This window comes from Muscardinus avellanarius, assembly GCF_963383645.1.
Source record: "Muscardinus avellanarius genome assembly, chromosome: 10".
NCBI classification, from domain to species: domain Eukaryota; kingdom Metazoa; phylum Chordata; class Mammalia; order Rodentia; family Gliridae; genus Muscardinus; species Muscardinus avellanarius.
The window spans coordinates 67,363,060-67,435,148 of record NC_137796.1 but is presented as its reverse complement, the minus strand read 5'-3'; the positions used below and the strand labels follow the sequence as shown (position 1 = coordinate 67,435,148).

Below are 72,089 nucleotides of genomic sequence, written 5' to 3'. Positions count from 1 at the left end.
ACCGGAGATGCAGACAAAACTTATCTAAATGCACTGGAACTTATGGAAAAATTCGCCGTGAAAGAGGACTGCTATTTCTCTATATTGTTAAGAATCTCAGACATCACATATAAGGAGAGAGTTTAGCGGAGACCAAGGAGAAATGCGGTGTTGAAAGAGTTCTCAGCGATGGTGGTGGAGACTTGTATTCAGGAGAAGCAGAAACCGGATCTTACCAACTTTATTTTTTTGGAGAAATTACACCAAATGTCGAATGCTACCATCACGCATGCTTAGGAACACTGGACAACATTCAGAGTGGAAAAAGAGCCTGGGAAGGATTTGAAACGGTGGAGGCAGTGGCAATGCCAGTGGCCAATACTCAGGGGAGGCAGAGATCTGATACATTACACCTGGAACCTTTGAAATAATAACCACAGAGACAGTGATCAGAACCTGCTGAGGGGTTAGGCGGGCGCCGGGGCCAGTGGCCGACATCGGAGCTTGCTGTGAGGCAAGGCCACTACTGAGGCCTCCGTGGCCGGGATTGGAACCTGCAGAGGGGTTAGACCGATGCTGGGGCCAGCGAGGCCGGCATTGGAGCCTGCCGTAAGGCAAGGCTTGTGCTAGGGCCTCCGAGGTCGGGTCCGGAACTTGCTGAGGGGTTAGGCCGGTGCTGGGGTCAGCGAGGCCGGCATCGGAGCCTGCTGTGAGGCAAGGCCAGTGTTGGGGCCCACGAGGACGGGACCGGAGCCTGCTGAGGGGTTAGGCCGGTGCTGGGGCCAGCGAGGCTGGCATCAGAGCCTGCCATGAGGCAAGGCCGGTACTGGGGCCTCCGAGGCCAGGATAAGAGCCTGCCGAGGGGTTAGGCCGGTGCTGGGGCCAGCGAGGCCGGCATCGGAGCCTGCCTTGAGGCATGACAAGTGCTGGGGCCTCCGAGGCCGGGATCGGAGCCTGCCGAGGGGTTAGGCCGGTGCTGGGGCCAGTGAGGCCGGCATCGGAGTCTGCCTTGAGGCAAGGCCGGTACTGGGGCCTCCGAGGCCAGGATAAGAGCCTGCCGAGGGGTTAGGCCGGTGCTGGGGCCAGCGAGGCCGGCATCGGAGCCTGCCGTGAGGCAAGGCTGGTACTGGGGCCTCCGAGGCCAGGATAAGAGCCTGCCGAGGGGTTAGGCCGGTGCTGGGGCCAGCGAGGCCGGCATCGGAGCCTGCCTTGAGGCATGACCAGTGCTGGGGTCTCCAAGGCCGGGATTGGAGCCTGCCGAGGGGTTAGGCTGGTGCTGGGGCCAACGAGGCCGGCATTGGAGCCTGCCATGAGGCTAGGCCGGTGCTGGGGCCTCCGAGGCCGGGATTGGAATCCTGCCTAGGGGTTAGACCGGTGCAGGGGCCAATGGCCAGCATCGGAGCCTGGCGTGAGGCAAGTTCACTCCTGCGGCCTCCAAGGCCGGGACCAAAGCCAGCTTAGGGGTTAGACCGGTGCAGGGTCCAGCGAGACCAGAACTGGGGCCTCCCATGAGGCAAGGCCACTGCTTGAGCCAGCGAGGTCTGGATCAGTCCACTGAGTAGCCAGACCACTACTGGGACCATCAAGAGTGGGATTGGTACTTGCAACGCAGCATGCACAGAGAAATATCGCAGAAAATATAAATCAGACGCTTCTCTTAATCAGCAATAACTAGGAGGAAAAGGGCAACAGGAAGAGGTTGAGCTATAGAAAGGGCCCTATAGTGAAGCAACTAATGTGACCAATCAGAGGGTATGTAATACTGGAGGACGGAGACTCTTTAAAATGCAGGAGGTACATAAACAAATGTATCAAAGTAAATCACCAAAGAAGTGTGGGATGGAGGGAGGGGGAGGGAATGGGATGGGAGCTGGAGGAGGGCTAATTGGATGATGTGTGCTTGTATATCCTCTCAAGTCTTGTACTCCAATGTGATTGATATATGACTACAATGCACCAATTTAAAAAATAAATTAATTAAAAAAAATAAAAATAAAATAAAATTCAAAAAAAAGCCTCCCATCAAAGAAAAGCCCTCATTCAGATGGACTCCAGTTGAATTCTACAAAATCTTTACAGAAGAACTAAACCAAATACTTCCTAAGTTATTGTGTGAAATTAAAAGAGATGGAATTTTATCTCTTTTTATGAGGCCAGTATCACCTTAATACCAAAACTAAATAAAGATGCCTCAAGAAAAGAAAATTACAGACCAATATCACTGAACATAGATGCAAAATTTCTAAACAAAATACAAATGATACACATTCAAAACCACCTCAAAAAAAAATTGTTCACTATGACAAAGTCGGTTTCATCCCATGGATGCAAGCCTGGTTCAACATACATAAATTGATCCATGTTATTTACCACATAAATAGAACTAAGGACAAAAATCACACGACCAACTTAATAGATACTGAAAAAGCATTTGACAAAATCCAACACCCATTCGTGATTTTTAAAAAATTGCAGAAAATCAGAATAGAAAGAACTTACCTCAACATTATTAAGGCAATGTACAATAAACCCAGAAGCCAACATCAGATTGAATGGGGGAAAACTGCAGGAATTCCCTTTAAAATCAGGAACAAGGCAAGGATGCCCACTATCACCACTTCTTTTCAGTAGTGAGACTCTTGCCAGAGCAATAAGGCAAGAGAAAGATGTCAAAGAAATTCAAATAGAAAAAGAACTTAAATTATCTCTATTTGCAGATGACACGGTCCTATACTTATATACACTTTTATTGGTGCATTTAGTTTCACATTAGAATGCAATTTGTAGTGGTAGTGACATCCATGCACACAACACTTGATGAATTTTCCCCAGTTTCCTTTTTGCTTTCCCCTTCCCTGGACAAAATATTAAGATTGGTTTGGTATGCTCACATATGTACATACTGTCAGTGGAAGTGTTTCCTTAATTAATTCTCCCTCTCTAATTCCCTCCCTCCCCCAACCCACCCCTTCACTCCTCCATTATCTAAAATCTCTCTTATATCCCAATTACTTCCTGGTTTCTGCATACGAGAGAAAACATATGACCATTCACTTTCTGTGACCATTTAACATTATGTTCTAGTTTCATTTAACATTATGTTCTCCAGGTCCACCTACTTTCCTGCAAATGACATAATTTTGTTCTTTATTGCTGAGGAGATTTCCCTTTAAAATCAAGAACAAGATAAGGATGCCCACTATCACTGCTCCTTTTTAATTTAGTACCCAAGACTCTAGCCAGAACAATAAGGCAAGAAAAGGAAATCAAAGAAACACAAATAGGAAAAGAAGAACTAAAATTATATCAATTTGAAGATGACATGATCCTATACCATGAAGACCCAAAAACTCAACCAAAAAAACTTCTAGAGCTGATCAACAAATTCAGCAAAGTATCAGGATACAAAATCGGTCTAAAATAAAATCAGTAGCTTTGCTATATGCCAACCATGAATCCATTTCAAAAAAATCCAGAAAACAATTTCATTCACAACAACCTCAAAAACAATAAAATTGCCTAGGAATAAATCTAACCAAAGAGGTAAAAGACCTTTACAATGAAAACTGTAAAACACTAAAGAAAGAAATTGAAGATCTTAGAAAATGAAAATATCTCCCTTGCTCTTGATAGGCAGAATAAATGTTATCAAAGTGGCTGTTCTACCAAAGTTATCTACAGAGTCAATGCAACCCCTATCAAAACACCAATATCAGCCGGGCATGGTGGCGCACGCTTGTAATCCCCGTGCTTGGGAGGCTGAGACAGGAGCATCGTGCAGGTTCGAAGCCAGCCTCAGCTACTTAGTGAGGCTCTCAGCAACTTAGTGAGACCCTGTTTCCAAATAAAATATAAAAAATGGGTTTCCAAATAAAATATAAAAATATATAAAATATAAAATATAAAAAATGAGTATAGCCTGGAGGTAGGAAGCCTCTGGGTTCCACCCCCGTACCACCAAAAAAAAAAAAAAACCACACACCAATATCATTCTTCACAGACCTAGAAAAATCAGTCATAAATTTCATATGCAAAAACAAAAGACCCAAAATAGCCAAAGTAATTCTCAGTAATAAGAACCATGCTGGAGGCATCACAATTCCTGATTTCAAATTATACTAGAGCTATAGTAATAAAAATAGCATGATAGTCCAGTATGGTGGCACATGCTTATAATCCCAGTACTTGGGAGGCTGAGACAGGAGAATCACAGGTTCACAGCCAGTCTCAGCTAATTAGTGAGACCTTCCACAACTTAGTGAGATCCTGTTTCAAAATAAATAATAAGGCGCAGGGCACGCCAGCTGGGGCCCAGGTCGCAGGACTTTGGGCCCCAGCCGAACTGTGCGTAGCACGCCAGACCCCTGGAGAAACCAGGCCCAGTAAGACGCTGGGTTCTGGGCGGGGGTCGCACGCAGGGCACGCCAGCTGGGGCCCGGGTCGCGGGACTTTGGGCCCCAGCCGAACTACGCGTAGCACGCCAGACCCCTGGAGAAACCAGGCCCAGTAAGACTCTGGGTTCTGGGCGGGGGTCGCGCGCGGGGCACGCCAGCTGGGGCCCGGGTCGCGGGACTTTGGGCCCCAGCCGAACTACGCGTAGCACGCCAGACCCCTGGAGAAACCAGGCCCAGTAAGACGCTGGGTTCTGGGCGGGGGTCGCGCGCGGGGCACGCCAGCTGGGGCCCGGGTCGTGGGACTCTGGGTCCCGGCCGAACTGTGCGTAGCACGCCAGACCCCTGGAGAAACCAGGCCCAGTAAGATGCTGGGTTCTGGGCAGGGGTCGCGCGCGGGGCACGCCCGCTGGGGCCCGGGTCGCGGGACTCTGGGCCCCGGGCCGAACTGCGAGTAGCACGCCAGACCCCTGGAGAAACCGGGCCCAGAACAGAAAAAGATAAAGAAAAATATCGGAGAGGAGGTAAGAAAGCCGTTATGGATGCCAGGACACCGGAGATGCAGACAAAACTTATCTAAATGCACTGGAACTTATGGAAAAATTCGCCGTGAAAGAGGACTGCTATTTCTCTATATTGTTAAGAATCTCAGACATCACATATAAGGAGAGAGTTTAGCGGAGACCAAGGAGAAATGCGGTGTTGAAAGAGTTCTCAGCGATGGTGGTGGAGACTTGTATTCAGGAGAAGCAGAAACCGGATCTTACCAACTTTATCTTTTTGGAGAAATTACACCAAATGTCGAATGCTACCATCACGCATGCTTAGGAACACTGGACAACATTCAGAGTGGAAAAAGAGCCTGGGAAGGATTTGAAACGGTGGAGGCAGTGGCAATGCCAGTGGCCAATACTCAGGGGAGGCAGAGATCTGATACATTACACCTGGAACCTTTGAAATAATAACCACAGAAACAGTGATCGGAACCTGCTGAGGGGTTAGGCGGACACCGGGACCAGTGGCCGACATCGGAGCTTGCTGTGAGGCAAGGCCACTACTGAGGCCTCCGTGGCCGAGATTGGAACCTGCAGAGGGGTTAGACCGATCTGGGGCCAGCGAGGCCGGCATTGGAGCCTGCCATGAGGCAAGGCTTGTGCTAGGGCCTCCGAGGTTGGGTCCAGAACTTGCTGAGGGGTTAGGCCGGTGCTGGGGTCAGCGAGGCTGGCATCGGAGCCTGCCGTGAGGCATGACCAGTGCTGGGGCCTCCAAGGCCAGGATATGAGCCTGCCGAGGGGTTAGGCCGGTGCTGGGGCCAGCGAGGCCGGCATCGGAGCCTGCCGTGAGGCATGACCAGTGGTGGGGCTCCGAAGCCGGGATCGGAGCCTGCCGAGGGGTTAGGCCGGTGCTGGGGCCAAGGAGGCTGGCATTGGAGCCTGCCTTGAGGCAAGGCCGGTACTGGGGCCTCAAGGCCAGGATAAGAGCCTGCTGAGGGGTTAGGCCGGTGCTGGGGCCAGCAAGGCTGGCATCGAAGCCTGCCGTGAGGTATGACGAGTGCTGGGGTCTCCGAGGCCGGGATAAGAGCCTGCCGAGGGGTTAGGCCGGTGCTGGGGCCAGCGAGGCCGGCATCGGAGCCTGCCTTGAGGCATGACCAGTGCTGGGGCCTCCGAGGACGGGATCAGAGCCTGCCGAGGGGTTAGGCAGGTACTTGGGCCAGCGAGGCCGGCATCGGAGCCTGACTTGAGGCAAGGCCGGTACTGGGGCCTCCGAGGCCAGGACAAGAGCCTGCCGAGGGGTTAGGCCGGTGCTGGGGCCAACGAGGCCGGCATCGGAGCCTGCCGTGAGGCATGACCAGTGCTGGGGCCTCCGAGGCCGGGATCGGAGCCTGCCGAGGGTTTAGGCCGGTGCTGGGGACAATGAGGCCGGCATCGGAGCCTGCCTTGAGGCATGACCAGTGCTGGGGCCTCCGAGGCCGGGATCGGAGCCTGCCGAGGAGTTAGGCCGGTGCTGGGGACAGCGAGGCCGGCATCGCAGTCTGCCTTGAGGCAAGGCCGGTACTGGGGCCTCCGAGGCCAGGATAAGAGCCTGCAGAGGGGTTAGGCTGGTTCTGGAGCCAGTGAGACCGGCATCGCAGCCTGCCGTGAGGCATGGCCGATGCTTGGACCTCCAAGGCCAGTATCGGAGCCGGCCGAGGGGTTAGGCCGGTGCTGGGGCCAGCGAGGCTGGCACCGGAGCCTGCCGTGAGGCAAGGCTGGTACTGGGGCCTCCGAGCCCGGGATTGGAACCTGCCGAGGGTTTAGGCCGATTCTGGGGCCAGCGAGGCCGGCATCGGAGTCTGCCGTGAGGCAAGGCCGGTACTGGGGCTTCCAAGGCCAGGATAACAACCTGCTGAAGGGCTAGACCGGTGCTGGGGCCAGCAAGGCTGGCATCGGAGCCTGCCATGAGGCGAGGCCAGCATCGGAGCCTGCCGTGAGACATGGCCAGTGCTGGGGCCTCCTATCCCGGGAACGGAACCCACCGAGGGGTTAGGCCGGTGCTGGGGCCAGCGAGGCCAGCACCGGAGCCTGCCATGAGGCAAGGCTGGTACTGAGGCCTCCAAGCCTGGGATTGGAGCCTGCCGAGGGGTGAGGCCGATGCTGGGGCCAGCAAGGCCGGCATTGGAGCCTGCCGTGAGGCAAGGCCACTCCTGCGGCCTCCAAGGCCAGGACCGAAGCCAGCTTAGGGGTTAGACTGGTGCAGGGTCCAGCGAGACTAGACCTGGGGCCTCCCATGAGGCAAGGCCGCTGCTTGAGCCAGCAAGGTCTGGATCAGTCCACTGAGTAGCCAGGCCACTACTGGGACCATCAAGAGTGGGATCGGTACTTGCAAAGCAGCATGCACAGAGAAATATCGCAGAAAATATAAATCAGACGCTTCTCTTAATCAGCAATAACTAGGAGGAAAAGGGCAACAGGAAGAGGTTGAGCTATAGAAAGGGCCCTATAGTGAAGCAACTAATGTGACCAATCAGAGCGTATGTAATACTGGAGGACGGAGCCTCTTTAAAACGCAGGAGGTACATAAACAAATGTATCAAAGTAAATCACCAAAGAAGCATGCAATGGAGGGAGGGGGAGGGAATGGGATGGGGGCTGGAGGAGGGCTAATTGGATGATGTGTGCTTGTATATCCTCTCAAGTCTTGTACTCCAATGTGATTGATATATGACTACAATGCACCAATTTAAAAAATAAATAAAAAAAGAACCGTAAAAAATAAATAAATAATAAAAATAGGGCTATGGAAGCTAGGCGTGGTGGCACACGCCTGTAACCCCAGCATTCGGGAGGCTGAGACAGGAGGATCGCAGTTGATGGACAGCCTCAACTACTTAGTGAGGCCCTCTGCAACTTAGTGAGACCCTGTTTCAAAAAATAAAGAATAAAAAATAGGGCAGGGGTTGTAGCTCGGAGGTCAAATGCCTCTGGGTTCCATCCTCAGACCCGCAAAAAAAAAAAAAGAAAAAAAAATAGGGCTCTGGATATAGATCAGAGGTAGACTGCCCCTAAGTTCAGTCCCCAACACTGCAAATATTGAGAGAGAAAGAGAGGGGAAGAGAGAGAGAGAGAGAGAGAGAGAGAGAGAGAGAGAGAGAGAAAGCAAAACAGCATGATAACGGTACAAAACAGACACATAAACCAATGGAACAGAATAAAAAATATAGAAACAAATTCATGCACTTATAGCCAATTGCTTTTCAAAAAAGGTGCCAAACATATATATTGGAGAAGTCAGCCTTTTTAACAAATGGTATTGGGAAAACTGGTTATCCATTTGTAGAAAAATGGAATTAAATTCTTACCTCTCACCCTGCATAAAAGTCAACTTAAGATGGATTAAAGACCTGGAAATTAGACCAGAGACTCTGAAATGACTAGAGGAGAGGATAGGTACAACACTTCAACATATAAGCACAGGTAGAAACTCCCTCAATAAGATACTCAAATATCAAGAAATTAAAACAAAAATTAATAACTAGGATACCATTAACTAAAAAGTTTCTCCTCATCAAAAGAAATCATCAAGAGTCTTAAAGAAAGCCTACAGAATGGAAGCTCTTTGCCAACGATTCCTCTGAGAGAGGGCTAATTTCTAGAATATATAAATTATTTAAAAGACTTAACACTAAAAATCAAATAACCCAATCAAGAAATGGGCAATTGAACTAAATAGACACTTCACAAAAAAAAGAGATACAAATGACCAATAACACATGAAAAAATGTTCAACTTTATTAGCACTCAGAAAGATGTAAATTAAAACTCTATTGAAATTCCATCTAACCCAAATCAGAATGGCAATCACCAAGAAGTTAAACAACAGTAAATGCTGGCAAGGATGTGGAAAAACAGGAACTCTTCTACATTGTTGATGAGATTACAAATTAGTATAGCCGCAAAGGAGATCAGTGTAGACCTTCCTCAGAAGACTGAGAATGACTCCACCCTATCATTCAGCTATACCACCCCTGGGTATTTTTCCAAAGGAACTGAAATCAGAAAATTATAGTATTGAAAGAGAAGACTTCCGGGAAGATGGTGACAGAGGAAAGCAGGGCTTACAAGCCCCGCTAACAATCAATCTCTATTACCACAAAATCAGCACCTTTCATAGCCAGAAAACACCATCAGCAGAGAAACAAAATATGTAATTTTAAGAGACAGAGAAAAAGAGGGCTGGAAAAACGAGACACCAGAAACCAGACCGCAGTGCTGCACCAGAGCCGCGGCGTGGAGCGGCGGGCGCCATCTTCTTTTGCAGCACCAGGCTCCAGACAGGAAGGGAACTCATAACGGAGTTCAGAGCCACAGAGGAGATACACTGGCCTCATGCCCAAAGACACGACAGCAGCGCCTTACTGCCGGCGGCAGCGGCGAACTCACCAGATGTCTCCAGACCAATGCACTCAACAGCCCACCAGGCTCCAGAGAAGAGTGGCAGACAGCGAGCCGAGGTGAGCCACTGCGGAACAGCCGGGCAGGATTCGGCAGATTTCTCGGCGCAGGGAGCATCTAAAGCTCCCTGGGGCTGGGCTCAGCACACCTTGCAGGGACTCAGAGCAAAGCTCAAAACCAGAGAAGAAATACGCCAGCCTCATGGCCGAGGGCGTGGCAGCAGCGCCATATTGCCACCGGCGGCAGCAGCAGAGAATTCACCGAATCCTCTACATCTCCATCTGTGCACTCAACAACAGTGAGTCAAATTGCAGGCCCCAGAGGAGAAATCCCAGTACTGACTCCCAGGGACTTGACCCAGTGGGGGAGTGGCGGTGGCAGAGATATCACACCATAGGAGAACGCCCAACCTGGCACCCCACATGGTCTAAAGCAGCCTCGATTGACTCCCTGGGTCTGAGACTCTGCCATACAACCCAGTAAAGGAGTAGTAGGGACCTAGATACCACAGACTCGAGATCCAGAGCACCTTAAGTGAAGTCGTAGTGACCCAAGGGAAGAACCCAGAGAAGGCACAAACTTCCAAAATCATGGGAAAGAGGAATAACAATGGAGCAATGAATGCCCACAACCCCACAACATCAGAACCTGATAAAACAGAAATTCAGAGATTTCTAGAAGATCAAATCAGGAAAATAACTGTAGAAATAATAGAGGTGTTTCGAAAAAAATTCAGAAAGAGTCAAAAAGAGATAAAGGCCTCAATTCAAAATACAAACAACCGACTAGACCACATGGAGACTAGAATCTTGATCTTAGAAGAAGATCATTCAAAAAATGAATGCATAGTTTCTAATTTAGAAAAAAAAATCCGACAGCAGGAATCTGACATTGAAGAAATATGGGTCCATTTTAAGAGAGCTAACCTAAGAATAATTGGAATAGAAGAGGAAAAAGAAGGTGAAACCAAAGGGATAAGTAATATCTTCAAAGAAATAATAGCAGAAAATTTTCCAAACATAGAGCAAGAGGTCAATACACAGGTCCAGGAAACTTATAGAACTCCCTTTAGACAGGATCAGAGAAGAGGATCCCCACGCCACATAATTGTCAAAATGACCAATGTGGAAGCCAAGCAGAGAATCTTAAAGGCAACAAAAACAAAGGGCCAAGTGACATTCAGAGGCAAACCAATTAGAATCACTCCAGACTTCCCAAACCAAGTCATGAAAGCCAGAAGGGCTTGGAGTAACATATTCCAAACTCTGAAAGAAAACAACTTCCAGCCAAAAATTTCCTACCCAGCAAAACTTTCTATCAAATTAGATGGAGAAATAAGAAACTTCCATGACAAACAGAAACTGAAGGAATTTATGTCTTCAAAACCAGCACTAGAGAAAATACTCAAAGAGATTAACTACAAAGAAGAAATAGGTAACACACACCAGAACCAGAGAAAAAAGATTTTTCATCCAACAGACAACTTAGATTGGTTATCTGTGGAGATTCATTATTTATGTTAGTCTTTTACCTATCTCTAAATTATATTGTTTGCTTTTATTGTTGCTAATTTTTAGGATTTCAAGTTGGAATACTAATATACTTTCAGATATAGCATTTGGAAATATTTTATCCCATTCTATCAGTAACTTTTAACTCGGTTTACATTGTCTTTGGATATACAATATGCTTTTAATTTTTAGGGAGTTTGTTTACCCTTTTGTTGCCTCTGCCATTGAAATCATATCCAAGTAATCACTGCCAATTTCAATGTTGTGAGGTTTTATGACCCAGATTTTCTTCTAAAAGTTTATAGTCTTAAGATTTATATTTAGGTCTTTTATCTATTTTGAGTTAATATTTGTATATGGTGTTAGGTAAGGGTCCGATTTTATTCTTTTCCATGTAATTATTATTTTTCAACAATATTTAGTTAAAAGATAATTATTTCCTCCACCAAATGTTCGTGGAAACCTTGTCAAAAATAACCTGACAATATATGGAAGAATTTATCTCTAGGCTTTTATTTAACTCCAATGGTTTATATATCTGCCTTTACAACAGTACTACACTGTTTCAATTATTGTAGCTTTATATGGTTTGAAATCAGAAAATATACATCTTCTAGCTTTGTTCTTTTTGAGATCGTTTTGGGTATCTAGAGTCCATATTCCACGTTAGGATAGATTTTTTGTGAAAAATAAATAAATATATGATAGTTTCACCTTAAAAAAGAAAAATAAATAAATATTCTCTGGTAAGAAAGCAAAGAGGAATATTGAAATGTTATCCTTAAGTCATCAAAAGCTTGGTATCAGACAAATGAATCTGTTATGTGAGATTATCAATGTTAATATTGGATAAATTGCTATAATAGTAGATGTCAACCACTAAGCCAAGCATGGGAAGGAGGGATGGGGAGGGAACGGGGTGGGGATCGGGTAGGGACTGACTGGGTGATGTGTGCATGTATGTCTACAAAAGTATTATTTTTATCCCAATATGATGTATGAATACAGTGCACCAATAAAATAAATTTAAAAAAAAGAAAATTATAGTATTATATACATAACTATATTTATAGCAACATGATTCACAATAGCCAAATTATAGAACCAACCAAGGTTTTCATCAAAAGATGAATGGATTAAAAATTATGGAGTATACACACAATGGAATTCTAGTAAGCAATAAAGAACAAAATGATACCATTTGTAGGGAAATGGATAGACCTGGAGAACATTATACTAAGTGAGATTAGCCAGTCACAGAAAGTGAAGGGTCGTATATTTTCTCTCATATGTAGAATTTAAGGAGTAATCTGCATAACAGAGGGACTTCAGATAATGCAGGAGAAATTTCAGTGAAGCCAGGGAGGTGGTCTCATGGAGGGCAGGGAGAAAGGGAGGATCAATGAAGGAATTACTTCCATGGACATTATGTACATATGTGTGAATACCAATGCCAATCTCAATTCCCTGTATGGGGAAGAATGGGAGGGAGCCAGAGAAAAGCCCACTAAGTGTTGCGTGCATGTATGTCACTATCACTACGATTTACATTATGATGTGACACTAAAAATAACCTATAAAAGTATTTAAATAAAAACAAGTTATAGCCAGGCATGGTGGTGTACATTTGTAAACCCAGTACTTGGGAGGCTGAAACAGGAGGATCACAGGTTTGCTGCCAGCCTCCACAACTTAGTGAGACCCTGTTTACCAATAAGAAATAAAGTACAACTAAAAAGCTGGGCGTGGTGGCGCACGCTTGTAATCCCTATGCTTGGGAGGCTGAGACAGAGGATCATGCAGGTTCGAAGCCAGCCTCAGCTAGTTTAAGAGACCCTGTTTCCAAATAAAATATGAAATAGGTCTGGGAGTGTAGCCCGAGGGTAGAAGGCCCCTGGGTTCCATTCCCAGTCCCACCAAAAAAAAAAAAAAAACCAATATATTATATCAGGGAAACAGCAATTGATTATTTTTGTGACACTTGGGGTTGAACCTAGGGGATCCTAACTTCAAACTACACTCCTAGCCCTTTCAATTGTTGTTGTTGTTGTTGTTGTTACTCTGGGGATGGATCCCAGGGGCATTCTACCTTCAAGCTACACCCCCAGCCCTATTTTCTATTCTTTATTTTGAAACAGGGTCTCACTAAGTTGCGGAGGGCCTCACTAAGTAGCCAAGGCTGGTCATGAACCACATTCCTTCTATTTCCGCCTCCTAAGTACTGAGATTACAAGCATGTGCCACCATGCCCAGCTTAATTTTTATTATTTTGAAACAGGATCTCACTAAATTTCTGAGTCTCGCTAAGTTGCTGAAACTGAACTTGAATCTGCAATCCTGTCTCTGCCTCTCAAGTGCTGAGATTAAAAGTGTGTATCACTGCACCCATATACAACTGATTTTTACACCTATAGCTAAGGAGGCTATGAAAAGGTAGAAACTCTCTAATATATTGCTGGTGGTGGCATGAATTGTTAGAACCTTCATGGAGAGCAACCTGGCAGCATCAATTAAAATTATAGCGTGCCTACACTTTGATCCAACATCTCCACTTTTGCAAATGTCTCATAGGGAAATTAAATCACTGGTCTGAAAAAATATTCATATAAGAATATTTATCAAGCCAGGCGTGGTGGCGCACGCTTGTAATCCCAGCATTGGGAGGCTGCAACAGGAGGATCGCGGTTCGCAGACAGCCTCAGCTATTTAGTGAGGCCCTCTAGAACTTAGTGAGACCCAGTTTCAAAATAAAGAATAAAAAATAGGACAGGGGGTGTAGCTCAGAGGTCGAATGCCCCTGGCTTCCACTCCCAGACCTCTCCCCCCCAAAAAAAAAGATATTTATCATAGCATTGCGGGTAAGTGACCAAACTGAAAATATATGAACATCAGTCAATAAGGTAATGACTTAACAAATTATATCTTTGTTGCTGTGATATATTAGAAAGCTAATTTTTTTGGGGGGCGTGGTACTGGGGTTTCTGGAAGCCCTTCTACCTCCAGGCTACACTCCCAGACCTATTTTATATTTCTTTTATTTGGAAATAGGGTCTCTTAAGCCAGCGAGGCTGGCTCCGAACCAGCATGATCCTCCTGTCTCTGCCTCCCAAGCGCGGGGATTACAAGCGTGCGCCACCACGCCCAACCTAGAAAGCTAATTTTAAAGAATTATTTATATCTGGCCAGGTATGGTGATGCACATGTAATCCCAGTGCTTGGTAGGCAGAGAGATCACAGATTCAAGGCCAGCCTCTGTGAGATCCTCAGTAACTTAATGAGACTCTTTTTCAAAAATAAAAGTAATAAGGGCTAGGATGTAGTTCAAAGATAGAATGCCCCCAGGTCCACTCCCTAATACCAAAAGAATCCCAAATTCTTTAATCTCTACATTTTTATAAAGGCATAAAAATTTTGTAAATTTTAAAGTATGATTTTAAATAATTTTTGTGGTACTAGGGATGGAACTCAAGGGCATTCCAACCCTGAGATACACCCCCAGCCCTATTTTATTTTTTATTTGGAAATAGGGTCTCACTAGGTTGCAGGGGGCCTCACTAGGTTGCTGAGGCTGGCGGTGAACCTATACTCCTCCTGGCTCAATCTCCCAAGTACTGGTATTACAAGCATGAACCACCACACCCAGCTTTATTTATTTATTTATTTATTTATTTATTTATTTATTTATTTATTTATTTTGGTGGCACTAGGAGTGGAACCCAGAGGCTTTCTACCTCCGGGCTATACTCCCAGACCTATTTTATATTTTATTTGGAGACAGGGTCTCACTAAGTAGCCGAGGCTGGCTTCAAACCTGTGCAATCCTCCTGTCTCAGCCTCCCAAGAGCAGGGATTACAAGCGTGCGCCACCACGCCCGGCATCCACACCCAGCTTTAAATAAATGTTTAGCCAGCATGGTGGCACACAACTGTAATTCCATTACTTGGGAGGCTGTGACATGAAGATTCAAGACCAGCCTCAGCACCTTAGCAAGACACTCAGAAACTTAGTGAGACACTGTTTCAAAACAAACAAACAAACAACAACAACAACAAAAAACAAATCAGGGCTGAAGGTGTAGCTGAGTTGTTGAGCACCAATCTCCAGTATTTAAAAATGATTTAATTTTTTAAATTAAATTCTTCAAAGTAAACTTCTTTACTCTGAAGAAACTCAGGAAAAGATAAAAATGTTTTTCCAAATTAAACAATCCAAATTTGCACTTAGTGTTCCAAAATGGAAAAAATACCCATAGAAAAGGGAGGGCCAGCATGAAGAGGAAAATGTATGACACATTCATATAGTGTTTAATGCTGAATAACTCTAGAAGCTAAATACTCAGCAGGCAGCAGGGAGATTTTTGGTTTTCTTTGAGCAGGTAAAAATTCCTGTCTACCTGTTTTTTTTTGGGGGGGGGTTGTTGTTTTGTTTTGTTTGCTTTGCACTGGGCAAAGGTGATCTTGGGAGCTTCTGAGAGGCTGATCTCATATCTGCCCCCAGAATTCTTCCCCAAACTCCAGATCCTACTCCAGATGACACCTCATAGTAATGACATATTTCTTGTCATTCATTGCAAGGTACTATAAACACCTGATATGAGTGCAGCATCCCTCAGCACCCTGGGAGCATCCTGAGAGGAGCAATTCCATGGCATACAACTCTGAGATGCCAGAATCCATCACAAGTCCTGGCATCGGTGAGTAGTTCTGAACTCTGTGGGAACTGCCTTGGAAACAACGTCCCCTTTGGGTCACTGTCCCAAGCTCCAAGCCTTCATTTGAACCTTTTCACTAAATCCACGGAGAGTAGGACCACTCTCTGAGCTCTGGCTCTTAAATTTAAGCTAGTCCTTCTGCTTGCAGCCGTCTGTAAGAGCAGAACTGTCTTTGAAGCTCAGAGGACACAGAAATGAAAAATCGGGAAGATGCTGATGAGAACTCATTGCTCAGGGCCCAAAACAACTCCTTCCAACACTTCTTGGTAGGGAGACATCCTTGAATCACTGACCAATTATTCAAGCCACTGCATCTTCACCTATGTCCAGGGGCAAAAACAAAATCTTTCTGGTCTCCAGAATCTTCTCTGGGAATAAAAAGCAAGTACTGTCTCGCCTTAGCTGAGAGGTAAGAAAGCAATATAACTTGATTTGGGAAAGAAAAAAAAAGGGAAAAAAGAAGGTTTTTTCTCCTATAGAATACCTATGGTACTGATCACTGCAGGAGTGTCATGGAGACTTCATGGAATTAATTCTACAGCAATAGGAAGAAGTCGATTATTATTTTCATATCGGAAATGACTATTTGAGGTTTGCAAGGTTAGAGCCCTAGTCTATAGTCATAAGACAGAAAGGTCTGTCTAAAGTCTGTAGAAAGAGCTAGGCTAGAACAAGTTCTGTCTGGTTTTGAAGTTCTATTATTTATTTGGTCAGAGAATGTTTCAAACAGGTTCACAAGATCAATTTATTGGGTCAATACTAGTATCAAAAGTGATGCAGAGTAGAATGTGAAGGAAAATGTAAAGTGATTCACATCAAGTACATTTTTTATTTGTGTTAATACACTTCTATTTTGTTACACTTATGTTTTCTTGTGTATACGGTGTTTGTGGATGTGTCACTGTGATTAATTTGCAATATAAAATACTTTTTAGCACAGCATGATGCCACACGCCTGTGATCCCTGTACTTGGGAGGATGAGATGGAAGAATCACAGGTTTGAGGCCAGCCTAAGCAACTTAGCAAGACCCTAATAACCTAACAAGACCCTGTTTCACAGTAAAAATAAAAGCCGGGCGTGATGGCGCACGCTTGTAATCCCCGCGCTTGGGAAGCTGAGACAAAAAGATCGCACAGGTTCAAAGCCAGCCTCAGCTACTTAGTGAGGCTCTCAGCAACTTAGTGAGACCTTGTTTCCAAATAAAATATAAAATAGGTCTGGGAGTATAGCCCAGAGGTAGAAAGCCCCTGAGTTCCACCCCCAGTACCTCCAAAAAAATAAATAAATAAAAAATAAAAATAAAGGGCTGGAAGTGTAGCTCAAAGGAAGGATGCCCTTGTATTTAAATAAATAAGTAAATAATGTTATTGTGGAAGCCAGATTTGATAACATATGCCTGGGTTCATTCAATCCCCTGTACCAAAAAGTATTCCTTTTATGGTATACATATTTAACGTACTGTGATTGACGCATTGTAACTATACATCATGATGAGGTTCAGAGTGATAGAAACACACATGAACACAGCACTCCTTGTGTTTCTCCCCAGATGCTACCCACTCCCTCCCTCTCCCTGTACATGTTATTGGTATTGGTATTGATAATTTTGTATATGAACATAGCATTATTCTAACTGTGGTTCTTTCTTAATTTTCCTTTTTCCCCTCCCCTCCTTCTTCCCCAAATCCCCTTTTACTATCCCATTAGCATCTTCATTTCTCTGGAATTCCTTTTGTTTCCTAATTTATTCCTTCCTTCCATCCTTCCTCCCCCCCCACACACACACACTGTTGGTGGGATTTCAGATTTAGTGCAGCCACTACGGAGATCAGTATGGGGATTTCTCAGAAGACTGGGAATGGAACCACCACACAGCCCAGCTTTACCACTCCTGGGTAGCTTTCCAAAGGAAAAACTGTGGCTCTATCTGTGGGCCAAGGTAAAAGCACTTGAGGGACACACACACACACACACACACACACACACACACACACACAATACCACATCAAAATCACCCAGTACAGAGAGTACACAGACAACAAATGAAAGCTATAATTATGTAATGTGTTTTTAATTTTGAGGTAAATACTGTCCTTTTGAGTGATGGACAATTCAGACACAGAGAGATTAAGAATCTTACAGTTACACGGCTACTTAGCTGACCAAATCAGCCATAACCACATCTCAAGACCTAGGTACAATTCAATTGTGATAAGTCTTTGTAAACTTGGCTTAAAATCCGTGAATCGTCCTTAACACCCCTTGAAATATCAATCATTTTTCAGCAGGTCCATCGGGGACATTCTTTTTATTTTGTAGCTCATTACAATTGTACACGATAGTGAGGTTCAATATGCTTTAAAAGCATACATATATGTGCCGTTCTTTGTGTATTTCTCTCCTCATACCCCCCTGCCACATACTGCTATAGTATTATTTGAACTGTTTTATTCAGTCCTCTCTTTCCCTCTCCCTATCAGGGACATTCTAGGGCATCTGAAGTTACAGGAAAAGCAAGGTAACAGAAATAAGCCTTCGTGGAGAAATTAAATCAGTTATAGGGACAGATGAGAAAAATAAAAGTGGGGTGAGAAAGGACCAAGGATGAAGCAGACCTGAGAAGAAAATAGGTCCAGCCTGGGGAGGAAACTCCTTGGTAGGAGAAGGCTGGAAATCATTTCAGTATCAAGGGCAGTGACAGCCCTGAAGAGCAGACCAGCCGCTTGGCCTCTTTAGAACCCACAACCGTGGAGGGTACATCCAACCAGGTGACCTCGGTCAAAGCGGAGCCCATCTGCCCAGCCAGCACAGAAACTCACCTGAAGAGAATCAAGCACCAACTTTGAGGTTCACGGCACTCATCTGAAAAATGAGGTCTTCGGCCGGGCATGGTAGGCCACGCTTGTAATCCCCATGCTGGGAGGCGGAGACAGGAGGATCGCGCAGGTTCAAACCCAGCCTTGCTCGCTGGCTTAAGAGACCCTGTTTCCAAATAAAAATATATTTAAAAAAAATAGGTCTGGGAGTGTAGCCCGGAGGTAGAAGGGCTTCCGGGAACTCCAGTACCAAAAAAAAAAAAAAAAAAAAAAAAAAAAAAAAAATGAGGTCTTCTGCCTTTGTGTTTCTGAACAATATATTTTATTTATTTGTGTTATGTGTGTGGTACTGGGAATTGAACCCAGAAGTAGTTTACCTCTGAGCTACATACACTGCCAGCCCTATTATACTTCTTTTTTTTTTTTTTTTTTTTTGGTGGTACTGGGTGTGGAACCCAGAGGCTTTCTACCTCTGGGCTATACTCCCAGACCTATTTACCTCTGAGCTACATACACTGCCAGCCCTATTATACTTCTTTTTTTTTTTTTTTTTTTTTTTGGTGGTACTGGGTGTGGAACCCAGAGGCTTTCTACCTCTGGGCTATACTCCCAGACCTATTTTTTTTTTATATTTTATTTGGAAACAGGGTCTCACTAAGTTGCTGAGAGCCTCTCTAAGTAGCTGAGGCTGGCTTTGAACCTATGTGATCCTCCTATCTCAGCCTCCCAAGCGCGGGATTACAAGTGTGTGCCACCACGCCCGGCTCCTATTTCACTTCTTTATTTTAAAACATAATCTTGCTGCCAGGCATGGTGGCACACATGTGTAATCCAAGCACTTGGGAGGCGGAGACAGAAGGATCACAGGTTCGCAAACAGCCTCAGCTACTTACTGAGGCCCTCTGCAATTTAATGAGACCCTGTTTTAAAATAAAGAATAAAATAGGGCTGGGGGTGTAGCTCAGAGGTAGAATGCATCTGGGTTCAATCCTCAGTACCAAAATAATTTTTTAAAACTTGCTAAATTACTGAGGCTGGCCATGAACCTGCAATTCTCTTGTCTCAGCCTCCCAAGTACTGGGATTACAGGCATAAGTTACCATGTTTGACTTCAACAGGATATTTTTTTGTGTGTGGTACTGGGGGTGGAACCCAGAGGCTTTCTACCTCTGGGCTATACGCCCAGACCTATTTTATACTTTATTTGGAAACAGGATCTCACTAAGTTGCTGAGAGCCTCACTAAGTAGCTGAGGCTGACTTCAAACCCGTGCGATCCTCCTGTCTCAGCCTCTCAAGCGCTGGGATTACAAGTGTGCGCCACCACGCCCAGTTTTTTAAACAGTATATTTTAAAGAAATTTTTGCAGTTTATTTTATATGAAGGGAATCACACTGTTTCCATATTATATAACATTCTCTTTTTTGCTCAAGATTATTATTTTCAGATTGACTAGTGATTATGTTAGATGTGATTTATTGACAGAATTTTACTTTATTATATGAAAAAATAATTATATTAGTCAATTCTGTTATTGTCACTTGAGATATTTAGAGTTTTTTTTCTTTCTTGATGGTAAAACAGTGCTGCTATGGACATTACTCCAGACATAATCTTGGAGGTAGTATTTCTGGTAGACACATGCTAAAATTTACTATATAATGGCTGGCTATAGTGACACATGCCTGTAATCCCAGTGCTTGACAAGCTGAGACAAGGGGATCACAGACTTGAGATCAGTACACAGTAACTTAAGGAGACTGATTCTAAATAAAAAGCAAAGAGAACTTTACTTTTGGGGGGTGTGCCCCTGGGTTCAACTCCAATAGCACCAAAACAATTTACCAGATAATGCCTAATTTATTTCTAAAGTGGCCATACCCATTTAGACTACCAGAAGCAGTGTATGAAAGTTTTTATACTGTGCCAGGCATCATGGGGCATTTCTGTAATCCCAGTTCTTGGGAGGCTGAGATAGGAGGATTCCAAGTTTGGGGCCAGTCTCAGGAACTTAGCAAAACCTTGCAACTTAGTGAGACCCTGTTTCAAAATAAAAAAGGCTGGGAATGTATCTCAGAGGTAGAATTCCTCTGAGCTTAATCCCCAGTCTCCCCCAAAAGTTTTTATTGTTAAACTTAAGATGTTCAGGTGCTTATATTTGTGCCAATTCTGTGAGTATAAAATGGTATCTTATTTTGGTTTTAATTTCCATTTCCTTAGGTTTCTAGTGAGATGAACATATTTACATGTTTTGAATTATTAATTATTCTTTGGTGAAGTATATATTCATATTTTTCCATGTTTTTTTTACTGGAAAAAGCTATTTTACACATCAGTTGACCAATGTCTTTATATATTCTGCATTGGGATACCTTGTCACATGTATTCCAAATGCTCTTTCCAGCTTGTGATTTTAACTATTCATGGTAATCAGAATTTTTTGATGATTAGAGCTTCTAAAGTTTAAGGTGTACAAGGCTTGAATTCTTTTTCTGTATTGTTATCTTTTGTATACCCAGGATCCTAAATATATCTATCATCTTTGAAAATTTTAGATTTTCATTTCACATTTACATTTTTAGTTCACCTGAGGTTTATTTGGGGATCATGTAGTGTGAGGTAAGTTCCCTATTTATTTTTTGGTGTGGATAACAAATTATCCAAGAATAATTTACTGAAAGGTGCATCCTCTCCCTGTTTTGTCCTAAGTGGAGTATATACATGTGTAAGTGTATTTCTGCGCTTTTCTTTATTCTGCTACTCTTGTTTACCTGTGAAACTTAATTGTCACTGGGAATGTTTAACTGGGAGACTGGAACACTATGAGAAACTAGAAAAGCCCTGGTGTGGGGAGTGTGTGGGGAGCACCCACAGAAAGCAGATTGGTCTGACATGCCTAGTTTCCTCTCCTTCCTCTCCTGGTCTATCATGGCTTTCTTTTCCTCTATGGTGCTGGGATCCTTGCTGACTCCAGGTTTTACCCTTTGCTGATTCACCTGGAATGCTCTACCAACAGCTCAATGTCCAGTTGTTCTTTAATACCAGTCGAGAATGAGCTCAGCTGGGTGTGGTGGTGCACACCTGTAATCCTAATGCTTGGGAGACTGAGATAGGAAGATCACAGATTTGAGGCCAGCCTCAGCAATGTAACAAGACTTTCAACAACCTAGCAAGATCCTGTTTCAAAACAAAAATAAAAGGTGGTGGAGGTGTCGCTTGAAGGTAGAATCACCCTGGGTTCAATCACCAGTAACATACATACATGCACACACACACACACACACACACACCCCTCAAATGTCACACCTCCCTGCCCAAGGAAGCATTCCCTGACTCTTCATTCTGAAACAGCTTCCTCTGAACCTGGCCAGACACATCCATGTTATTTTGCTTTTTCTAGCACGTTTCCTTTGAAATTCTCTTACATTTGTTCCTTTGTCTTATTTCTCTGTCTTTCACTACCTAGAATATAAATGTCAACAGGTCACATAAAGCGATATTTTTTTTGGTACTGGGGGTGGAACCCAGAGGCTTTCTACCTCTGGGCTATACTCCCAGACCTATTTTATATTTTATTTAGAAACAGGGTCTCACTAAGTTGCTGAGAGCCTCACTAAGTTGCTGAGGCTGGCTTCGAACCTGTGCGATGCTCCTGTCTCAGCCTCCCAAGTGCGGGGATTACAAGCGTGCGCCACCACGCCTGGCTCACATGAAGCGATTTTGTTCAGTTTGATTGCAGGCACCTGTTCCTAATGTATACTGAAGAAATATGTTCTGTTGAATACATGTATAAAGTCAGTACTGAGCACAAATATTCCACTCTCTGTGCCTCGAGTTGGGTCCCCAGTAGCAGTGGCACAGGAAAGAACTCTCTGTCTTCACCTCCACCCCTTGTAACAAGCTACATGCTGCCCTTGAGAGACAGTATGGTCGTCTGATTGGTGAGCAGTTAGCATAATGAGTTTGTCTAGAATAGTGAGAAGAAATTGATCTGCATGCATTTAAAGCCTAGCACAGTGCATATAATGATTCTTAATCTATCTAGCTCTTTTTCTATCTCTGTGTGTGTGTGTGTGTGTGTGTGTGTGTGTGTGTGTGTGTGTGTGTGTGTGATATTGAATTTGGGATTGAACTCAGAGGCATTCCACCTCCAAACTACATTCCAACCCCTATTTTTTTTTTGCTTTTGTGTGTAAGTGGGTACTAGAGATTGAACCCAGAGATTGTTCTGCCTCTGAGCTATATCTCCAGCCTCTATTTTTATTTTACTTTATTTTTTATTTTGAAATAAGGTCTCACTAAGCTGCTGAGGCTCACTGAAAACCTGCGATTCTCCTGTCTCAGCCTTTCAAGTACTGGGATTACACGCGTGTGCCACTATGCCCAGCAGCTATTTTCCTTTTAAAACAAAAAGTTGAGCCGGACGTGGTGGCGCACGCTTGTAATCCCCGCACTTGGGAGGCTGAGACAGGAGGATCACACAGGTTCGAAGCCAGCCTCATCTACTGAGTGAGGCTCTCAGCAACTTAGTGAGACCCTATTTCCAAATAAAGTATAAAATAGGTCTGGGAGCATAGCCTGGAGGTAGAAAAGCCCCTGGGTTCCACCCCAATACCACAAAATAAAATAAAATAAAACAAAACAAAAAGTTGTTACCTTTCTGGAAGGAGCTGCCTTTATTCAGGGAGAAATTTCATCGCAGGTCTTTTTTTGTGGTACTGGGGAAGGAACCCAGGGCATTGTACCTCCAGGCTACACCCCTATCCTTATTTTTTAGTCTTTTTTTTTTTAAACTGGGTCTCACTGAGTCGCAGAGGGCCTCACTAAGTAGCTGAGGCTGTCCGCGGACCATGACCCTCTGTTCTCAGCCTCCTGAATGCTGAGATTACAAGCATGCACCACCACACCCGGCTTCAAGGGTCTTTTTTGTGTGTGTGTGTGTGGTACTGGGGAAGGAACCCAGGGGCATTGTACCTCTGAGCTACATCCCCGCTCTTATTTTTTAGTCTTTTTATTTATTTTTTATTTTATTTTATTTTATTTTATTTTTTGGTGGTGGTACTGGGGGTGGAACCCATAGGCTTTCTACCTCCGGGCTATACTCCCAGACCTTTTTTTAATATTTTATTTGGAAACAGGGTCTCACTAAGTTGCTGAGAGCCTCGTGAAATCTTTTTATTTTTGAAACAGGGTCTCACTGGGTTGCGAAGGGTCTCGCTAAGCAGCTGAGGCTATCTGCAAACCGCGATCCTCCAGTCTCCACCTCCCAAATACTGGGATTACAAGCATGTGGCACCACGCCTGGCTTCCTCATGGGTCTTTTTAGAAAAAATGATTGCCAGAAGCAATCATTTTTTCTAAAATACAGAGGCAAATTTCCTCTAGCAACTTGTCCAGTTAGGAGAGGTATACTTCTCAGAAGAGAAGAATTGTACAGCTTGCAGGTAGAACCTCCCTAGGTTCCCAGTACCACATAGAGTAAGAAAATAGCCATCTTCATTACTTTTTAAAACATCTCCTCATCTATCATCATGTATAATACTCGCAAGGTCTACAGGCATCTGGGGATGGATTCATCTCCATTTTACAGACACAGTAACTAAGGCTTATTGTGGTTGTTGTGCTTGCCTCAAAAACTTAGTAAGCACAGGTGTAGGTTTTCCATTTTCAGGTGTTTGCTTTTTGTGGTACTGGGAAAGGAACCCAGGGGCATTCTACCTTCGAGCTACCCCCTCCCAGCCCTATTTTCTATTATTTTGGGGTTTTTTTGTTTGTTTGTTTTTGTTTTGTTTTGTTTTGTTTTGGTTTTTGGTTTTTTTTTTTGGTGGTACCAAGGTTCCTGGAAGCCCTTCTTCCTCCGGGCTACACTCCCAGACCTATTTTATATTTTTGAAACAGGGTCTCTTATGCCAGCACGGCTGGCTTCGAACCTGCGCGATCCTCCTGTCTCCGCCTCCCAAGCGCGGGGATTACAAGCGTGCGCCACCACGCCCAGCTATTATTTTGTTTTTGAAACATGGTCTCACTGAGTTGCAAAGGGCCTCACTAATTAGCCAAGGCTATCCCCGAACTGCGATCCTCCAATCTTAGCCTCCCAAATGCTGGGATTCCAAGCTTGCACCACCACACTCAGCTTCATTTCTGGTTTTGCAATTGTTTTTTGAACTGGAAATTGAACCCGTGGACATTCTACCTCTACACTGCATCCCAGACTTGTTTTTGTTTGTTTTGCTTGCTTATTGAAACAGGTTCTTGCTAAGTTACTGAGGGTCTCACTAAATTGCTGAGGCTGGCCTTGAACCTGCAGTCCTCCTGTCTCAGCCCCTGCAAGTACTGGGATTACAGACATGCACTATCACGCCTTACTCAGTTTTGCAGTTTTGCAATTGCTTTTTGCTCCTTCTGCAGACAGTGGGCAACCCACAGCAAAGTCACCTCTGCTCCAGGAGATCTAGGCATATCCACTCCTCTGTTCTAAATCTTAAGCTTCTGCGTGGACCATGTTCACTACAAACCTCTCTTTCTCTTCACTTAGATGGAGAGGGCCCTGGAACTGGCCAATAGATCCAGCAGCCAAGGTTTTGTCCTGCTGGGTTTTTCTGCCAATCAAGGCATCAGGGACGTCCTGTTCCTGGTCTTCCTTTCTCTTTACCTGCTGGTCCTCCTAGAGAACGCGCTTGTGGTCTACCTCGTCTTCAGCCACCGGGAACTCCGCAAGCCCATGTACTTCTTCCTGGGCAACCTCAGCTGCCTGGAGACGTGCTACGTGTCAGTGACCATGCCCACCCTGCTCAGGGGCCTGAGGTCCAGTCCCTGCCACGTGTCCTTCACAGCCTGCATAGCACAGCTCTTCTTCTTTGTCTCCTTCATCAGCACCAAGTGCTCACTCCTGGCCACCATGGCCTATGACCGCTACGTGGCCATCTGCCACCCACTGCACTACCCGCTGCTCATGCGGCCCCAGGTGTGCCGTGGCTTGGCCCTGTCCTCGTGGCTGGGTGGGCTTCTGGTCTCGGCGCTCAAGACCACATGCATCGCCAACTTGTCCTACTGCGGCCCCAACGTCCTCAACCACTTCTTCTGTGATGTATCCCCTCTGCTCAACCTGTCCTGCACCCATGTGGCCCTCGTTGACCTGGTGGACTTCATCTCCGCTCTGGCTGTCCTCTGGGGTTCCCTTCTTGTGGCAATAGCCTCCTATGTGGCCATTGGCAGGACAGTGATCTGCATGCCCTCAGCGGCTGCAGGCCGCAAGGCCCTCTCCACCTGCGCCTCCCACCTGGTTGTCATGGGCTGCTTCTACTCGGTGGTCCTATTCACGTATTCACGGCCTGGCCACGTGAAAGCCACAGACCTCTACAAAGCTCTGTCAGTCATCTACACAGCGGTCACGCCTGCTTGCAGCCCTGTAGTCTACTGCCTGCGCAACCACGCGGTGCGCACCGCACTGCAAGAGACCCTGAATCCACACAGAGTCTCCCAAGAAATGCCGCCACCCACTGCTAGTTTGAAACTCAAGGTGAAGAACACAAGCACAGCCTGGGGTGGTGGCGCACGCTTGTAATCCCAGTACTTGGGAGGCTGAAACAGGAGGATCACCGGTTTGAAACCAACCTCATCAACTTAGTGAGTTCATCTGCACCTTAATGAGACCCTGTTTCTAAATAAAAATAAATAAATAGGTCTGGTCTGTGGATATAGCTTGGAGGTAGAATGCCCCTGGGTTCCATCCCCAATACCACCAAAAATAAAAAAGACACAAATGCAAGTATTCAGGAAGATAGAAACCCAGAGGAAGTGCTCACAAGGAGAACATATATATATATATATATATATATATATATATATATATATATATATATATCAGTATAAAAATAGGAATATTCTAAAGGAAAAGCAAAAGGAAAGTGGTCGTGGACTGAAATATCATTGATGAAGAAACATAACTAGCATATAACCTGCCAGAAAGATCAGGAAATTCGGAAATTCTCCATTACCCCCAAAAAATGTAAATCAAGATTGGAAACCCTCAATTTACACTTAACAAGAATATGTGTGTGTATAATAAACAAGACCTATGTACTAGAGCAGAGAGTGATGGTGCATGCCTGTAATCCCAGTACTTGAAACTGAGACAGGAGGATCACAAGTTCAAGGCCAGCCTCAGCAACTTAGCAAGGCCCTCAGCAACTTAGTGAAACTCTGTTTAAAAACAACACAAAAATAAAATAAAACAGGGATGTGGGTAGAATACTCCTGGGTTCAGTTTCCAGTACAAGAAAAATGTATGTACAAGAATACTTATTGGAAAAGTGTAAAATTTGGAATGTGTGTTTCTTCTTTTGGGGAATGACTGGTAAGTGTGTGTGAGTAGTGCTGGGGATTGAACCTACAACCTTGAGTATGATAGTGAAGTGCTCTACTGCTGACCTATACCACCATCTCTTGGAAATGACTAGAAATAACTCAAATGCCCTCCAAAAGATTATTTATTTATTTATTTATTTATTTATTTATTGCAGGTCTGGGGATGGAACCCAGGGACATTTGACCTCCGAGCTACAACCTCTGCCCTATTTTCTATTCTTTATATTTGAAACCGGGTCTCACTAGGTTGCGGAGGGCCCCACTAAGTAGCTGAGGCTGTCCACAAACCATGATCCTCTGGTATCAGCCTTCTGAATGCTGGGATTACAAGCGTGCGCCACCGCACCAGGCTCCAAAAGATTATTTTAATGGATTGTATTCATACTGTGAAAAATATGAATCCATTAAAAAGATTAAATTAGACCTGTGGCTACTGACATGGGGAGATGATCCAAGTAGGTTGTTGAGTTAAAAATAAGAGAAACAATTATATGAGTATCTCAGAGTTTTGTAAAACAATAATGAGAATAATAATGGATTCAATCATTATTTGTGTTAATAAGTAAGTATCTAGAAGAGAATCTGAAAATATCACCATAAAACATTGTTAGCGGTGTTAAGGATGAGACCATAGAAAACTCATATTTTCTATTTTATATATTGAATTTTTTCATTTAAGTTTGGATTACCTTTATAATCGAATACATAAATGAATTATAAAAGAAAAGAACAATTTAAGGGATAAATTTGCATGGAATTACTTGTTCACTACATAGAAAATTTTTAACTTTAAGTGATAATGATGACAATGCCTCAAAAGAAATGAGAGTGTTTTGATAATTTGAGAGTACTAAAAATGGTACATTTTAGAAGGGAAACTTAACTTATACAAAAAGCCTTGAGAATCTGAACCACTTGTATTCACCAAACTGGTCATGGTGGTATACACACTTGTAATCCCAGTACTTGGGAGGCAGCAGGAGAATCTCAACTTGAAGGCCAGCCTCAGCAACTAAGCATGACCTTCAGGAATTTAGTGAGACCCTGTTCAAAAAAGGGGGGGATGGGAGTATAGCTCAGAGGTAGAATGTCCCTGGGTTCAATCCCAGCACCAAAATTAAAATAAATATAAAATAAAAAAGGTTGGGTGTAGTTCAGAAGTAGAATGCCAGCTGGGCATGGTGGCACACACTTGTGATCCCAGTGCTTGGGAGGCTGAGGCAGGAGGATCACACAGGTTCGAAGCCAGCCTCAGCTACTTAGTGAGGCTCTCAGCAACTTAGTGAGACCCTGTTTCCAAATAAATTATAAAAAATAGGGCTAGGGGTGTAGCCTGGAGGTAGAAAGCCCCTGGGTTCCACCCCCAAGTACTACCAAAAAAAAAAAAAAAAAAAGAAGTAGAATGCCCTGGTTCAGTTCCCAGCCCTTTTTATTTATTTAAAATAAATAATAGATTGATCACCTTGGGAAGAACTTGGCAGTTTCTCAAAAAATTAACCACAGAGTTAACATATGACCTGGCAATCCTATATCTAGACATAAAATCAAGTAAACTGCAAATATGGAGTTTTGATGATAATAATGATAGATTTAATCATTATTTTCACTCAAAAATTATGAACAAATGCTCATGAGAAAATTAATTCACAATAGCCCAAAGTAGAAACAACCCTTATGTCTACCAATTGCTCAATGAAAAACATACATGGTTTCTATATAATGGAATATTATTTGGTCATTAAATGGAATAAAGTACTGATACATGCTACAATATGAATGAACAATAAAACATTGTACCACACAGAAAAAGCAAGACACAGAAATTCACATATTGTGTGATTACACTTCATGGATTGTTCAGGACAGGCAAATCTACAGATCTAGAAAGTAGAAGAGTGGTTTCTTGGGACTGGATTGGGGGAATGTTGAAGATGACTTCTAATTTGTACAGGTTTCTTTTGGAGGTGATGGATATGTTCCAGAATGAGAGGGTGTTGGTTGCACAACCTTGTAAACATGTTAAGAACTGCCAAAATGTATATGTTTAAAGGGTGAAATTTACGGCATCTGACTTACATCAAAGTCACAAATGCAGGATGTTCATACCTTGAAGTTTCCCCCATGCCTTGGTCCACTGGTCAACTCAGGACCCATGTAAGGTTCTGCGGAAAGCTGCCTGGACCTCCTTGTTCCTCAGGCAGTAGATGACAGGGTTACACATGGGGGTGACCACTGTGTAGGTCACTGACAGCACCTTGTTGAGGTCCATGGCTTCTATACGGCTGGGCCGGGCATAGATGAAGATGGTGGCAGAGTAGAAGATGCCCACGACCACCAGGTGGGAGCCGCAGGTGGAGAAGGCTTTGCGGCGGGCAGCAGCTGAGGGCATGTGGAGCACGGCCCTGCCGATGGCCACATAGGAGGCCAAGGCTACAAAAAGGGAACCCCAGAGGATGACGATGGCAGAGATGAAGTCCACCAGCTCAGTGAGGGCCACATGGGTGCAGGACAGGTTGAGCAGAGGGGAGACATCACAGAAGAAGTGGTTGAGGATGTTGGGGCCACAGTAAGACAGGCTGGCAATGCATGCCGTCTTGATCACGGAGACCAGCAGCCCTCCCAGCCAGGAAGCCACGGCCAAGGCCAGGCAGACCTGGGGCCGCATGAGAAGAGGGTAGTGCAGTGGGCGGCAGATGGCCACATAGCGGTCGTAGGCCATGGAGGCCAGGAGGGTGCACTCAGTGCAGATGAGGGAGATGAAGAAGAAGAGCTGGGTCATGCAAACTGTGAAGGGTACATGGCAAGGTCCTGTCCACAGTCCCGCAAGCAGGGTGGGCATGGTCACTGACACGTAGCACATCTCCAGGCAGCTGAGGTTTCCCAGGAAGAAGTACATGGGCTTGCGGAGCTCACTGTGGCTACAGATAAGGTAGATAATGAGCATATTCTCCAAGAGGGTCAACAGGTAGAGGGACAGGAAAATGGCAAACAGGATGTCCCTGATGTCCAGCCTGGTAGACAAGCCCAGGAGGATGAACTCCTGGACTCTGGTCAAGTTGACCAACTCAGGGTACTGCTCCATCTAAAATAAATAAAGCAGATCAGAACATGTGCAAGCCTGTCTCTCCACATATTGCCTCATCCTAGATCACAGACATTATTTTACTTGAGTAATAACTTCTTCTGAGATCTTTATGATTCCAAACTTGCCTTCTATAGAAGCTAGTGGGATCTTTTTGTGTGTTTCTGTATGGTATTGGTGATGGAACCCAGATGCATTCTACCTTCAAGCTATACCCTCAGCCCTATTTTTTATTCTTTATTTTGAAACAGGATCTCACTGAGTTGCAAAGGGCCTAAGTAGCTGAGGCTGTCTGCAACCCATAATCCTCCTGCCTCAGCCTTCCAAATGCTAGGATTACAAGCGTGAGCCACCATGCCCGGCTTTAGTGGGGTCTCTCAAAGTCATAGATCACTTAGGATCACTCCTCTCTGCTTAAAACCTTCATGGGGTGGTGATTGTTCTCAGATAAACAAGTTTCTTCTGGGCATGCACATGCATGTAATACTAGTACCTGGAAGTTAAGACAAGATAGTTGCAGGTTCAAGACCAGCCTCAGTAACTTAGTGAGGCCCTCAGCAACTGAGCAAGACCCTGTTTCAAAACAAAAAAGGACTGGGTAACTTTGAAGGTAGAATGCTTCTGGGTTTAATCCCTAGGACAAGGATGAGGATGATGATGATGATGGTAGAATAAAAAATGTCCTTAACATGATCTCCTTGTCTCAAATGCTCTCATTCCTGCCAAATTCTTCATATTTCACTCAGGTGGAGCTTCCTGTTTTCCATGGAAGCCCCAGCCTCCCCCAAGCCCTCAAATGTTCTATATCTTTCTAGACTTTATATAATTCCCACATGAGGTTTCTTTTCTCTTTCCTTGCTTTTCCCATTTCTGAGAATTGATGATGTCCTTGGCATCAATTTCAACGTTTTATCCTCTGATAAGCCTCTCTTGAAAATCCTGTGTCAAACCCTGTGTCATTATTCTCTATTTCTGTACCCCACTATTTTCTTTCAAAGAAATTATTATCACCTGGAATTCCTTGTGTGTTTTTCAATTGCTTGTGGTCTCTTCACTTGGATCTCATGAAAGCAAGAACTGTTTCTGTCCTACTCATAACTTTAATCTCCACACCTAGCAAAGAAGCATATAGCCTAGTATACTGCAGGTGCCCAGAACCTGTATTTTAATGCATAATGGAGCAAAGTTGTATTTCTAGGCCTTATTCCTCTCAAGAGGTGCTATACAAATGGAACAAGTGTTGGCCAGGAGCACTGGGATTCTTCCAAGGTGACCTTTATCATCAGCCTCCAAAGGGTATTGAATTGGAAGGGATCCAATATAGTATAGTTAGAATAACACTAGTCTTGAGGGTCAGAAATGCTGTGGGTTTTGCTTATTATAATACTGTGATTGTTTCTTTGTGGAACTGTGAATCAAACCCAGGGGCATTCTACCACTGAGCTACACCCCCAGCCAAATCCCCATTTTTATATATATTTTGATACTAAGGATTGAACCCAGGGGTCTTATAGTTCTGAGCTACATCCCAGCCCATTTACTTATTTATTTATTTATTTATTTATTTATTTATTTATTTATTTATTTATTGGTACTGGGGATAGAATTCAAGAGCAATCTATCTCCAAGCTACATCCCAGCCTTATTTTTTTTTTTTTTTTGCAGTACTGGGGATGGAACCCAGGGGCATTCTACCTTCAAGCCACTCCCAGCCCTATTTTTATTCTTTATATTGAAACAGGGTCTCACTAAGTTGCAGAGGGCCTCACTAAGTAGCTGAGCCTGTCTGAGAACCATGATCCTCCTGTCTCAGCCTCCCAAATGCTGGGATTACAAGCTTGCACCACCACACCTGGCTTATTTTTCATTTTTAACAAGGTCTCACCAAGTTGTGGAGGTCCTTGCTAAGTGGCTGAGGCTGTCCTCCAATCTGCAATCTTCCTGTCTCAGCCTCCCAAGTACTAGTACTATAGATGTGTGCCTTCATGCCCAGGTACACTTTCCATTTTCTAAGTTTCTCATTTCTTCTTAGTAAAATGAGGCTAAAAAAGATGATCACTTGGAGGTCATCAGGGTGAGGAAACAGAATTCTACCTACAGAAAAGTCATCTATGATAGAGCTCCAACCCAGTATCAAATCCATTCTAACCACATCATGATGACATCAGCCACAATGTTTGCATCCATATTGATATTTTCTGTTTCCACCTATATAATGTGAAGTTGCCAAACTGGATCCTTCAAAGGGCCCTTCCAGTCATAGCATCCCATTCCTAGAGTGGAGGAATCATTTTATTTTCCTCTTTAGCCAACATGTTTCAAAGAAATGAAAATAATATATCACTAAAAGGTTTTGAGGCACAGAAAGAAAAGAGTGGGCTCTAGAGCTGACCAGACCTAGGAAGCTGATTCTGTGTTCTCTTACTGCTGGGGGATTTGGGGGAACTATTTGACTCTTTAGCGATTTGTTTCTATACCTTTAAGATGGCAATATTAATACTTATCTATCAGTGTTGTTATGGGAATACGATATGAATAAAAATATGACACAATAGTTGGCATTTGGTAAATGCTGAAGAATGGGAGAGCCTGGCTGTGGACGCTGTCCTTGGTCCTGAACGTGGCCCCAGCCCAGCAGCTTCAGCACTGTGTGGCTGAACTCTCCTGGTTCTAAGAACTCCTCGTCTTTTCCTCCACTAACAGGACTCCTTCATACTCCAATACCATTCTGTTCATAATTCTCCTCACCCAAGATCCAACCTCGTTTCTGCCACGAGGTCTCCTGCTGCTCAAATCCCATAGTCAGCCACATTTAATGCCAAGAAATGGGGGTATCTTACCCCCCCCCAAAACCAGTAAATTGCCAGGCACTGTGGGACATGCCTATACTAACAGCACTTGTGAAACTGAGACAGAATGATCGCAGGTTCAAGGCCAACTTAATAACTGATCAAGACTGTTTCAAAATAACAAAATAAAAAGGGGATGACTGAGGGTGTAACTTGGAGCTAAAATGACCATAGGTTAACTCCAAGTACCAAAGGAGAGAGAAATTAATAAGTTTAGTTTCATTAGTCACTTTGGGAATTTCCCAGTCCAGAATCAGAGTGTCCAACTATTTAGGATTTTGTTTTGCCCTATAAACATTCACTCAGTAACAGCAATGTGCCATGCAGACACAGCAAAAGATGTGTAGCAAGATTTTATCTTCCCAGAGGAGCTTTCCATCTGATGCTTCTTACTGGCCAAACTTGGACAGTTACCTAACCTGTTTGACTCCCTGTAGCCTCTTCTGAAAAAAACGAGTGTAATTATCTTCATTGTAAATGATATGATACCCCCACCACCATATAGGATTGTCTTTAAACATTAGATACTCCAGTTAATAGCTATGAACAGCCTGCACATGCTCACAAAATCTCCAATTCCTGCACATTGGGGGTTATCCACGTGTCAACCTTCTGGAACATAGTAAATAATAAATATTGTCTGTTATTATTAAATAATGTGCATTCCAAATGTAGGTATCATCTTTATGATGTGTATTGTTTTATTAATCCAGATGTAAATGAGTTAAGGGATGTTGTGAACATTCTGCAGAAGAGGAAATAAAGTTTAGAGAGATGAAGAAGCTTGACAAGAACCAGAAACAGTGGTGTAATCCCAGTATTTGGGACGCTGAGACAGAAGCACTGCAAGGTCAATTTAATGAGGTCCTCAGCAATTTATCAAGACACTGCTTCAAAGTAAAAAAGGGCTGGGGTATAGCTCAGAGATAGAGTACCCCTAGTTTTGAATTTCAATCTTCTGTGATAAAGAGAAAGAGAGAAGAAGGAGGAGGAGCAGGAGAAGGAGGAGCAGGAGGAGGAAGAGGTGGAGAAGGAGAAAAGAAGGAAAATGGAAGGAGAGAAAAGAAAACAAGAAACTTGATGGCACTCATACAGTTAATAACTAGCAAGTGCCACTCTCTGATTCTGGAGCCACGATCATTCCTCTAGACTCTGATGCTGGTGAAGAAAGTTGCACACCTTTGAATCCATACCACAGATCTGGCCTCTTAACTATAGTCTGGTGTAGGATAGTGAGCTAATCTTCTAAGAGGAGGCTACCATGTGAACCATCAGCAAGGTAGGGTCAAGGTTTGAAAAGGAGTGGTCACTTCCAGAAGGACTGGGGAAATCTCACATAGAACCTGGTGCTTTGTCTTGCCTTTGGAGGATTAATCAAATTCTAAAAGCTAGAGAATTGTGAATAATCAGGAAGAAGAGCTGCACAGCAAAGACAAAGGTGTGGTTATATATTGCCAGATTCCCACTCAGTGGGAATGCAAGGCCAGATTTTCACTCCTGGCCTAAACATTCCTTTTCAAAAAATCCCTGAGAGAAAGCCTGATATGATAGATATAATTCCATGTTTATAATCACATGTACCTGTATCATATTCTAATCTTTCACTGTTTAATTATGAAACTACACATATATATTATATTTTAACAAATTTATATATGTGCTGTTGAACTGAATAGATACTTCTCAAAAATATATGCATATACTTTTATTGGTACTTTGCAATTATACATGGTAGTGAGGTTCAAAGTCATACAAACAAACAGGCACACATGTCTTGGTGTGTTTCTCTTTGGGTCCTCTTCGTTACCCACCCTCCATGTACATAACAGTGAGTTTGGTAGAGATACCTTTATACATGGGCATAGCATAATTTGAATTTTTCTTTTATCAATTCTAATAACAAACAGGAGTTCATATTTCTCCACATCCTATTCAGCATGTATTATTATTGTTTGTATTCTTTTTTGTGAGGAGAGGCACTGGGGATTGAACTCAGGGTCATTCTGTCTTTGAGTTACACTCCCTGCCCTTTTATTTGAAATAGGGTCTCACTAAGGCATATATACACAGTGAAATTTTACTCACCAACAAAGAACAATGAAATTATGTCATTTGCAGAAAAATGGCTGGAACTAGAGAGTATTCTCTATTCTTGTTATTCATTCATCTTTTGAGGTACACATAAGTTGGTTCTACAATTTGACTATTGTGAATTGTGCTGCTAAAAACATGAATATGTGTGTATCACTATAGTGTTCTGACTTTAATTCTTTTTGAAAGATACCAAGGAGTGGTAGCTGAGACATATGGTGGTTCCTTTTCTAGTCTTTTAAGGTATTTCCATAATGGTATTCATGGTGGTTTTACTGATTAGCAATCACACCAATAGTATACAAGAGTTCATATTTCTCCACATCCTATCCAGCATGTATTAGTGTTTGTATTTTTTGTGTGTGTGAGGAGAGGCACTGAGGATTGAATTCAGGGTCATTCTCTCTTTGAGGTACACACCCTGCCCTTTTTATTTTCAAACAGGTTCTCACTAAGTTGCTGAAACTTCCCTTGAACCTATGATCTTCTTGTCTCAGCCTCCTCTCAAATGCTGGAACTACAGGTGTGTGCCACCATACCAGGCCTATTGTTTGTAATTTTTGTTTGCTATTCTAACTGGAGTGAGAATCCATAAATAAGATGGAATCAAATTGAAATGTTTCTGCACAGCAAAATAAATTATCAAAAGTCTAAAAAGAAACTCCAATCTGTATGTGGTGGCATACACTTGTAATCCCAGTGCTTGGGAGGCTGAGACAGGAGGATCACACAGGTTCGAAGCCAGCCTCAGCTACTTAGTGAGGCTCTCAGCAACTTAGTGAGACCCTGTTTCCAAATAAAATATAAAATAGGTCTGGGAGTATAGCCTGGAGGTAGAAAAGGCCCTGAGTTCCACCTCTAGTACTGCCAAAAAGAAACTTTAGCCGAGCATGGTGGCACATGCTTGTAATCCCAGCATTTGAGAGGCTGAGAAAGGAGGATCGCGGTTTGTGGACAGCCTCAGCTACTTAGTAAGGCCCTTTGCGACTAAGTGAGACCCTGTTTCTACATAAAAAAATAAAAAATAGGGCTGGGAGTATAGTTGGGAGGTAGAATGTCCCTGGGTTCCATCCCAAGTACCATAAAAAATAATAAAATAATTAATTAAAAAATAAAAAGAAACATAATGGATGAGAAATCTTTCCCAGCTATTCTGCTGAGAGGAATTATATCTGCGATATATAAAGAACTCTAAAATCTTAACACTAGGAAAACAAATAACCCAATCAATAAATGGACAATTGAACTGAACAGATATTTCTCAAAAGAAGAAAAACAAATGGCCAATAAATTCATGAAAATTTTCAACACCAGTAGCAATCAGGGAAATTCAAATCAAAAGTATATTGAGATTCCATCTTGGTCCAGTTAGAATGGCAATCATCAGGAATACAAGCAATAAGAAATGCTGGCTATGATGTGGAGAAATAAGAATGCTTATGCACTGTTGGTTGGGTTATAAATTAGTTCAGCCACTATGGAGATCAGTATGGAGATCCCTCAGAAGACTAGAAATGGAACCATCATATGAGCCAACTATACCATTCCTTGGTACCTTTCCAAAATAAATTATTTCTTTTCTTTCCTTTCTTTTTTCTTTCTTTTTTCTTCTGGTACTGGGGATGGAACCCAAGGGCATTTTTACCTCCAAGCTACAATCAGCCCTATTTTTATTCTTTATTTTGAAACAAGGTCTGAGTTTCCTTACTAAGTAGCTGAGGCTGGCTGCAAACTCGCGATCCTCTTGTTTCAGCCTCTCAAGTACTGGAATTACAAGTGGGCACCAACATGCCCAGTATAACTAAGAATTTCTTAACACTACTTTTAAAAAAAATTGTACTGGGGGTGGAACCCAAGGGCCTTCTACCTCTGAGCTATATCCCAAGCCCTTTTTATTTTTTTTTATTTTGAAACATGGTCTTGCTAAAGTTGTTGAGAGTCTCATTAAGCTGCTGAGACTGGCCTTGAGCCTTCAATCCTTCTGTCTCAGCTTCCCAAGTGCTGGGATTACAGATGAGCTCCACCACGCCCAGCTTAAAGCTACTGTTAAACTGAAAGATTCTCTGTCTGTAATATAGAAACTAAATATATAACATCACAGGGGTATTTATAGGATTTTTGGAATAAAACCAGGAAAACATTACACACATCCCCTGACAGAGTGAATTGCTGTGCCATCTCTCCTCCTCGTTCTGAAACTGCTCTCCCTCCTTACAGGTAAGCCTTCCAGTCCTCTTACCTGAGTAGCTACAGTAAGGTGGGTCTGTCAGAATAGATACAGTAGCCTTCTTCCTTCCTTGGAGTGCCTGATCAACAACTGGGATGGCCTGAGAACCCAGCAAGATAGAATTTTCAGGCGTGATGCCTGAAAAGACCAGGGCATCTCCTGATCTGTGTTCAGGCTTGCTGCGCTGTCCGTGGTGCTGAACCTGGAGCACGGAGACCCCTCCTGACTCCTCCACTCCCAGTGTGTCTGATCCAGGAGCAGTCTGGGCACCAACAAGCTGCCTGCGCCCTCAGGACTGGCACATGAGCAGAGGGCCGACCTTAAACCCGAGCTAAGGATCTCTGAGGCTTCTCTAATCTCTGTGGAATTAAAGAACAGACGGGGAAAACTTTTTTCTGGGTCTTTATTGGGTTTGAGGGAAGAAGGCGAGGGCACTTCTCATCTGGTGTCCATTTTTTCAGGCCACATGGAAAGGCTATATGAAGGTTATGGTCTATGCCAATGTGAGTTGTGTGTACTGGGAACATAAAAACAAGGTGGACATCATCCATGCACCTAAGGTCTGCAGTGGAGGCAGATGTGGAAGGCAACCAGGGCCAGAGATTGAGGGGGCAGAGAGGACTGTGCTGGTCAGGGGCTTACAGACTTCCTGAGGAGATGGTGACCAAGCTGGATGTCTCAGAAACCTAATATTGCCTTCTTTCCACACAAGTCAAGGCCATTCCCTATGTACAGTTCATATGAAGGATTTTTTTTTTTTTTTTTTTGGTGGTACTGGGATTCCTGGAAGCCCTTCTGCCTCCGGGATACACTCCCAGACCTATTTTTTATATTTTTATTTGGAAACAGGGTCTCTTAAGCCAGCACGGCTGGCTTCAAACCTGCGAGATCCTCCTGATTCCGCCTCCCAAGCGCGGGGATTACAAGCGTGTGCCACCATGCCCAGCCATATGAAAGATTTTTAAATGAATGCTTTTGCTCAGCATGATGGCACACACCTGTAGTCCCAGTAACTGGGAGGCTGGGACAAGAAGAAAGATTGCAGATTCAAGGCCAGCCTCAGCAACCTAGATATACCCTGTTTCAAATTTTAAAAGATAAGAGCTGGAGTATGCCCTTGGGCTCAATCTCCAGTGAAAATAAATAAATAAATAAATAAATAAATAAATAAATAAATAAATAATCTTCCCATTGACTTCCCATTAACTTCTACATGAATTCAGAATTTCTCATATGGCACTTTGGATCCCACACATCATGAACCCAAGCTGGATGCTCTACTTCTTTTTCTATGGTTCTCTATTGAAATATATTCTAGATGGTTCACTCTGCCTAGAACACCTTCATTCACAAGGTCTCACTAAGCTGCTGAGGCTAGCTTCAAACCTATGATCCTCCTGTCTCAGCCTCCCAAGTACAGGGGTTGCAGGAGTGTGCCACCATGCCCAGCATGCCTGTATACTTTAAATCATCTTTATATTACTTATAAAACCTAGCCGGGCGTGGTGGAGCACGCTTGTAATCCCAGCATTTGGGAGGCTAAGACTGGAGGATCGTGGTTTGCAGACAGATTCAGCTACTTAGTGAGGCCCTCTGCAACTTAGTGAGACCCTGTTTCAAAATAAAGAATAAAAAGATAGGGCAGGGGACAGAGCTTGGAGGTCAAATGCCCCTGAGTTCTGTCGCAGACTAAACTCAGTCGGGTCGTAATTGTCCGCTCCTGGTCAAATCCTCAGAAAGATGGGGCAAAAGGCAGGTGAAGTTCTGCAGAAACTTATCTGCAGTGATTCTTTCCCCTCTATGAATTCCTTAAGTTTTTAGGTACGACGCTTTGGAAAGAACCTGAGGTGCACAAAGGCTTCTTGAGCCAATGACACTTTATTACAGAAACCCTGAAAAATGTATACCCTTCACCAGTAAAGTTAATAATAAGAGAAAAGGGAGTGAATGCAATCACTGTGAAATAATAATGAATGACGTAAACAAAGGTAATAAAACTAGTCCTTCAGCTGGCTGTTGATCTTCGAGAGATTAACTCCTGATCCTCTCCAAGGTCTGCAGATAAGCAGTTCCAGGGGACGACCTCCCAGGAGAAACAGGCACGCCCAAGGCTTGGGGGATTCTCGGAGAATCTTCTTTAACTTTCTTGGAACTTTCCATCTTTTGGGCTCATTTCATATAGCAAGTGTGGGGAGATGTGGTGATTCAGGTGGATGTGATAGGGTTTCTTCAGGTGTTGGCATCTTATCTTGTAAATCTGAAAGCTTAAGCAAACTCACAACACAGTTTGGCAGACAAAATACCACAAACAACACTACAAAGTTCTTGGATTTAATTGTCAGATGTATTTCCTTAACTGCTGAGCACTCTTCTTTAGACAACAAGCCTATTAAAAGCCTATCCATCTTTAATAATCCATTTCCCTGTCACAAACTCTCTGCAACCTGCTTCTAACTTTCTAATTCCTTTCTTTCCCAGTTGGGACTTTCTTATGATAAGCTCTTCCTCATGCAAAAATGCTTTTCTTACTCTTACGGTATTTCCTTTCCTTCATACATATATATTTAGAACGTCTGTCCTTTATTTTGTCATATTCATTCCTAACCATGTGGCCAGTCTCTCTGTCTCCGGGAATGCTCATACTGGGCGTAAGAGTCAACAATCTTTTTCCTTGGCTCTATTGTATTTGGGCAACTAAGTTGTTCATCAACTAAATTGCTTCAAAGTCACACACAAGGTTTTATCTTCTCTGTCTCTAGGCAGGATCTCCAGGGTAAACAGAGTTACCTTAAACTGAGCTACCTTACCGGAGTTAATGGCTTAACCTAAGTTAGTGATAGGAATGAGGGGGAGTTAATGGCTTAACCTAAATTAGTGATAGGAGTGAGGGAGAGTTAATGGCTTAACCTAAATTAGTGATAGGAATGAGGGTCGGAGACCCTTTGTGATTGCTGCAGCTGGAATGCTTATCACAGCATCTGAGTTCTGGCCAGTTTTTCATTATTATTGAGCAAAGCCAAGGGCGTTTAGACAAATTATTAGAGAATTTATTTTCACGGACTCAATCTCTTTCATAGTCCTGGTCTCACATCACCGGAGCAATTCGTATAGAGTGTTAAAAGAATACTAGAAGAATAATAGTTATGCAAGAATATCTAAAAGTGGAGAATGCTTTTGGCCAGCGACCACACCTTCTCTCGGGGCTTATTTCTCACTTTGAGATTCTGCCTATGAACTGCGATAATGCAGATGCCGAGAGGGCGTGGCTTTTGCTGGTATCTGCAGAGTTCCATCCGCAGACCCACAAAAAATAAATAAATAAATAAAACCTAACAAAGTACATACTATGTAAATAGGGCTGAGGGCATAGTTCAGAGATAGTTGTTACATTGTATTGTTTGGGTTATAAAAAATATAAGAATAAACAATATATTTAAATTTTTGAACCCAGGAGAATTCCTACCCTTGACCTACATCCCAGGTATTTTTTTTAAATAGAGTCTCCCAGCTGGACATGGTATCACCTGATTGTAATCTCAGTACTTGGGAGGCTGAAACAGGAGGGTCCCAGGTTCACAGCCAGCCTCAACTACTTAGTAACGCCCTCCACACTTAGTGAGAACCTATTTCAAAATAAAGAATAAAAAATAGTGTTGGGGGTATAACATAGAGGTGGAATGTACCTGGGTTTAATCCCCAGTACTGCAAAAATAAATAAATAAACAAATAAAGTAAGTCTCCCTGAGTTGTTGAGGGCCTTGCTAAGTTGCCAAGACTGGCCTTAAACCTGTGATTTTCCTGTCTCAGCCTTCCATGTAGTAGACTATAGGTATGTGCTACCATGCCAGGCTAATTGAAATATTTTCCATCTAAAGTTGGTTTAATCCATGAAGACAGGTTCTAATAATACAAAGAGCCAACTCTATGTGTCTGGAGCCTAGTTTCCATTGCTGCTGCTGCTCCTCTTCCTCCTCCTCTTCCTCCTCCTCTTCCTCCTCCTCCTCCCCCTCCTCCTCCTTCTGTACTGGGGGTTGCAACCAGGGGCATTTCCACCTCTGAACTATACTCCTAGCCCTTGCTAAATTGGTGAGGCTGGCCTCAAACCTGTGATCCTTCTGTCTCAGCCTCCCCCAAATACTGAGATTATAGGTATGCACCATGATGCTCAGCTCTTCATCTGTTCTTAAAATAATAATACTTTTATTGGATTAGGACTCACTCTAATGACCACAGTTTATTTCCAAATTGGGATACAGTGTGAGGTTTTAAGGTAAAGACTTCAACACATGAATCTGAGGAACAGGACACAATTTGGCCCACAACTCCAGGCAAAGGTGGTGTGGTAAAAGGAACAGCACGTAGAAAGGTCCTGCGGTCGAAAAAGCATGAGAAATGAGAACCCAAGGGTGGCCAAGAGAGCAGGAATGGAAAGTGAGTAAGATGCAGATCTGGCTCTTACTCAAGCTAGAAGTGGAAATGGGTCTCGAAAAACACTTGTAATGATATGACAAGAAAGTTAAAAAATAAAAAAGCTGGGGCCATATCCAAGCCCTTGGTGCAAATGATTGGTTTATATTCTCCAATTCCATAACACCTCTTCTGAGAACCAATCCTGTGAATGGAACCATGAGTATGGACAAAGCTCGGTGTGCAAAGTTTTGTTTTGTTTTTCTGGTACTTTGGGTTGAACCCAGGGGCATTCTAGCTCTGAGATATACCCCTAATCTGTGTGTGTGTGTGTGTGTGTGTGTGTGTGTGTGAGAGAGAGAGAGAGAGAGAGAGAGAGAGAGAGAGAGAGAGAGAGAATGAGAATGAATGAATGAGAGGGGGAGGGGAGATGCTGGGTGGGAACCCAGAGGAATTCTACCTCCAAGCTTCACCTCCATCCCTATTTTATTTTATTTTATTTTTTCGGTAAGAGGGTATCACTAAGTTTCTGAGAGCCTCACTAAGCCACTGAAGCTGGCTTTCAAACCTGTGATCCTCCTATCTCAGCCTCCAAAGTACTAGAATTACAAAAGTGTGCCACCATGTCCAGCGTGTGTGAAACTTTTAAGAAGCATTTTATATCAGTGAAACTGTGTTTTTTTTTTTAAAAAAAAAAGCACATTTATAAATAGTGTGGTGGCACACACCTATAATTTCAGTACTTAGGAGGTGAGAGAGGAGGATGTCAGCAATTTAGTGAGGCTTTCAGCAACTTAGCAAGATTCTGTTTTCAACTAAAATACATACATACATACACACATACATACATACATACATACATACACACATACACTGGAAGTGTAGCTCAGAGGTAGAATGCCTCTGGGTTCAATCCCCAGTACCACAAAAATAAACAAATACATAGACAAGGGGAGAAGACATTGATTAAATACTCATCAAATGGATGAGTAAAGCTGGGCATGGTGGCACACACTTGTAATCCCCGTACTTAGGAGGCTGAGACAGAAGGATCGTGCAGGTTAGAAGCCAGCCTCAGCTACTTAGTGAGGCTCACAGAAACTTAGTGAGACCCTGATTCCAAATAAAATATGAAATTGGTCTGGGAGTATAGCCCGGAGGTAGAAAGCCCCTGGGCCCCATGCCTGGTGCTACCAAAAAAAAATGGATGAGTAACATGTCATATGATTAAAAGAAGAGGACTGTGCATATTCAGAGGAAGAAAAATGTCCACACATATGAGCCAAGCCTCTTGTTGAAAAAAATACAACCAACATTAACTTAAGCAAAAGAAGAATTAATGGTTTCTGTACTTAAAAAACCATAGGGTGATCTGAGCATGTTGAGACACACCTATAATCCCAGTTGGAAAGATAAGACAGGAGGATGTCTGGTTTTAGATGAGCCTCAGCAACTTAGCAAGACCCTTGCAATGTGGTCTTGCACACTTATTTCAAAAGAAACAAGACATCCTTCCATACTTTGGTCCAGCATGTCATGGTCTCTCTGGGCAGGCTGCTTCCCAGGCCCCCATATACATCACAAGAAGGGTCACACGCAGATGAGACTCCCTGGGCAGTTTCCCAGAGCCTTGGGAGACCCGCCTTCATAAATCCCAGACTTCTGTTATCTTTGCTGCCCCTCTCTCTCTCTCATATTCATTTCTCTCTCTCTCTCTCTCTCTCTCTCTCTCTCTCTCTCTCTCTCTCTCTCTCTCTCTCTCTCTCCCCCCCCCCTGCGGATTGAACCCAGGGGCATTCTACCACTGAGCTACACCCCCAGCTTGAATTTTTTTATTATTTGTTTTGAAACAGGGTCTCGCTAAGTTGCAGAGGGCCTCACTAAGTAGCTGAGGCTGGCCGCCAACCCGGCTCCTCCTGTCTCAGCCTCCCAAGTACTGGGATTACAAGTGTGCCAACACGCCCAGCTTTTGCTGCCTATCTTTAAGTTATAATCCCAAGTCTCTGGACTCAAGTACATGATAAACCTGCTTTGGGGGACGTGCCCAGACATTAGCTACAACTTAAGTTTAATCACAAGAAAAAGAACTTTATTGGTTCATGCAGTGGAGTGAGCAGCCTAAGAGCAGACCTGGTGTGAAACACGGCAGAGGCCAGGTGCGCACGCAGTATGGTTTGGAGACAGTCTCTCTGCACTGCCCAGTCTCAATTCCTCAGTCATATCGAGGTAGGCCTTCAAGGTGGTAGGCATAGTAGGGGATATAATGCTCCCCTCAAGATGTTCATGTCCAAATACCCACAACCTGTGAAAAGAACTCCCTGCATGGAAGAAGGGACTTTGCAGAGGTGGCTGGGTTAAGAGTCTTGAGATCCATAGTCCTGATTATCCAGGTGTCACTGATGTCTGAAGAGTTGGAGAGACGGGTAGAAGAGGTCAGAGGACTTCTGGTCAGAGCAGTCTTCCACGGTGAAGATCTGATGAGCCACTGCTGGGTTTGACTCCACAAGCCAAGGAGAATAGGCACCTCTCTAAGGTAGAAAGGGTGGTGGATTCTTCCCTGGGGCCTCCAGAGTTCTACCAACACTGGGATCGTAGCCCATTGAGACCCAGGTCACACTTCCCACCTCCCGAACTATAAGATAATAAATGTGTGTTGTCTTAAAGCCATTAAATGTGTAGTCATGTGTTTCATGGGAAACTAACGTGTCTTTTGTGTAGAGTTGCCAAGAAAAATGTATACTGCTCAGTTAAAACTCTAACTGAAGATAAACAAGTAGAGGTCCCTTTATACTGGGAATAAAGTTTGACTATATGACTCGTGCTTTTTTGGCTAAGGCTGGCAGCAGTACTCCTACAAGGAACTGCTATCACCATGCATTGCAACTTGGATCCAGATCTTGTGGCACTAGAAGCAAAGCCCTATGTTCTCAAGACTTAGAGTGGGAATGTTGGTTGGGCTCAGGACAGTCCTGGGGAGATCTGGGGCCACTGCCAAGTCTAACAGGGGAGTCACGAGGAGACTTAATAAGAGTCCATTGGCCGCACACCGAGGCCCCATCAGACCACTAGAGTCCGGATCACCAGCAAACGTTTGGGAGAATGGAATCGGAAGGTCATGGAATGTGGATACCTCTTATCCGACGACACACGCGCCCCAGGGCAGCCTTCACCTCCTTGTTCCGGAGGCTGTAGATCAGGGGGTTGAGCATGGGCGTCACCAGGGTGTAGGACAGGGACACCACCTGCTTGCTCTCCGGAGAGTAGCTGGCCTTGGGGCGCAGGTGGATGACCCCCGTCGTGCCGTAGAACAGGGTCACCACGATGAGGTGGGAGGTGCAGGTGGACAGGGCCTTGCGGCGCCCGGAGGCCGACCGCATGCGGAGCACCGCGGCCAGGATCCCCGCGTAGGACGCGGCGATGAGGCAGAAGGGCACGATCATGATCAGCACCGTGGCCGCCAGCACGTTGGCCTCGAAGACCCTGGTGTCCGCGCACACCAGGCTCAGCAGGGGCGCGATGTCGCAGAAGAAGTGCCGGACCCCGCGCGGCCCGCAGAAGGGGAAGCTGAAGAGCCAGAGGGTGAAGACCAGCGCCACGGGCGCGCCGGCCAGCCAGCAGGCGGCGGCCAGCCAGCGGCACCGGCGCGGGCTCACCAGGGCGCCATAGCGCAGCGGCCTGCAGATGGCCACGCAGCGGTCCCAGGCCATGGCGGCCAGCAGGAAGCACTCGGCCGAGACGCAGCCCAGCACCAGCAGCAGCTGCAGCGCGCAGCCCGCGGGGGACACGCCGCGCCCGGGCCGCAGCAGCGTGTCCAGCAGGCGGGGCGCCACGGCCAGCGAGAAGCAGAGCTCGGCCAGGGCCAGCTGGCGCAGGAAGAAGTACATGGGCGCGCGCAGGCCGCGGTCCAGGCCGGGCAGCGCGGCCATGAGCGCGTTGCCGCCCAGCGCGCCCAGCGCCAGCGGCAGGAAGAGCGCGGCGAGCAGCGGGCGCAGCGCGGGCAGGTGCGCGAAGCCCAGCAGCACGAAGTCGCGCGCCCAGCTCTGGTTGGCGCCCGCGGGGCCGGCGGGGGCGCAGGCGGCGCGCATGGCGGGCCTGGGGGGAGAGGGGCGGCGGTGAGCACGGCCGGCGGCCTGCCGCCCCCGGGTGCGAGCAGGGAGCCCGGCCGCCGAGGGGGAGGGGCAGACCGCCTCCGCCCTCCTCCCTGCGCGCGGTGTCGCCATCTGGCCCCCTCTACAGAGTCCTGGGCGGACTGCGTCTCCTCCTCCAGGCCCCTCTCCTTCCACACCTGCTCCTCCTCCAGGTCTCCACATTGCCTTCCCAGGACCCCCTCTTCCGATGACCGGAATAACATAGCTGGCCTCCCCCTGCCGCTATTTGGTCGTGGCTGTAATTTGGTTTTCACTTGCCATCCCATACCCTCGAGATGCTTCTTTCCGGAGGTTTCCTTCTCTTCCTGCTGGTGTTAAGGTGCCCTTGCTCCTCTATTCTTCTCCACTGACCCTATTTAAAGCAATTCCCCAGAGCAGGGCGTGGTGGCGCACCCTTGTGATCCCAGCATTGGGGAGGCTGAGCCAGGAGGATCGCGGTTGGAAGACAGCCTCAGCTACTTAGTGAGGCCCTTTACAACTCAGTGAGATTTAAAAAAAAAGAATAGAAAATAGGGCTGGGGGTGTAGCTCGGAGGTAGAATGCCCCTGGGTTCCATCCCCAGTACCACAGAATATAAATAAAATAAAGAAAATAAATAAAACAGAAAATAAATAAACAGAAAATAAATAAAGCAGTTACCTCAGTTCAGGCACGCCAGTCACTCTGACCTCTACTGGAGTTTTGAAAGCACATCTGAAGTTACTTTGTTCATTTGTTTACTTGTTTGAGCAGTGATGTCGGTAAGGGCGTCTCTGCCTGGCTGTAGAAGAATGCCTGAATGCCTACTACAAAAGACACACACTATAAAATCCCATATGTTAAGCCTGGCTTGGTGGCACACACCTGTAATCCCAGTACTCAGGAGGCTGAGACAGGAGGATCCGGGTTCCTGGCCAGACTCAGCTACTTAGTGAGGCCCTTGGCAACTTAGTGAGATCTTGTTTCAAAATAAAGAATAAACGCCGGGCATGGTGGCACACACTTATAATCCCCGTGCTTGGGAGGCGGAGACAGGAGGATCACACAGGTCCGAAGCCAGCCACACTGGCTTAAGAGACCCTGTTTCCAAATTTAAAAATATATAAAAATAATAGGTCTGGGAGTGTAGCCCGGAGGTAGAAGGGCTTCCAGGAACCCCAGTACCACCAAAAATAAAGAAAAGAAAAGAAAAGAAAGAAACAAAGGAAGAAAGAAAGAAAGAAAAGGACTGGAAATGTAGCTTGGAGGTAGAATGACCCTGGTTTCAACTGGGCGTGGTGGTGCACGCTTGTAGTCCCAGCATTTGGGAGGCTGAGACCAGAGGACCGCGGTTCTCAGCCAGCCTCAGCTACTTAGTGAGGCCCTGTTTCAAAATAAGGAATTAAGAAAATAGGGCAAGGGGTGTAGCTTGGAGGTCAAATGCCTCTGGGTTCCATCCCCAGACCCACAAAAAAAAAAAAGAAAAAGAAAAAAAAAAAAGCCCCTGGTTTCCATCCTCATTACAACAACAAAAAAAAATATGCTAGCTGGGCATGGTGGTGTACAGCTGTAATCCCAGTACTTGAGAGGCTGAGATGGAAGGATCACAGGTTCAAAGCCATCCACATAAATTTAGTGAGGTCCTCCATCCGCAACTTAGTGAGCCCTTGTTTCAAAATATAAAATAAAACAGGGCTGGGCATGGGTCTAAAAGACAGGACACCCCTGGGTTTAATCCCCAGCACCACAAAAACAAAAACAAAGGGCTGAGTCTCTTTTCCAGGGTTATATTACACAAAAGGTGCATATCTTCTCCCCACACAGAGAAGAATATAAGATGTCCGTGGATGGAAGAAAAGTACACTCAGGGGGCACTAAGGGATGAAGATGTGTTTCCCTTGCTGAACTTGTAACAAGACACCTCCTGGAGCTAACTAGTCCGGCTCCTGTGGGCCCTCCAGGTTTTGACCTTAGACTTCCACATCTGTCCTTACTGGTCCCAGCAAGAATCCTGCTACGTCTGCTTGGAGAGAATCCCCTAGCCCCAACATCTGAATAAATTCCCCCTCTTCCACCCTTGGTGTCTGGACATCCCAGCCTGCTGTCAACAAGAATCCCAAGTCAGTTAAGCCAGAATCGCCCCTGCCTGGGGTCTCCTCTTCGTGACTTGTCTCCACTCCCCCAGACCCTGCTCCTTGGCTATAAAGCTCCACTTGTCTCTGTTGTGTTTGGAATTGCCCTGCTGCTCTCTAGCGAGGTTTGCTTTCCCTACTGCACTCTTTCCCGGAGGAAATCTTGTTCTCCTTGTTTCTACACGGAGCACCTGCCGTGAAGCTCTGAGTTGTGGAGACAAAGCTGGACAAGACGTGGCCCTTGTCTTCCGGGATGCTACGGTCTACCGTGATGCGGCTGAACTTCCCCACGGTGATGCAGAGCGATGAATATGCTTCACACCACGACCTACGACCTATGAACTTCCCCACGGTGATGCAGAGCGATGAATATGCTTCACACCACGACCTACGACCTATGAACTTCCCCACGGTGATGCAGAGCGATGAATATGCTTCACACCACGACCTACGACCTATGAACTTCCCCACGGTGATGCACAGCGATGAATATGTTTCACACCATGACCTACATCCTATGAACTTCCCCACGGTGATGCAGAGCGATGAATATGCTTCACACCACGACCTACGACCTATGAACTTCCCCACGGTGATGCAGAGCGATGAATATGCTTCACACCACAACCTACGACCTATGAACTTCCCCACGGTGATGCAGAGCGATGAATATGCTTCACACCACGACCTACGACCTATGAACTTCCCCACGGTGATGCAGAGCGATGAATATGCTTCACACCACGACCTACGACCTATGAACTTCCCCACGGTGATGCAGAGCGATGAATATGCTTCACACCACAACCTAAGACATTCTTTCCATTCATACATGGAAGGTCATATATATGAAAGGACTTTTAGGGGAAAATAACAAAAATAAAATAATAAATATGTTAAATAAGAATAAGGACGTTTTAAGGGAAATTAATTACTCTTACAGAGTACTCTTGCATGCATTTAGGATGGTATGCTTTTAGTTCTAATCTCTACTATCTAATTTTTATTAGTGTGTGTGTGTGTGTGTGTGTGTGTGTGTGTGTGTGTGTTTATATTGATTGCTAGGGCCTGAACCCGGGGCGTTCTACTTCTGACCTATACCCCAGCCTTGTTTTATTTTTTATTTTGAAATAGAGCCTCACTAGGTAGCCTGCAATCCTCCTGTCTCAGACTCCCAAGTACTGGAATTACAGGCATGTGCTACCATGCCCGGCTCATTTTTTAAATGCTAGGTTTAGGCTGGGTGTGGTGGCTCACGCTTGTGATCCCGGCATTCGAGAGGCTGAGACCAGAGGATCCTGGTATGCGGACAGCCTCAGCAACTTAGTGAGGCCCTCCACAACTTAGTGGAACCCTGTTTCAAAATAAAAAATAAAACATAGGGCAGAGGGTATAGTTCAGAGGTCAAATACCCCTGGGTTCCATCCCCAGACCCCAAAAAATAAATAAACGCTAGGTTTGACCTTCTAAATCAGTGGTTCTAACTGGGAATGAATTTGCCTCCACACCTGACCAGGGAACATTTGGTAGTGTGTGATTGGTAACATTTTTTGTTTGTTACAACTGGGGGTCCCCTAGCACCTAGGAGATAAAGGACAGGGATGCTGTTAAACATCCTTCACACACAGGACTCCCCTCTCAATACAGAATACTTTATCCAAATGCAGGTAGAAACAAGGCTGAGAAACCCTGAACTAAATTTATTTTAGGATCCACACATGGGTGGTAAGCTGCCGTTTGGAATGAAAAACACCGGCTAAGCCAGGCATGGTTCATGCCTGTAATCCCAATACTTGGGTGGCTAGGACGGGAGGTCTGAAAATGTAAGGCAAACCTCACAAATTTAATGAGACCCTCAGCAATTTAGCAAGAACTTGTTTCAAAAATAAAATAATTTTTAAAAAGGAGTTGGGTTTGCAGCTCAGAGGTAAAATGCTCTTGAGTTCAGTCCCGGGAAGGGGAAAGGGAGGGGACAAGATCATGATGTAGACTAAGGGTAAGAATCACTTTATGTGATGTGAATAGCCCTCTGAATTCCTACCCTGCCACACATCAGGAGTAACCCAAGCAAAGGACACAGAATTCAACCACCTCTTACCACGCGACCCCAGATGCCTCTGAACAGAAAAGGAGATCTCTGCCTTGCTGCTGTGCTCCTAAGCAGAGGCTCCATGCAGGCAGCATCCGTGGTGGGATGTTCGCTGTGCGGGAATGGAGTCAGAGCTGGCCTGCCAACCAGACACCAGCGCGAGCACGGCCCAAAGCAAGGGTTCAGAGAACTGATTCAATCCTGCAAAGCCTCCCTTCCCCATCTGCAAAAAGCAGGCCATCTTCTATCTACAGCTTAGGACTTTAGGGAGGAGAAAGGCCTGGCATAAAAGAAGAACCCTGAATGTTCCAGGAGCAGGTGGAATACAAGCTCTACCATATGTTAGCTGGGAGAGGGACTTAACCTCTCTGAGCCTGTTTCCTCCCCCGTAAGTTGATAATAATGGTGTCTACCCCCTCCGACAATGAGAGAATTCACTAAGGTTCTCTATTAGTCTTGGGACCTAGTAAGTACTCAACAGCGATTAGCAATTATATAATAATCGCCATCATCATCACCATTTATCACCACCACCATCATCACCATCACCACCATAATCTTCATTATCATCACCATTGCCACCATCACCATCATCACCGCCATCATCACCATCATCATCATCGTCGTCACCATCACCAAAGACTGATGACAGCATGATGCCCTGTTACAAGTTATCATCAGTGTTGGAGAAGGGCGGTGGCTGTCCCAGCATCACAGTCAGAGCCCAGGCCCTTCTCCCCCTCACAGCCTGCTTCCTTTTCCCTGCACGGAGAGCCTGTGTACCTTCTGCTTCTTGATCTGCCTGGTGCTGAGAACAAAACTCCAGCAACCTTCTTAATCCAGGAGCTCCTGGGATCTCAGGAGCTGGAGATTTCAATCTTTGGCTCCAGACACAAGCTGAGAGCCCTAAGGACCAGCCCCTCAGAGAATCCAGCTCATTACCAACCCCTTGTGAAGGTAGAGACAAGCAGGCAGCATGGCGCCTCTGCATCCCCCGAGATAGGCCCTCCCCGAATTTCCCTTTTCCTGGGCTTTTCCATCCCAGGTCCCATATCTGGATTTTGTCAGTTCCTGTCTCCACATAAGAAATCCCATGCTCTTCTCCCTGGCATCCAAGACCCCCTGAGATTTGCCCCTTCCCCCTCCCCATCCTCAGGTCTTACAGTGTCCTGCCATACTAACCCCTACCCCAGTGGTTCCTGGTAATGCTGGGAAGCTGAAATGGGGCTCAGATATATGGGGAGCAGTCCATAAACCCCGGGATGTGGACACGATGCCCCATGATCCTCAGCTCCATATCAGCTGGTGACTGAATAAAGAGAACTTAGCAAGGATGTGTGGAAGTCTCTGCAGACCCTCCCCTGGGTGAAAAATAAACAGCCCTGTGGTCCTAGGGCAGGTTCACCTGAGATGGGAAAGCACAGAGACTCAGCAGACTCTGGAGCGAGTGCAAGTGGCCCAAGGTCCTGGCTCCACCATATTTCCTCCTGTGTGATCCTAGTAATGATGTTTCATGTCTCTGTGCCTCTGTTTGCCCTCCTATAAAATGGGATTCACGTATGACAGACTTCAGAGGGTTGCTAAGTGGACTCGGTCAATCCTTCAGAAGTATTTAGCATGGAGCCTGACACAAGACAAAAACACCATAAATATTAGTGTTACTGCTTGTTGTGGCAGACTTTTTGAAATGCAATTAGCATGTTATACAGCTTACCCAATTGAAAGTGTAAAATTCAGTGTGTGTGTGTGTGTGTGTGTGTGTGTGTGTGTGTGTGTGTGTGTTTTACTGGAGATGGGACCCAGGGGACATTCTACCTCCTAGCTACACCCCCAGCCCTGAAACAAGGTCTCACTAAGTTGCTCAGTTGCTGACGCTGACCTCCTCCTGTCTCAGTCTCCCAAGTACTGGAATTACAAGTGTGTGCCACCAGTCCGGCCTAAAATTTAGTGTTTTTAAGTACATTAAAAAGGATGTACAGCCGGGCGTGGTGGCGCACGCTTGTAATCACCACACTTGGGAGGCAGAGACAGGAGGATCGCGCAGGTTCGAAGCCAGCCACGCACACTGGCTTAGGAGACCCTGTTTCCAAAATAAAAATGTAAAAATAGGTCTGGGAGTGTAGCCCGGAGGTAGAAGGGCTTCCAGGAACTCCAGTACCAAAAAAAAAAAAAAAAAAAAAAAAAAAGGATGTACAGCCAGGCGAGGTGGCACACGCTTGTAATCCCTGCGCTTGGGAGGCGGAGACAGGAGGATCACACAGGTTCGAAGCCAGCCGCGCTGCTTAAAAGACCCTGTTTCCAAATTTAAAAAGTATAAAAATAGGTCTGGGAGTGTAACCCAGAAGTAGAAGGGTTTCCAGGAACCCTGGTACCACCAAAATAAAAAAATAAAAAATAAAAGGATGTACAACCATCATCCTAATCTGATTCCAGAACATTTCTGGATCACAGGATAGAGGCCAGCCTCAGCAACTCAACAAGACCCTGTTTCAAAATAAAATAGGGCTTGGGGGTATGACTCAGAGGTAGAACAATCCTGGGTTCAATCCCCAGTGCCAAATAAATAATCGATGCTGACGTGAATATTCATTCATGCATATGTTTTTTTGGATTTCTGATTTCTCCAGAGTACTGACTTAGGAGAAGAATTTCTGGCTCATGTGGTGCCTCTGTGGTATCAACCTTCTAAGAAACTGCCAAGCCATGTTTTGTTATCATGTATTTATTCACTCTTCAAACATTAACTGTAAGCTGGACCCTGTGTGACCCTCTCTATACCAACCATGCTCCTTCCCTGGATGAGGTCTTTAGTTTTCAAATATCTCTCTCTCTCTCTCTCTCTCTCTCTCTCTCTCTCTCTCTCTCTCTCTCTCTCTCTTTTCTTTTCTCACTTTTTTTCCCCTTGGTACTGGGGATTAAACCTAGAGGCATTCTACCCCTAAGCTACAGCCCAGCCTTTTTATTTTATTTTTTTAATTTTCAAACAGGATCTCACTAAATTGCTGAGGCTGGCTTCAAACCTGTGATCCTCCTGTCTCAGCTTCCAAGTACTGGAGTTATAGGCACAGGCCAGCACATCCAGCTTTAATGTTGTTTCTTTTTTTAAAATTTTATTTCTGGGTTTTTTTGTTTTTGTTTTTGGTGTGTGTGTGTGTGTGTGTGTGTGTGTGTGTGTTTTGAGGGTCTGGAGATGGAACCCAGGGGCATTCGACCTCCGAGCTACACCCCCTGCTCTATTTTTTTATTCTTTGTTTTGAAACTGGGTCTCACTGAGTTGCAGAGGGCCTCACTAAGTAGCTGAGGCTGTCCGCGAACCGTGATCCTCAGGTCTCAGACTCCCAAATGTTGAGATTACAAGTGTGTGCCACCACACCTGGCTAATGTTGTTTCTAGAGGAACAGTAATTACTTTTTTATTAATTTTTATTGGTGTATTGTAACTGTACAGGATAGCGAGACGCACAGTGATATAGTCATAGATTCACATAACATTGCTGGTCTGTTTTCTTCCCTTTCCCTTCCTTTCTTTCCCCTGTACATAATAATAGATACATGAGTCAGGAGATATTTTTTATACTGGAATTGAACCCAGGGGCATTCTAACATTGAGCTACAGCCCCAGACCTTTTTAGATTTTTATTTTGAAACAGGGTTTCCCTAATTTTCTGAGACTAGCCTTGAACCTGGAATCCTCCATTTCAGAGTTCTTTGATTATAAGAATTTGCCACCCCATTTGGTTGAGTTATTAATTTTATTTTATTTTATTGTGGGTCTGGGGATGGAACCCAGGGGCATTCGACCTCCAAGCTACACCCCCTGCCCTGTTTTTTATTCTTTATTTTGAAACAAGGTCTCACTGAGTTGCAGAGGGCCTCACTAAGTAGCTGAGGCTGTTGGCGAACTGCGATCCTCTGGTCTCAGCCTCCCGAATGCTGGGATTACAAGCGTGCGCCACCATGCCTGGCTGAGTTATTCATTTTAATGTGGGCCCTCTCATCGAAAAGCTCAAAACTGGTCAGCTCGAATCACTGGAGTCAGACAAAGATAGTGCTTGGCTTTGGAAGTGAGGCAGAGGAGGGCACATGGGAGCTGTGGGTGCTCTTCCCTTGCCCCTCAGACCCGAGAGTGTCTCAGGCTTCCTCCATTTCATGCTGATTTAATGAGCTCTATGCTCGTGGTCTGTGCTCTTTCTTGTATGAGCCCTGAGCTTCAATTGCAAATGGTAGAAATAAACATTTAAGGGTCATCGCGTAGAAAAATGAGAGTAATAGCCTTGTTTGGTGGCACGCGCCTGTAATCCCAGCATTTGGGAGGCTGAGACAAGAGGACTGCGGTTCGAGGACAGCTTCAGCTACTACCTCCTGAGGCCCTTTGCAACTCAGTGAGACCCTGTTTCTAAATAAAGAATAAAAAATGGGGTGTAGTGTGGAGGTAGAATGCTCCTGGATTCCATCCCCAGTACCGCAAAAATAAATTTAATTTTAAAAAAAATTATAAAAGAGAGCACCTCACGGGGCGATGCCGCTCCTTTAGACTCCGGGTCTTATATTTACTTCATGCTTATGACGTTTTCAAGGACGACGGGTCTGGTCTGACATCCCCGAGGGTAGTTAGCAACTATGTGACTGGTATCTTTCAGCCCTCTCCCCTTCCTCCTTTAAGTCCCGGCGAGGTATCTGTAACTTTCTAGGTCTCCATGCCCACTGAATTTATCTTGTCACCCTGCGGACCCAGCAGTTCTCTGCCGGACTCAGCGCATCTTCGTTGCTATGGTAACAGCCTGCCCGTAGGGCAAGGGGCAGAAGCCGCTGCCCGGGAAAAGTAGGAACCAGCCTGTTCAGCGTAGCTTGCCGGACTAAGACAACACAAAAATCTACCGGGGGTCAGCGGGGGTGTAGCTCGGTGGTAGAACAACCCCTAGGTTCGATCCCCAGGACTGGAGGGTGGAAGAAGGGATAAAATTTCCGTGTCTGCGAATGAAAGCTTCAGGAACACCGCAGCGCACTCTTTGTCTGCGGCTTTGGGGCGGGCCATCCGCAGCCAGACCCAGGCAGGGCGCACTGTCACGTGGACCCCGCGGTCTCGGAGGCTGTAGATGAGCGGGTCCAGGACCAGCGTGACCACGAGGTAGAAGGCGGCCACCAGCTAGTGGCGCCGGGCGGGGAGGGCGCAGGTACAGGACGCTCACCGTGCCCTTGACGAGCCCCACCACCCAGGTGTGAGCCGCAGGTGGACAGGGCCTTGAGGCGGCTCCCGACAGAGGGCAGCTTGCACACGGCCGCCGGAATGAAGGCGCAAGAGGCGAAGATGAAGGCCTGGGGCACCGGCAGGATGGGCACGCCCAGGCCGTAATGAGCCTGTGATTGGCAGCGATGTCCTCAGCACCGCTGACAGCTCGCAGAAGTGGCTGAGACAGGAGGATCGCACAAGTTCGAAGCCACCTTGTTTCCAAATAAAATAGAAAATAGGTCTGGGAGTATAGTACGGAGGTACAAAGCCCCTGGGTTCCACCCCTAGTACCGCTAAAAAAAAAAAAAAAAAAAAAAAAAAAAAAAAAAAAGGAAAGAAAGAAGTGGCCGACCGCGGGCCGCGGTCCAGGGTCTTGGCCTCAGGAGCAGCACCTCGCGCTTCCCAGGGAGATGCCCAGGACAGCTGCGCCCCGCAGCGCGCCAGGGAGAGGTGGGCGCGGCAGCGTGGTGCTCTCGGTGTCCCGCAGCGCCAGGGGCCGCAGCAGGAGATACAGGGGCCGGTGCAGCGTGTGTCCAGCGCGGTCAGCCCGCCAGCGCGCCGCTGCCCAGCACGGTGGCCAGGGAGGCCAGCAGCAGCGCGAGCCAGAGCAGCTGCCGCAGGGCCAGCGGCGCCCAGAGTCCAAGCAGCACCAGCTCCGTGGCCCCGACTCATTGCGGGCTGCGGGGCGCATCCTGGGGGCAGGCTCCCTGTAGGGCTTGGGGCTTGGGCGCCATCCTATCCTCTCTCGCTTCATCTAGACCCTGGTTCCGTCCCGCGTTTTGGAGGCTGAGACAGGAGGATTGCACAGGTTCAAAGCCAGCCTCAGCTACTTAGTGAGGCTCTCAGCAACTTAGTGAGACCCTGTTTCCAAATAAAATATAAATAGGTCTGGGAGTACAGCCCGGAGGTAGAAAGCCCCCGAGTTCCATCCCCAGTACCACCAAAAAAAAAAAAACAAAACAAAACAAAAACAAAAACAAAAACAAAAACAAAAACAAAAAACAAAAAAGCACTCACTCACCTGGTAGATGGTTTCTGGAATTTTTTCTTTTGGTACTGGGAATTGAACTGAGGGGGTGGGGATATTCTGACCCTCAACTACAACCCCAGCCTTATTTATTTTATTTATTTTGTTTTTTGTTTGTCTGTTTGTTTGTTTCTTTTGAAACAGGGTCTTGCTAAGTTGCTGAGGGTCTCACTAATACTGAATCTGGCCTCAACTCTGTGGTCATCCTGTCTCAGCCTCCCAAGAAATGGGATTACAGGTGAAAGCCACCGTGACCGGCTTGGGGCTTGTTGTTTTACATGGGCCTTGCAGGATCCACAAGATACTATCTCCAGCCAGCAGCTGGATACATGAGTCCAGAGCCCAGAGTCCAGAGGCTGACCTGTTTCTTCCTGGGCTCCAGCTCTCTGCCTCTCTGACTCAACTGAGGTCAGTCTCTGCTTCTCTCAGGTGTCACGTACTCTATGTCCATTTCCCTTGTTTGCCTCCATCCCTTCTCTAGAATCCTCTTCTGTCTGAGTATGCTCTTCTCCCTCTCTGTTAGTCCCTCCTCCTCATCTTTCCTCTCCTCCCATAGTTTCATCTCTTCTCTTGTCTTCTTATCCTTCCTTCAACAGGGTACTGTAACGTTGAAATTGAGTCGGGGATCTCAAAGGAGGCAAACACCAGCCAAGTCATTAAAGGCCTCTTTAATCAACCTGGCACCTTTGGGTGAAGACTATCGACCATGGGGGAAGAGACCAGTGACCAAGCAGCAGAGTCACTGGTCAGCAGAGTCACACCGCAGAGAAGAAGTGAGGGTATTTATGCAGCCAGGTCTTGGGGTGGGGCTCGCAGCCGGTCCTCTTGCAACATCCGGAGTCTTGAAGCATCTGGAGTCTGCCCCAAGATGTCCAGAGTCTCACAACATCTGGAGCCTCGCGACATCTCTGCTTCTGGCTTGCGGGTTTCTGCCTCCTGTCCCCACTGCGGGGTTCCGTGGGGGAAGAGAGGGACCCTACCTATCAAGTACAACTTCAGGATCTTCATAAAGCTCAATTCTCTAGCAACCCACAATCTTTTTTTTTTTCCTTTGAGGGTTTGGGGATGGAATCCAGGGGCATTTGACCTCCAAGCTACACCCCCTGCCCTAGGTTTTTTTTTAATTATTCTTTATTTTGAAACAGAGTCTCACTAAGTTGCAGAGGGCCTCACTAAGTAGCTGAGGCTGTCTATAAACTGCGATCCTCCACAATCTTTTCATTGATGCATGGGATTCAAGGCAGGAGCACTGTTTCACTAAGCTATAGCCTCAGCCCTGTGGTATTTTTTATTTTGAAACCGCATCTTGCTAAGTTGTTGAGGTGCCTCACTAAATTGCTGAGGCTGATCTCGAACTTGTGGTCCTCCTGTCTCAGCCTCCCAAGTACTAGGAATACAGGCCTATGCCACCACGTAAGGCTGGAATTATGTTATTTTATTATTTATTATTTCACTAAGTTGCTGAGGCTGGCCTTGAACCTGAAATCCTCCTGTTTTAGCCTCCCAAGTACTAGAATTATAGGCTGTGGTACCATGCCTAGATCCCCCCAAACATTTATTGATTGATTGATTGATTGATTGATTGATTGATTTACTTATTTGGTGCTGGAGTTTGAAATCAGGGGCATTCTACCTCTGAGCTACACCCCCAGCCCTATTTTATTTTTTAGTTTTTTTTAGTTTTTTTTTCTTTTTGTGGGTCTGGGGATGGAAACCAGGGGCATTTGACCTCCAAGCTACATCCCCTGTCCTATTTTTTTATTCTTTAATTTGAAACAGGGTCTCACTAAGGTGCAAAGGGCCTCGCTAAGTAGCTGAGGCTGTCTGCGAACCGCGATGCTCCGGTCTCAGCCTCCCAAATGCTGGGATTACAAGCGTGTGCCACCATGCCCGGCTTATATTTTTTAGTTTTGAAATAGGGTATCACTAAGTTGCTGAGGCTGGCTGAGAGCCTGAGATCCTCCTGTCTTTTACATTCTACATGTGAAAAGATTACTGCTGCATGGTAGAACTAGAAAATAACATGTTCTTGTAAGTGCCTTGTGTTTTGTTGGGTTTTGTTTTTTGTTTGTTTGTTTGTTTGTTTTTGCTGTACTAGGGATGGAACCCAGGGAATCTCTGAATATTGAGGTTCACAGACAACCTCAGCTACTTAGTGAAGCCCTCAGTGAGATCCTGTTTCAAAATAAAGAATTAAAAAAAAATAAGCCAGGCGTGGTGGCACACGCTTGTAATCCCAGCATTTGGGAGGCTGAGACAGGAGGATTGTGGTTCGCGGACAGCCTCAGCTACTTAGTGAAGCCCTCTGCAATTCAGTGAGACGCTGTTTCAAAATAAAGAATAAAAAAAATTGGGCAGAGGGGTGTAGCTCAGAGGTCAAATGCCTCTGGGTTCCATCCCCAGACCTGCAAAAATAAAAAATAAATAAATAAATAATAATAAAATACTAGGGCTGGGGTGTAGCTCAGAGGTAGAATGCCCCTGGGTTCTATCCCCAGTACTGCAAAAAAATAAAATAAAATAGGGTTAAACAATTTTAATTCCTTTTGTGTTATTGTTGCCCCAAACCTAGAACAAACTTACAGGAAATAGATAATAAACCTCTGTTGAATTCATGAATAAATGAATAAAGGATAGGGACTACTGTTTTCCTTTTATATTACATTTTTATCTCCACCTTGTTCCTAATATTATTTTTAAAATCTACCCTTTTACTAAGGGATTTTACTTCTTGGCAGTTATCCTAAGGAAATAATCTTATAAGTGTACAAAGATATGAGCACATTAATGATTAAAGAGATTACTTACTGTAGTAAGGAAAAAATAATTAAATTTTCAAAATTAGCTAGGTGTGGTGGCGCACACTTGTAATCCCCACACTTGGGAGGCTGAGACAGGAGGATCGCACAGGTTCAAAGCCAGCCTCAGCTACTTAGTGAGGCTCTCAGCAACTTAGTGAGACTCTCTTTCCAAATAAAATATAAAATTGGTCTGGGATTATAGCCCGGTGGTAGAAAGCCTCTGGGTTCCACCCCAGTACCACCAACATATATATATATATATATATATATATATATATATATATATTCAAAATTAGGGATTAATTACATAAATGATAACACATACATCGATGCCTTGAAATTAAACATGGTTTGAAAAGCCAGGTGTAGTAATGCGCCCCTGTTGTCTCAGTATTTAGGAAGCTGATACGAGAGGATCTCTGGTTAGAAACCAGCCTCAGCAACTCAGTGAGGCTCACATCAGCTTAGTGAGAACCTGTTTTCAAATAAAATAGGACTGGAGGTATAGGGTTCAATCCCCAGCAGTACATATATAATTGATTTGAATTAAACAAATGTGATTTATTTATATTACACATACAATACTATCTTTCTTTTCTTTTTTTTTTTTCTTTTCCTTGGCATTAGATATTGAACCCAGGAGCGTTCTACCTCTGAGCTACACCTCCAGCCCTTTTTTATTTTTTATTTGGAAACAGGGACTCACTAAGTTATTGAGGGTTTTGCTCAGTTGATGAGACTGGGCCTTGAACCTGTGATCCTCCTGTCTCAGCCTCCCAAGTACTGACTGGAATCACAGGCTTGTACCACCACACTCAGCCACATAAGTGCTATCTTGATAAGTGAAAAAATATTTGGGTGACATTTTCTTGTTTTGCTTCTGTACATATGTGTTCATGTGCATGTGTGTGAGTGCACACACGTTCAGAAAAGTATTGCAATTCAGTTGTGAAGAAATATTAACAGTGGCAATCATTAACAAATTAACATGTGTTAACAAATTTATGGGGCTTATGTTTTTTTAGCTTTGCAGAGTTTTTATTATTTTTGTTTTTCATATTTGTTTATTTTTATTTATTATTTTTTTTTTGGTGGTACTAGGGGTGGAACCCAGAGGCTATCTATCTCTGGGCTATACTCCCAGACCTATTTTTATATTTTATTTGGAAACAGGGTCTCACTAAGTAGCCAAGGCTGACTTTGAACCTGTGTAATCCTCCTGTCTCAGAGCAGGGATTACAAGTGTGTGCCACCACGCCCGACATTAATTTTTATTTATTTATTTTGTGTTACTAGGAATTGAACCCAGGAGCTTCTACCCCTGTACTACATTCCCAGTCCTTTTTTTTTTTTTTTTTTTTTTTTTTTTTGCTGGTCTGGGAAAGGAACCCCGGGGCATTCGACCTCCAAGCTAAACCCTTGCTCTTCTTTTTATTCTTTATTTTGAAACAGGGTCTCACTAAATTGCAGAGGGCCTCACTAAGTAGCTGAGGTTGTCCGCGAACTGCGATCCTCTTGTCTCAGCCTCCCAAATGCTGGAATTAACAAGCGTGCGCCACCACACCTGGCCCCAGTCCTATTTAGTTTTTTGGTTGTTTTGTTTGTTTTTTCTTGAGTCCTGGGATTGAACTCAGGGGAACTCTACTTTTTTTTTTTTCAGTACTAGTGATGGAACCCAGGGGCATTCTACCTCCTATACCCCCAGTCCTATTTTTTAGTCTTTATTTTGAAACAGGGTTTCACTGAGTTGCAAAGGGCTACTAAGCTAAGGCTGTCGGTGAACTGTGATCCTCCTGTCTCAACCTCCCAAATGCTGGGATTACAAGCATGCACCTCCATGGCTCATCTATTATCATTTTTATTTTGAAAGAAAGTCTCATTAAGTTGCTGAGAGCCTCACTGATTTGGCTAAGTCCAACCTCGAACCCTGTAATCCTCCTGTCTCAGCCTCCCAAGGAACTGGGATTACAGGTATGTACCACCATGACAGAGTGTGTATGTGTGTGTGTGTGTGTGTGTGTGTGTATATGTGTGTGTATGTGTGTGTATGTGTGTGTGTGTGTGTGTGTGTGTGTGTGTGTGTGTGTGTTACTGGGTATTGAACCCAGGGACATTCTACTTCCAAGATATACCCCCAGCCCTTTTTATATTTTATTTAAACCAGGTATTGCTAGGTTGGTGAGAATCTCACTAAGTTGCTGAGACCGGCCTTGAACCTTCAATTCTTCTATCTCAGACTCCCAAGTACTGAGATTGCTTAACACTTTCTCAAAATAATTGTATTGAATCCTTCCCGAATCCCCGTGTGAGAGATTCTTCAGTTACTGCCTTCTACAGATGAGCCCAGGACCATGAGTAAGCGCGTCCAGGCTCACACAGGCGCCAAGGAAGAACAATCGGCTTTACTCCTAGGCTGAAGTGACCCTTGAGGTCTATACACCATCTCCATTCCAAAAATGTATATATGAGTTAAAACTCACATAACCGTACACCAAAAAAACTCAGCTTTAGTGGATTGGTTTTAATATTTTAAAAAATGGCCAGAGCCGGGCGTAGTGGCGCAATCTTGTAATCCCTGCGCTTGGGAGGCTGAGACAGGAGGATCGCACGGGTTCGAAGCCAGCCTCAGCTACTTAGTGCGGCTCTCAGCAACTTAGTGAGACCCTGTTTTCAAATAAAATATAAAATGGGTCTGGGAGTATAGCCCGGAGGTAGAAAGCCTCTGGGTTCCACCCCCAGTACCACAAAAAAATAAAAAAATAAAAACATGGCCAGGCATGGTGACACACAGCATAATCCCAGTACTTAGGAGGCTGGGACAGGAGGATTGCAGGTTCAAGAATAGCCTCAGCAACTTAGGCCCTCTGCAACTTAGTGAGATCTTCTTTCCAAATAAAAAACAAAATAGCTCAGAGGTAGAATGCCCCTGAGTTCAATCCTCAGTACCACGAAATAACAAATAAATTAGGCTGGGTGTGGTACCCCAAAACTGTAATTGCAGTACTTGGGAGGCTGAGACAGGAGGATTGAAGATTTGAAACCACCATCAGCAATTTAACAGAATCCTTAGCAACTTAGTAAGACCCTGTTTCAAAACAAAAATAAAAGCCGGGCGTGGTGGCGCACGCTTGTAATCCCAGCATTCGGGAGGCTGAGACCAGAGGATCGCGGTACTCGGACAGCCTCAGCTGTTTAGAGAGGCCCTCTGCAACTTAGTGAGACAGGTTTTTTTTTTTTTTCTTTTCTTTTCTTTTCTTTTCTTTTCTTTCTTTCTTTCTTTCTTTCTTTTTTTTTTTTTTTTTTTTTGGTGTTACTGGGGTTCCTGGAAGCCCTTCTACCTCCGGGCTATACTCCCAGACCTATTTTTACATTTTTTATTTGGAAACAGGGTCTCCTAAGCCAGCATGCACGGCTGGCTTCGAACCTGCGCGATCCTCCTGTCTCTGCCTCCCAAGCGCGGGGATTACAAGCGTGCACCACCACACCTGGCCGAGACCGGGTTTCAAAATAAAGAATAAAAAATAGGGCAGGGGGTGTAGCTCGGAGGTCGAATGCCCCTGGGTTCCATCCCCAGACCCGCAAATAAATAAATAAATAAATAATAAATAAATAAATAGGGCTGGGGGGGTAGCTCAGAGGTAGACCGTCCTTGATTTCAATCCCCAATACCACACACATGTATACAAAAAGTTAGCAATTAGGGGAGCGCAAATCAAAACTACACTGAGGTTCTGTCTAACTCCAAATGGAATAGCAATCAAGCCAAGTTTGGTGGTGCATGCCTATACTCCCAGATCTTGGGAGGCTGAGACAGGAGAATCGCAGGTTTGAGGACAGCCTCAGCAAGTAATGAGACTCTCATCAATCTAGTGAGATCCTGTTTCAAAATAAAAATAAAAATAAAAATAAAAATAAAAATAAAAATAAAAATAAAAATAAAAATAAAAGCGGGGCAGAGTGGCGCATGCTTGTAATTCCAGTACTTGGGAGGCTGGGACTGGAGGTAGTGAAGCCCTCTGTAACTCAGTGAGACCTTGTTTCAAAATAAAGAATAAGAGCCGGGCGTGGTGGCGCATGCTTGTAATCCTCGTGCTTGGGAGGCTGAGACAGGAGGATTGCGCAGTTCAAAGCCAGCCTCAGCTACTTAGTGAGGCTCTCAGCAACTTAGTGAGACGCTGTTTCCAAAAAATATATAAAATAGGTCTGGGAGTATAGCCCGGAGGTAGAAAGCCCCTGGGTTCCACTCCCAGTACCACCAAAAAAAAAATAAATAAAAAATGAAGAATAAGAATACCCCTGGGTTCAATACCCAGTACCAAACACACACACACACACACACACGCATATATATATTTTTTCAGGATATATATGTTATTTGCAGAAAAATAAATGGAACTGGAGAATATTGTGCCAAGTGAGATCAGCCAGCCTCAGAAAGTTGTATGCTTTCTTTCATTGTGCAAGCTAGAGAGAATATAAAAAACAAAAGAAACTTTAAAAAGTAAACCGGCAGTGGTGGCGCACGCTTGTAATCCCAGCATTCGGGAGACTGATGAGACCAGAGGAACGCGGTTCGCCGACAGCCTCAGCTACTTAGTGAGGCCCTCTGCAACTCAGTGAGACCTGTTTCAAAATAAAGAATAAAACATCGGGCAGGGGGTGCAGCTTGGAGGTCAAATGTCCCTGGCTTCCATCCCCAGACCCGCAAAAAAAAAAAAAAAAAAGTAGCGCTGGGCATGGTGGCACACACTTGTAATCCTAGCATTTGGGGAGAGAGGAAATAAACTAAATCTGGGTTATCTACTTAGATCTGGAGGCTGGGAATTAGTTTCCAGCAACCAGCATGGCTTCTGCCTCTACCAGATAGAAGAGAGAGGAGGTGAGGTCAGGGGTGCGGTCGCATTTGCCTCTTACAGTCCCAGCAACCAGAGAAGTGGAGGCAGGAAAATTACAAGTTGGAAACCAGCACAAGGTAACTTAGCAAGACCCTTCCTCAAAATAAAAGGGGGGGGCTGGGGGGATAGCTCAGTCCTAGAGCGCCCAGCGTCTGAATGAAACAAAAAGGCTTATTTGTATAGTTACTATGACACATTTCCAGTAGATGGCAGCAAAAGCCACCTCTAGCCCCTGGGTCTGGCTGGTTCCCTTCAAACCAAACTTTAAGATACTCAATATTCGCAACTTAGTGAGACCCTGTTTCCAAATAAAATATAAAATAGGCCTGGAAGTGTAGCCCAGAGGTAGAAATCCCCTGGGTTCCATCCCCAGTACCACACACAAAAATATACTCCATACTCTGGGGAGGTTGAGACAGGAGGATTGCGGTTTGCGGACAGCTTCGGCTACTTAGTGAATGTCTTTTGCAACTCAGTGAGACCCTGTTTCAAAATAAAAGAATAAAAAATAGAGGTAGGGGTGTAGCTCCGAGGTAGAATGTCCCTGGGTTCCATCCCCAGTATTGCCAAAAAAAAAAAAAAAAGAAAATACTCAGTACTATCTTGGTGCAGTGGTGCATGCCTATAATCCCAGGACTTGGGAGGCTGAGGCAGGAGGATCACAGGCTTGCAGCCAGCCTCAGCAATTTAGAGAGGCCCTCAGCCACTTATGGCTGGGAGTGTAGATTGGAGATACAATAAACCTGGGTTCAATCCCCAATAGCATAAAAATACAAACAAACCTCAATGCTTCAGAAAAAAAAAAAAATGTTGTCGGGCGTGGTGGCGCACACTTGTAATCCCAGCATTTGGGAGGCTGAGACAGGAGGATCAGAGTTCACGGCCAGCCTCAGCTACTTAATGAGACCCTTTGCAATTCAGTGAGACCCTGTTTCAAAATAAAGAATAAAAAATTGGGCTGGGGTGTAGCTCTGAGGTAGAATGCCCCTGGGTTCTATCCCCAGTACCGCAAAAAAAAATAAAATTAAAAAATAGAGCTGGTTGTGGTGGCACACGCTTGTAATCCCTGCACTTGGGAGGCTGAGACAGGAGGATTGCACAGGTTCAAAGCCTGCTTCAGCTACTTATTGAGGCTCCCAGCAACTTTGTGAGACCCTGTTTCCAAATAAAGTATAAAATAGGGCTGGGAGTATAGTCCGGAGGTAAAAAGCCTCTGGGTTCCACCTCCAGGACCACAAAAAATAAAAAATAAAAATAAATCAGGTGGGCGTGGTGGTGCACACTTGTAATCCCAGTATTTGGGACGCTGATACAGGAGGATCGTAGGTTCATGGTGGCCAGCCTCAGCAACTTTGAGACACACGCACATATATAAAATATAATATGTAATATATAGATAATAAATAACAGGAATAATATATAAACATGATATACATATCAAATTAATGGTCTTATTAAGAACCCCTAGCAATAAAAGCAGCAAAGTAGGAGGAGAGAGGCAGTATCAAACCCAAGGAATAAGCCCATGTCTTCAGAAGCCCACAGAGAAGAGAAACCAGAAAAATAGAGATATGAGCTGGGTACAATGGTGCGCTTCTGTAATCCTAGAGCTTGGGAGGCTGAGACGGGAGGATCACAGGTTGAAGGCCAGCCTCAGCAATTCACGCAGAGCCTGTTTCGTGTGTGTGTGTGTGTGTGTGTGTGTGTGTGTGTGTGTGTGTTACTGGAGATTGAACACAGGGGCAGTCTACCTTTGGACTACACCCCCAACCCTATTTTACTTTTTTATTTGGAAACAGGGTCTCATTAAGTTGCTGAGAACCTTGCTAAGCTGCTGAGGCTGGTTTCAAACCTGGGATCCTCCTGTCTCAGCCTCCCAAGTATTGGGATTATGGGCATGGGCCACAATGCTCAGCAACCCCGTCCCTGAATAAAAAAAAGGCTAGGGTGTAGCTTAGAGATAGAATGCCCTGGGTTCAATCCTCAGTACCGGAAATAATTAATAATCAGTCATTAGTGGGCAGGCTTAATGTGGGGAAACAAGGGCTTTGAAAGAAGCAGCTAGCCGGGCGTGGTGGCGCATGCTTGTAATCCCAGCATCCAGGAGGCTGAGACCAGAGGATCGTGGTTCGTGGACAGCCTCCACTACTTAGTGAGGCTCTTTGCAACTCAGTGAGACCCTGTTTCAAAAGAAAGAATAAAAAATAGGGTGTAACTTGTAAGTAGAATGCCCCTGGATTTCATTCCCAGTACTGAAGAAAAAATAAAGAATAAAAAATAGGGCTGCCAGGCGTGGTGGCACACGCTTGTAATCCAGCCCTTGGGAGGCTGAGACAGGAGGATCGCACAGGTTTGAAGCCAGCCTCAGCTACTGAGTGAGGCTCTCAGCAACTTAGTGAGACCCTGTTTCCCAATAAAATATAAAATAAGTCTGGGAGTGTAACCCAGAGGTAGAAACGCCCCTGGGTTCCACCCCCAGTACCATACACACAAAAAAGGGCTGGGGGTGTAGCTCAGAGGTAGAATGCCCCTCGGTTCCATCCCCAGTACTGCAAAAAAGAAGGAAGGAAGGGAGGGAGGGAGAAAGAAAGAAAGGAAGGAAGGAAGGAAGGAAGGAAGGAAGGAAGGAAGGAAGGAAGAAAGTAGCTGAAGGAAGATGGACAAGGTCCATCTGCCCGACTTCAGGATCAAGATGAGATACTGGTCCCAAGAAAGATTAACATGCATAACTCGTATTTGTAGAGGATATGAGAGTTTCCCACAGTGTCCAGGGAAAGGAATATCTGGGCATAGTTAACGCAGCATGAAATCCGGTGGTTGTTCAGAGTGGACAGAGTATAAAAACTCAGAGAGCAGCCGGGTGAGGTGGTGCACACCCGTAACCCCAGGACCTGGGAGGCTGAGACGGGAGGATCAGATTCCACGCCAGCCTCAGCAACTTAGTGAGACCCTGTTTCAAAAGAAAGAATAAAGAAAGGGCTGAAGGTGTACCTCGGAGATAAAATACTCCTGGCTTCAATTCCCAGTACACACACACACACACACACACACACACACACACACACACACACTCAGCAAGGGAAGAGTTGTAGGTTATGAAGCGCTCTCAGGTTCAGTCTAGGGAGCATGGGCTGCCTTGCGAAGGCTCTAGGAGCTGCTAGGGGGAGAGAAGATGGTGCAGATGTCACCGGAAGATTGAACCAAGGCCAAGGACAGTTCCAGCCCCGGCAGCTTTACACATCCCCCAACCAGAGCAAAGGAGAGTTGATAGCTGTGTAGGGTTGGTGGGGGGAAAAAGGAAGAATTTGACATTCTGCGCATATGTAGAAGATAAAGCCATTGATCTCACAGAAGTAGAGAGTAGAATAGTCCTGATCAGAAGCTGTGGAGGACAGAGGAAGAGAGATAGGTAGGGAGAAGTTGGAAAATATCTATCAGATCCAGTTGGTTTTCTTTAGCCTGTAATCCTAGTACTTAGAAGTCTGAGACAGGAGGATTGAAGGTTCAAGGTCAGCCTCAGCAACTTAGTGAGAACCTGCTTCAAAAAGAGAGAGCAAGAAATAGGGCCGGGGACGGGTGTGGTGGTGTTCACTTGTAATTCCAATACTTGGGGGCTGAGGCAGGAGGATTGCGGGTTCACTGCCATCTTCGGCTACTTAGTGAGGCCCTCCGCAACTTAGTGAGACCCTGTTTTAAAATAAAGAATAAAAAATAGAGCTGGGGGTGTATTTCTGAGGTAGAATGCCCCTGGGTTCGATCTCCAGAACTGGAAAAAATACAGCTGGGGATGTATCTCGGAGGTAGAATGTCCCTGGGTTTAACACACAATAATAATAATAATAATAAATAATAATTTTGTGGTACTGGGGATGAAACCCAGGGGCATTTGACCTCAGAGTTACACCTCTTGCCCTATTTTTTATTCTTTATTTTGAAACAGGGTCTCACTGAGTTGCAGAGGGCCTCACTAAGTAGCTGAGGCTGTCCACGAACTGCGATCCTCCTGTCTCAGCCTCCCAAATGCTGGGATTACAAGAGTGCACCACCATGCCTAGCTAATAATAAATTTTTTAAAGGGCTGAGGGTGTATCTCAGGGGCAGAACGTCCTTGGGTTCAATCTTAGTACCAGTTAGCTACTTTGTTTTATTTTGTGACCTTCAAAATTAGTGATTTTTAGGTCAACTAAGAATAAGCAAAGCTGGAAGATTTATTTAGATTTCTCCCTGGTAACAATCCTATTAATTGTTATGATGGGTTAGAGTTGTTGGGGAAAAAAAAAAAAAACCTCAAGATGCATGCTTGTAATTCCAGCATTCTGGAGCCTGAGACAGGGGGATCATGGTTCACGGACAGCATTAGCTACTTAGTGAGGCCCTTTGCAACTCAATGTTTCAAAATAAAAAATTAAAAATAATAGGGCTGGGAGTGTATCTCTAAGGTAGAATGCCCCTGGGTTCCATCCCAAGCACCACACACAAAAAAAAACACTCAGGATGCCCAGGTAAATGTGAATATCATAATTTTTAACATAAATGTGTTCCTTGCAGTATCTGGAGCATAGTCAAGTTTGAATTTATTTATTTATTTGTTTGATTATTTATTTGGTATTCCTCAGCACTTTATTATTATTATTATTATTATTATTATTATTATTATTACTATTACTGGAAGTAGTAGTGATAGTACTGGAGATTGAACCCAGCAGTGCTCTATCACTGAGATACTCCCAGCCCTATTTTATTTTTTATGTTGAAACAGGGTCTCCCTAAGTAGCTGAGGCTGGCGTCAAACCTTCAGTCCTCCTATCTCAGCCTCCCAAGTTCTGGGATGGCAGGCCTGTGCCACCAATTCAATCTGAACAATGAGGTTTTTTTTGTTGTTGTTGTTTTTGTTTTGGTGGTACTGGGGTTCCTGGAAGCCCTTCTACCTCCGGGCTACACTCCCAGACCTATTTTATATTTTTGAAACAGGGTCTCTTACGCCAGCGCGGCTGGCTTCGGAACCTGCGCGATCCTCCTGTCTCCACCCTCCCAAGCGAGGGGATTACAAGCGTGCGCCACCACGCCCGGCAACAATGAGTATTTTAAGCATAGCTATGTCCCGTGTAGTATTTCAGGTGAACAAGTACATTTAGATTTAGGATGAACATGGAAATTTTTTAGTATTTTATTTTTAAAATTTTCTTAGTATTAAGTATGTTACATGCGAATGAGCCCCATGGGCTCCACCCAGGACCTCCTCTCCATGGGCTCCAGGCTGCCATCAGTATGGGCACAGTTAGAGGCCCTGGGAACAAACTCTATCCTGCCCAACAGTCACAGCTTTTCCTTCACCACAGGTCCACCACCAGGTCTAATCTACACATATCTTTTATGGTTTTTGTTATTTTCCAATAGAAGACTGGCGTCCCCCAGGCCAGATCCTAAAAGAAAGTCAACTCAGGGTAAATGCTATTGTAATATCCTGTTGTCTCCCAACTCCAGAAGCCCTTCCCTCATGCCCTCTGCAAGGCATGGCCAGTCAACAGGCAAATACCCTCAGTATCCTCTGCCTCCAGGTAATACCCTCTCCTTCCTCATGCTCAGCTCCTGCCTCTCTTCTCTGCATTGCAATTCCCAGATAATTCCATCTCCTGAAGGACGGTTTCAAGCTCCCGGGTACTCGATCCCCTAACCTTCTATTCCTTCCCTTCCCTTCCCTTCCCTTCCCTTCCCTTCCCCTTCCCTTCCCCTTCCCTTTCCCTTTCCCTTTCCCTTTCCCTTTCCCTTTCCCCTTCTCTCTCTCTCTCTCTCTCTCTCTCTCTCTCTCTCTCTCTCTCTCTCTCTCTCTCTCTCTCTCCCACCTCTGCCACACACCCACATGCAACCCTTAGGCTGTGGTTCTCAGGAGCAGCCGCACCCAGGCTATCTCAATTACAAGCCTGGTGCATCAACACCTCTCTCTCTCTCTCTCTCTCTCTCTCTCTCTCTCTCTCTCTCTCTCTATCTCTATCTCTATCTCTCTCTCTCTCTATCTCTCTCTCTATCTCTCTCTCTCTATCTCTCTCTCTCTCTCTCTCTCTCTGATCCCTGAACACCTTCTAGGCACACGGTCTAGTCTAGGAAATCCCCAGAGGTCACCCTTGGGCCTCAGCTCCTCTCTACTTGCGATATGAACACTACAAATCTACAAATTATACGTTCATCCTGCACTTCCCTTCTGAACTCTAAAGTCGCAAATCCAGCTCCCAATTCCCAAGGATGCCCACCTTACTATGTCCAAAACCAAGCTCCCCATTGGCTCCCAAAACTTACTCTGAGCCCTTACTGATATCGGTCAATGGAACCTCCATCCTCTCAGTTGCGCCAGTCACACACTAGGGACTCATCCTGGGCTGCTTTCTCCTGCTCCTCAACAAGTGTACTGGGGGATTCTGTTGGGTCTCTATTTAAGGGCGTGCAGGACGTGACTCCACTGTCTCCCCTAGTCCCAAACCTCCAGCACCTCACTTTAGCCTCTGTAGGCTATTATCAGAAGAGAAGCCAGCAGGGTCTGTTTCAAGAGTCCCGCCATGTCTGATGGTGCACGCCTGTAATCCTATTACTTGAGAGACTGAGACAGGAAGATCCCAGGTTTGAAGTCAGCCTCAGAAATGTAGAGAGGCTTTGTTTCAAAATAAAAAGGCCGGGTGGGGGGGGGCAGAGTTAGAATGCCCCTGAGTTTTTTTCCCAGAACAAAACAAAACAAAAAGGGAGGGTGATAATCCTAATTATGCCCCCAGGGGTTTAAAATTCCTGGGGTGACATGATTTACATTTGCTTTCCCCTGGTGTCAGAGCGGGAATCAGTCTAAAACCAACCAACATCCTTCTAATTCATCTTTGTGTGTCAGGGGTGTGAGGGGGCGGTACTGGTGACTGAATCCAGGGGTGTTCTACTACCGAGCTACATCCTCAGGCCTTTTTATTTTTTATTCTTAAAACCAAGCCGGGTGTGGTTGTAATCCCAACACTTGGGAGGCTGAGACAGGAGGATCCCACAGGTTCGAAGCCAGCCTCAGCCTTATTGAGGTTCTCAGCAACTTAGTGAGACCTGTTTCTGAATAAAATATAAAAATAGGCCGGGCGTGGTGGCGCACGCTTGTAATCCCCGCGCTTGGGAGGCTGAGACAGGAGGATCGCACAGGTTCGAAGCCAGCCTCAGCTACTTAGTGAGGCTCCCAGCAACTTAGTGAGGCCCTGTTTCCAAATAAAATATTTTTTAAAAGGTCTGGGAATATAGCCCAGAGGTAGAAAGCCTCTGGATTCCACCCCCAGTACCACCAAAAAAATAAAAAATAAAAAATAAAAAATAAAATATATATATATGTGTGTGTGTGTGTGTGTGTGTGTGTGTGTGTGTGTATGTATGGGAGTATAGCCTGGAAGTAGAAAGCCCCTGGGCTCCACCCCCAGTACCACCAAAAAATTAAAAATAAATAAATAAGTAAAATAAAGGCCAGGCATAGTGGTACATGCTTGGAATCCCAGTACTTGGAGGCTGAGATAAGAGGATTGCAGGTCCTCAGCCAGCCTTAGCAACTTCATGAGATTTTGTTTTGAAAAATAAAGAATAAAATAGGGCTGAGGGTGTTGCTCAAAGGTAGAAAGCCCCTGGTATTCAACCCCAGTACCAAAAAAAGTAATTAATTAAATTAAATGCACACACACACACACACACACACACACACACACACATCTGGTTTTAATGCCTAGTACCACCAGAAGGAGGAGGAGGAGGAGGAGGAGGAAGAGGAGGAGGAGGAGGAGGAGGAGGACTGAAGCCGAACATGGTGGTGTACACTTAGAATTCCAGTACTTAGGAGACTCCAAGGAGAATTGCAAGTTCATGGCCAACCTCAGTTACTCAGTGAGGCCCTCTGCAACTTAGTGAGACTCTGTTTCAAAATAAAGAATTAAAAAAATAGGGCTGAAGTGTACCTCAGAGTTAGAATGCCCCTGGGTTCAATCAATTCCCAGTATCACAAAGAGAGAGAAAGGGAGAGGTGGGGGGAGAGAGAGAGAGAGAGAGAGGGAGGGAGGGAGGGAGGGAGGGAGGGAGGGAGGGAGGGAGAGAGAAGAGAGAGAGAGAAGTGGGTTTCCACACAAGAGCCTCAATGTACCTGTAAAGTACCCTGGGGAACCACACAGGTTCGAAGCCAGCCTCAGCTACTTAGTGAGGCTCCCAGCAACTTAGTGAGGCCCTGTTTCCAAATAAAATATTTTTTAAAAGGTCTGGGAATATAGCCCGGAGGTAGAAAGCCTCTGGGTTCCACCCCCAGTACCACCAAAAAAAAAAAAAAAAAAAAAAAAAAAAAATCAGGACTGAGGATGTAGCTTGGAGGTCAAATGCCCCTGGATTCAATCCCCAGTACTGCAAAAACTAAACAAATAAATAAAATAACAGAATGGAAGGAAGGAGGGAAGGG

The 72,089-nt window shown here is 45.0% G+C and overlaps 3 protein-coding genes across 3 annotated transcripts; 1 reads left to right on the top strand and 2 right to left on the bottom strand.

The window, feature by feature from the left end:
* Positions 1-24,876: 24,876 nt before the first annotated feature.
* LOC308268657 (olfactory receptor 6Z7-like) lies at positions 24,877-28,779 on the top strand (the record flags this gene model as incomplete). Its single annotated transcript, XM_080703770.1, has 2 exons — positions 24,877-25,860; positions 28,759-28,779. 2 exons carry the CDS (start codon positions 24,877-24,879, stop codon positions 28,777-28,779), a joined length of 1,005 nt encoding a protein of 334 aa, XP_080559896.1.
* Positions 28,780-28,851: 72 nt separating this feature from the next.
* Positions 28,852-29,790, bottom strand: LOC308269291 (olfactory receptor 6Z7-like; the record flags this gene model as incomplete). The annotated part of the gene is made up of 1 exon (XM_080704601.1): positions 28,852-29,790. The coding sequence occupies one exon, from the start codon at positions 29,788-29,790 to the stop codon at positions 28,852-28,854; it is 939 nt and encodes a 312-aa protein (XP_080560727.1).
* A 14,687-nt stretch (positions 29,791-44,477) lies between these two features.
* Positions 44,478-45,715, bottom strand: LOC308268656 (olfactory receptor 10A7-like; the record flags this gene model as incomplete). Its single annotated transcript, XM_080703769.1, has 2 exons — positions 44,478-45,456; positions 45,582-45,715. 2 exons carry the CDS (start codon positions 45,713-45,715, stop codon positions 44,478-44,480), a joined length of 1,113 nt encoding a protein of 370 aa, XP_080559895.1.
* Positions 45,716-72,089: the final 26,374 nt, after the last annotated feature.